Consider the following 72,089-nt stretch of genomic DNA (forward strand, 5'->3'; position numbering starts at 1 on the left):
GGAGCCAGCTGAAAATGGCTGGGTCCTCAGCATTGGCACTGCAGGGCATGCCATCATGGCCTGTGCTTTATGTGGAGTTCCTAAGTGGACCTGAGTTTCTGAGTTTCAGTCTTCAAAATAGGACAGGGGAACCCATGAGTGGGTCAAAGAGGGTAGAGATTCTGCCACTGATATTCAGCTAAAGATCCATACTGGCTCAATGTAGGCCAGTATTAATGATACCTGGCCAGTTGCTGTAGGCAGCACAAACATCTCTGAGCATGTGCTACCTCCTACAGGAAGCCTTTAAGGATTATCTTAGTTGTGAGTGCCCTCTTCCTCCTCAAGGTATCATGGATTTGTGTTTCTCTTTATATGTTGTATGCTCCTTGAAGGGAGGGGGTGTTTCCTTTTTGTCTTCGCATCCTTAGCATCTACTTTCACACAATGCCTGGCACATAGTAGGTGAATAATGCTTTTTAGATTCAACTAGATTGATAGATGCCCTTCCCCCCAAAACTCAGCTCATAACAGCAAACCCTTTTTGCCTCAGTTTCCTCATCTGTAAAATGAGCTGGAGAAGGAAATGTAAGCCACTCCAGCATCTATCTTTGCCAAGAAAACCCTCAATGGGGTTGTTGTGTTTAAATCCCTTGACACCCTTTGAAGACATTCAGATTTGGAAGGGATATTTGTCCATTCTCCTCCTATGAGAATGTTCATACTACATTGTTATAGTTTATTCAGTTTGCCCCAGTACATTTACCCTTCTAAGTTTTTCCTGACTCTCATGATGCATTTCACAGTTCCTTCTCAGATCTAGGAATTTTATTAGAAATGCTTGAAAGTCTTCTATTAAAGATCCATTCCCCACTCCCTCCTGCCTCCTACCCCCAAAGGGGTAGCCTTGGAAGGTAAGTTTTTCTTGGTTATAAGCTTAGTGCTTTTGCCTTTTGGCGTATCTTTTCTCGAGATCTCCTCTCATTCATTACTAAAAGCTACCAGGCTTAGTAAAGGCTGCCAGGCCCTGTGGTATTCTGACCATAGTTCCTTGATCCTTGAACTTTTTCTTTTTGCATGTTGGTAGGGAAGCTCTGAATTTGGGCTATGCTTATTCCTGGAATTTTTCCTTTTGGGGATTTCTTTCAGGAGGTGATGGATTGGTGGCTTTATTCCATTTTCACTTTGCCCTTTGGTTCAAATGGATCTGGCCAATTTTCATTTGTGATTTATTAAAATATAGTGGCCAGGCTTCATTTTTTAATAATTTTTTTGGGGGAATCTAGTGATTCTTAAATTATGTCTCCATGACTTGTTTTTCCATGTCAATTGTTTTTTATATTAGATATCTTTCATTTTATTATTTTTCTTCAATCTTTTGATTGTTTTTAACGTTTCCTCCTGTCTCATAGAGTCATTGAGTTGTTTGATCTATTTTAATTTTGAAGGCAGATAGGTGATGCATTGGATAGAGTTCTGAGCCTGAAGTCAGAAAGTGTCTCTTCAAACAAGTATCTCTTCAAAATCTTAATGTCTTCAAAGGGTGTCTTAGGGAGTTCAAATCTGGCCTCAGAAACTTACTACCTGTGTGACCCTGGACAAGTCACTTCACCCTGTTTGCCTCAGTGTCCTCATCTATCAAATGAGCTGGAGAAGGAAATGGCAAACCACTTCAGGATCTTTGCCAAGAAAACCCCAAATGGGGTCACAGAGAGTAGGACTCAACTGAACAACAAAATTTTGAGGTAGTCCATTATTATGGTTCTTGGTTTTTTTCCTGTTTTTGTCCTAAGCTATGCATTCTCCTAATTCTTTCTTCAAGCACTTTATTTTACTTAATCATTTCTTCTATGTAGAAAATTCATTTTTTCCTTTTTGAGTCTCTGCTTGAAGCTTTATGGAGTTACTTTCTCTTTCTTTTGGGAGATCTCTGGGTTTGCAATAATTTTTGATACTGACCATGGTCAGATCACTTCATTCCATTTGAGTCTCCCCATCTTTAAGGTATGCATAATAAGAGTAGCTACCTCTCAGGGCTGTTGTGAGGATCAAATGAGATAATAATAACCTTAAAGTTCTATGGAAATGTCCCTTATTATTGGAGAGAGGTATGCCTCAGGCTTGAAACCAAGCATATTAATTTATGTGGACCTTTCTTTCATCTCATAAAAGAATTTTCATTTCTATTACTTGGATTTATTGGTTTTGAATTGTGCATATTTTGTGTTAAATTACAAATTAAGAATATTTCAGATATTTGTTCCATAATTGAGTTCCCCAATATGGCCCTAGTGCTTTACTTAGTATTAGATGCATTCTTCAGAGGGTTCATATGAGGGACCACGTGATGTCCTCAAATTAATGCCAGTTTATTGGAACCGATAGAATAATGGAGGTTTTCCTAATACTAAAGGCTTTTTCTGATTTCTTCAAAAGCCCATCAATTTACCCATTCAAGGTCAACCTTCAGCATAATGGTTCACTCTTTATTAGAATTTCATAAAACAAATGTGACCCTGAACTGTGAACTCCAAGTTTCATTTTTTCCCCTAGTCCTATTGGCAGGGGATGGGTAAGTATTTAAAAAATAAAACATGGTATGCAACCAGTAGTCTGTAATAACTAACTCAAGACCTCAAAGCTGTGTAGTACTGTGGAAAAATCCCAGATTTGGGGGCCCAGCTAAATCTTGACTTTGCCACTGTCCATCTCTGTTCCCATAGCCAAGTTATGTGACTTCTCTGAACTATATAGCATCTTCAAGTGTATGTGTGTGTTGGACGCCATGGTCTGAAGGCCCCATTTTGATCTAAATATGTCATCCTGTAATTTGTAAAATGGGGTCATCATGGCAGGCAGAATATAGTGGGGAAGCCTTTTAGATTTAGAGTCAGAGGACCTGGGTTCAAAGCCTGATTCTGCCACTTATTACTTGTATGACATTAGACAAGTCACTTTAATCTCTTTGGTGCTCACTATTTTCCACTGTAAAATGAAGAGTTTGGACTCATTGACCTCTGAGATCCTTTCCAACTCTATCATTGGAATATTAATGGGAATAATTAATTTGTCGTTCAGTTGTTTCAGTTGTATCCAACTCTTTATGACCCCATTTGGGGTTTTCTTGGCAAACATACTGCAGTCGTTTGCCATTTCCTTTTCCAGCTCATGTGACAGATGAGGAACCTGAGGCAAACAGGGCAAAGGGTCACACAGCTAGTATCTAAGACTGGATTTGAACTCAGATTTTATGACTCCAGGCCTGGCACTCTATCCACTGTGGCCTCTAGCTGCCCATGGGAATTATTAAATCCGATTCCTTTATTTTATAGAGGAGAGAACTGAGGCCTAGTGATATTAAGTAACTCGACCCACAACACAATGGTAGTAAGTGACAAAGGCTAGGGTTTTAGCTTGGGTCCCCTGGCTCCAAATCTACAACACTTTCTACTGAGCAAGTCTGCCTCCATCAAATTCAAATTTATTGTGCTTTAAGTTCCTTGTTGTTGTTCATCCTTTTGCCAAGGGGCCCAATGACACCAGGGGCTGATGTCTTGACTCCTGTGTGAATGGGATTTAATTGAGTCAGAGTTGCACCAAGTAATAAGCTTTACTGTCTTTTCCTGAGTCATCGAAGTCCGGAGGCAGGACAAAAGTCAAGACGACTGGGATGCAGTGGATGACCTTGGCATCTTTGATGTCTGACCAAGCTCTACACGCTCCACAGCACCTCCTTCAGCCACCTTCAGGTAGCACCATTCTGTCTGAACTGCTAATGTCTATCTAAATTGAATTAAACTCAGTGTTTACCAAGTGACAATTATGTGTAGTGCATTGGGCATCTCATCAAGAAGGCTGCCTGACAGATCAGCTCCTACGTATGGAGGAGAAGTCGAACCAGACTTAATAATGATCAAGAAATCTGATTAGAAGCTGTAGTAAGTGGCATCATCCACCCCAGAAGTGCACAAATTATCAGCCAGAAGACCACAGGAAATAGCAAAGAGGGCTGTATCTACTTTTTAAAACAATTTTATTTTTTGCGGGGCAATGATTGAGTGACTTGCCCAAAGTCACACAGCTAGTGATTTGAGGCTGGATTTGAACTCAGGTCCTCCTGAATCCAGGGTTAGTGCTTTATCCACTGCACCACCTAGCTGCCCCCTGTATTTACTTTTTGGGTTTTTTTGTGGGGCAATGAGGGTTAAGTGACTTGCTGGGGGTCACACAGCTAGTAAGTGTCAAGTGTCTGAGGCCGGATTTGAACTCAGATCTTCCTGACTCCATGCCTGGTGCTCTATCCACTGCACTACCAAGCTGCCCCCAAAACCTTAATAAGCATACTCAAGTCTTCTTGAGAAGTCCTTCAGATATTTTACCCAGAGATCCTTATGCTTATAATTCAAGGATATCAAAGACTGACAGAAAAGAAGATCTCAGTACTTTTTGTGATCACAAAGAAAGGGAAACAAATCCATGTCCAATCACCTGGGAAATAGCTAAACAAATTTGACTACATGGAATTGGATGAATACATCAATAAAATAATTCCCACCCCAGCCCAAGTGAGTGATAAAATATCATGTCTTAGCACTTTTACCAGGTCCATCTCCATTTAATCACCTCAGTCAAAGGCATTTCAATTCCACATGAAAAGCCTGTGTTGGTCCCTCTAAATTTTAGTACCTTCCCTCTGAGATTATTTGCAGTTCATCCTATTTGTTTCCTGTTTGTCCATTTGTTTGCATTGTGAGCTCTTTGAGAAACAGGCACGTTTTTTTCTGGGGTGTGTGCCTTTCTTTGTATTTCCAGCTCTTTATAATGTCTGGCACATGGTGACAACTTAATAAAAGCTTCAATTGACTTGAAAGGACTTTGGTGCACTTGGATGTCTCTGATGAGCCATTAGATGAACTGGAGTGGCATTGTGCAGGGAATATGTTGGCCAAAGGAAGTTGGTAACATCCTACGGATTATCTAGAAAATATCAAGGTACTTCAGAACCAAAGTGATTTGAGAAATTCAGATTCCAACATGTAGCAAATGAGAGAACATTCCAACTAAATGATCTGAGGATCAGCTAGGAGGAGTGCACTTAGGCCTGGCCTTGGTCTCTAACACCACCACAGCTACCTTGTGCCATTTTTCTCTCCTCCTCCCCCACTAACTGGAGAAGAACCTGATGAATTTTGGAGACCTGGAGGTTTCCAGATGGAAATCGGTGTCTTAGCAGCCTTTCTGGAACAACTGAGGGACACGTCTGCATCAGGAGCAGACGAGACCCAGATTCACAGTTCTACAAAGAGGCCAGCAGAAAACTCCTATACCTGTTACGCCTTAAAGACTCCAGCCAAAGGACTTTCAGGAGCTTTGAGTTACCTCTTTTGCCAAATGTGCTTTCTGAACTTGAGCCCAATTTCTCCCTGACTCTGGTGTAAGTATGTCACAGATGGGGTGGGGGAGATGTTTTGTAGCAGTTGTTTTTATTGTACCATTTTAGTAAATACTTCTTTCCAGGAATTAATTAAACTTGGGTGACTAAATGATATCAATGGATAATAATATTGGAAAGCACACTGATATAGTTTGGTAAGCTTTGTAATACTAGAAAGACACTCACTAACCCTTCAGGACTACCCTTAGAGCCCTGAAGGGATGTAGCCATACTACCCAGGACTCAACTCATCAAGGAAGATAATAGTTATAGAGAATGTACTATTAATGAAATAAGACATTATTGGGCCATAAGAAATGATGACAATAAAGAATCTAGAGAAGTATGAGAAGACTTTTATGACCTAATTGCCAAGTAAAGTATGTAGAACCAAGAAAACAGCATACACAATGACTGCAAGAAGACAAATATAAAGAATCACCACAACAATTTTAAACAAATTCAGCTCAATGCTGTTTAATTCTAATGACCTAGCTTGGATCTAGAGGAAAGTTGAGGAAATGTACTTTCCCCCCTCCCTTGCATAGATGAAGGACTGTAGGTGTAGAGCATTACATGTATTGTCAGACTTGATTGATGTGTTAGTTCTCCTAAACTGCTTTGTCCCATTTTTTGATGTTGTTGCTCTTTGTTGCTAGGGGTGGGTCACTGAGTAAGGAAGAGAAGAGGAACATATTTAGAAATAAAGTTAATGTAAAAACCCAAAGATGCCAATAAAAAATTTAAAATAAGGTTATTTTGTAGGGAACCAGGCATTTTACCCCTTTGATTTGTTCTCCTGACTTCAAAAAAGTGTCCTAAACGTCTATAATAGTAATGACAATAATATGGATGATATTTAATTTCTTATTTCATGGTTTGCAGAGAACTTTATATACCATATCTCACTTAATCCTTACAATAGCCCCGTGAGGTATGTTCACCCCCACAGTAAATTTCAGAATTTCAAGCTTAGAAACAAGACATACCATGTAAAGACAGAAAGGATACTAATGTTGGAGTCAGCTGTAGGGCCAAATCCTGACTGCTATATGGAAAATATATGGTATGGTAGGCAACCATTGAATCTTGGGCAAGTCACTTAACTTTCCTCCTCTGTAAAATATCAGTTTGGGGTTAGAATCCCAGACAATTTCTAAGGTTCTTTTCTGGTCCTAAAATCCTATTTTCTTCTACTATGTGCCTTGTGAGTTATGTAAAGATTTATTGAAGATTTCAACCCAAAACTTTAAATTAAGCAACCTAAGAACGTGAGTATCGTTGGGCTAGGAAGTTACCTACCTTATTAACTTTTGCTTGTATTTTTAAATTAATTTTTAAAATTGCGTGGGCCAAGGGTGCTCAACAGTGAAATGGTACTCAGAAGGTGATAAGCAGCGCCACATTCCCCTTCCTGAGGATCCCTCACATTTCTGGGTAAGGTTCAGGGTAGATAGAATGGCTGAAAAATATCACCAGAAGTTTGGGAAGCATGTGTATGGGGTTATGGCACTGGATACATACAGCTCTGTTAGGGGAGGCAGAGGCAGTTGATAGGCTTCTCACCACCACAAGGTTGAGCATAAGAAATAGTGTCTTCCCTTGGAATTCTTTCACCTGAAGCCAAAGCAGTTGAGGGGGTAGCACAGAAGTCAGTCTGATGATTGGTACAGCTCTGCTGGGAAAAGGGCTGGGCCTTCCCAGCCCCTCCCCCCAGCCTGTGTTCCTAAAGTAGTTAAGACTGGGAAGGTGTGCCTGGGAGAGGGGAACCATGGTTATAGGACTACTGGGATGGTGGCTGGGCACTGGTTTGGAGAAGACTGTGAGGAGAGAGATGTGGCAATAGCATTCTCTGGACTTTAGCAGGGAGGATGCATGCCTCCCCTGGACGAAGCATAGCTCCTCACAAAGGAACTCTCTTGTCCCGTAGATGTTGGTACCCTGGGGCAAAAGCCCTGTCTATACTACCACCCTAGTCACAGATTTAATTTTTAAAAATCAGTGCCAACTCTTCCCTGAGCAACACAACTAATTTTCAAAACTTTAGACCCTGCCTAAAACTTATTAGGGGCAGCGGGGTGGTACAGTAGAGTCGTTCTGACTTTAAATATGCCCTCAGACACTAGCAGTAAGTGAGCAAGTCACTTCATCCTGTTTGCCTCAGTTTCCTTATCTGTAAAATGAGCTGGAGAAGGAAATAGCAAACTACTGCAGTATCTCTGCTAAGAAAACCTGAAATGGGGTCACAGAGAGTCAGACATGACCGAAACAACATAAAACTTATTATTGATAGCAGCGAGGACTCAGATTTATGATAACCCAGGATTAACTTTGTCTGTAGCCAAGGTACCGAGTGTACATTTTTGCCAGCTCTTGTTTCTGGATAGATGATCCAACAACGTATGAGTCCACCTGCTGCAGAGTGTGATTGCAGCTCTTGTTGATCTCATTAGGGTCCCACTGACTTAGAGAGAAATAAGAAGCAGTTCATGTGACCTCTCCCCACCCCAAAAAAATTAGTAAAGAAGGATGAGAATCTAGAAACTTCCTGTGATTAGTGTCCATCCCAACATCCTAAAGATGTAGTGGCTTAATAAATAGCGCTTGATAATTTTTCTCTTTACCAGCCAAGTCTTCATTATAAATAAGTAAATCATGTGGTAGGCCCTGATTCAGTAGCAGATGTTCAATAGCAGCATGTGGTCGGGGCTGATTCAATAGCAGGCTAAGTAGAAAACAACCTTCACTCACCCTGAACCTTTTCTTCAAGCCTGAAGCCTTCGGGAGCTTATGCTTGGACTCTGGGCTTTGGGGCTTAAGAGCTGCCAGTTTTAGCATTGAAAGCCCTTCTGCTGCTTTCTCCTAACTTTGTCTTTCAGGAGAATCCTTTAATTACCTGATTACAACTTGTCCAAGAGAAGGTGTTAATTTGCCTCCTTAGCTCTCCCATTTAGTCTGAACACTCTCCGCTCTCAGGGGCTCCCCTGGGTCAGCTTTCCAATTCTCTCAGGCGAGCTGCAGTGGGGCCTCCTCATTTCTAAGCTCAGAGCTCATGCATCTTCCCTCCCTTCTGGGTGGCAGAGAAGAACCAAAGATCTTGGTAGGTCCAGGTTGGATTAGATGGCCTTTCCAACTCTGACATGCTGTGATCTTTGAGGCACCCACTTTTTCCACACTTCATTTTCCTAGGACAGCCTTCCCCCCCCCCCGAACCCTACCCCCTTTTTCCAGTCAGGAAAAGTTACCTTGGCAACCAAGCTTTTACCTTCCTCATCTGCCTCCCCCTCCTTCCTTATCAATGCCGACACTCCACTAAATTGGTTCCTGTGCTCAAGTGGGGTTCCAGTAGTTTCTATAATATCGCTTCTTTCTTTTGTTCACCATTGTAAGGCACATCTGAACAAAACAGAAAAGGAATATAATGGTGTATTCACAAACTGGATTTGAAATTGTATACACAACCTGGATTGCACATAGATGGTGACTATTTTTTTAAAGAATGTAATGATCACTTTATTTTAAAAAATGTTCTATTGATGTTTTTTATATGGTTGTCACTTAACAATGCCTACCCACTCCCCACCCCCAGCACCAGCACCAGACCCTGCATAGTTATCCAGTAGTTAGCTCAAGGATCCAGGAAGAAACTGGAGGTGTTTAACCCCGACAAGAAATTGCTAAGGGAGAATGTGCCAGCTGTCTTCAAAGATTCAAAAGGCTCGCCTAGGATAGAGAGATTGTCATCGCTCTGTTTGGACCCAGAGGGTATAGCCAGAAGCGGTGGCTGGAAGTGGATTTTGGTTAATTCTTAAAGCTGGTTCAAAGTGAAATAAGACTACTTCAGGAGGTAGATTCCTTCCCCTGGATGCATTACAGTGGAAATTCTTTTGGGCAGCATGAGTTGGATTACATGGCCACTGTGGTCCCTCCCAACCGTCAAATTCTGGGATTTTATGATTCTGTTTCTGAAATCAGAGCAAAAGGAGTAGGATTGTTTTGTGAGAAAATCCTTTTCATTCAGGTTAGAGAACTACTTGCTCTGCTCCAGCAAATGTATACCTGTCCACTGATCACAGCCAAAGTCATGTCCCTCAAATATATCTTTCTCTCTAAATTCTTTTCCATCTCTCCTTTTCCTAGAGTTCTGCTTTGTATGTGATACAAACCTGTTAGTTGGACTTAGAACACAGGGGGAATTATGCAACACAGTAGCTCCAAGACATGTGATAGGTAGCCTGAGATGAAAACCCAGATGATTTAGAAAGGGAAGTCTTAGGCTAGAAAGAGGCAACTTGGGATTCCCACCTGCCCACCCACTCTTGTTTCAGTCCCTTGTATCCTGGGAGAGACATTAAACTTCCCTTCTGTTCATCTGTCAGATAGAATTAATGCTTCCTTATCATTGTGGGATGTTGTACATATGAAATGATGAGTGTTCGTGATGCTTGTCCTGCCTAGCTCACAGGGTGGAAATCAAATAAGACAATGTTTGGAAAGACACTTTGAAGATCGTAAAAGCACTACCCAAATATAATTTAGCTCAATTAAGCACCACTGGAGACACAAAAACAAGACCCCCAAAAACCTCTGCTTTCAAGGAGGTTACATTCTCTTGGGAGAAACTACATGCAGCCTCAGACACTTACTAGCTGTGTGACCCTGGGCAAGTCACTTATTCCTGATGGGCTCAAAAAAAAAGAAAAAAAAGAAGAAACAAAAAAAACAGAAACAACATGTGCACAAATAGGTAATTATAAAATAAATTCTAACCAATTTCAAGAATGAGAGAAAACACTTAGCAACCAGAGTGATCAGAAAAAATGTGAAAGGTGACACCTGGGCTGTCTGCCTCAGTTTTCTGTAAAATGAGTTAGGTGCTCTTATCCTGGTTTTACAGAGTTAGGGAAGTGAGGGTCAATGAGATAATGTTGGGCTCATATTTATAAAGGGCTTTAAGATTTTCCAAGTGATTTCCAAGTATTATTTTACCCTCAAAACAACTCTGGGAGATAGGTGTCATTGGGAGCTGTGCAAAGGAACTTAGTAAATAAAGTCTATGGGAAAATTACCATTTTTTTTTAAAAAGTAAAGTGTTCTTTGATCTTATAACAGTGATGGATTTTTTTTTAAAAAGCCTTTTTTAGGTTACTTTATATATATACGTATGTGTATGTGCATATGTATACATATACACATATGGTTGTATGTATGTACATATGTATATGTATGGTGGTCCATGCCTGTGGTCCCTGCTATGGGGGAGGCTGAGGCTAATGAATCACTTGAGCTAAGAATTTCTGAGCTATAGTAACGCTAAGCTAGACTGGATATCCCTATTAAATCCAGCTTCAATATATTGAGCTCCCTAGAAGGAATGGTGTAGTGAGCCATGCTCAGGCTACCTAATGAGGGGACAGGAGAATTGACCCAGTTTAAAGCTCCCCTTCGGATCAGCAAGTGATTGGGATTGGCAAATAAATGGCTTGTTGTGCTTCCAGCATGGACAAGATAGGGAAACCTCAGCCTTCTCAGCCTCCACAAAACATCACAATGACTTCAATTTTTAAAATTATATTGCTACTTTATTATATTGATATCACTTCATAATGACTGCTCCACCCCCTCCCCAACTAAAAATCACATTTTGCTTAATGCAAAACAAACCATACCAATGATCATGTCTGATAGGTACCTCTCATTCCATACCTATGATGATGAGATATGTTTCATCCTAGGATTCTCTTGGTAAGTGCCTAAGCCATCACTATACTATAGGACCTTGAGTTTTGTGCAATGTCAGTTTCATGACATTGATTCCATTGTTTGTTTTTACCCCTGATGCCAGTCTCATGTGGAATATCCGAAATTTGTGGGAAAGAGATATTTAATTTTCATATTTTCATATTCAGGATCTGTAAAGGAAATGACAGATCTGAATTCTGGGCGCATTAACACACAACTTGTCTGCCATTCATTCATTGGTTTTCTTTTTACCGACTGCCAATCCTGCTTGGAGATAAGTAGGGGAACATGACACGTGGCTGGTCCCCGTTTAAATTATTTTAAAGATTTCGGTTACTTTTGTAATGGCAAAGTCTTAATTTTTCTGCTTCTTTTAAAGCTGTGATGTGAATTCCACTCTCATTGTTAGAATTTTCTCTGATATAAGCCAGCTATAATTTAGCTTTCAGCTGCCCTGAATACCATTAGACAGCTCACCTTATATCACATGCAGGATATCTTCCTGAAACACCCAAATTGCTTAGCTTGCAAGCATAGGGAATGTGCTATCAGTTTAATTTGACCATTACTGTTGCAGTTTAGATGAGAGAAAGTTTTTCTACCTTGCCTGAAGCATATGATTGAGCCTCCTGAGTAGTTTTCAACTGGATTTCTTTTTTTTTACATAAACCAGCACAGTGGGGGGAATTCAGTCAACCAACTAGTTATTTTGAAAATGAATAGCGTAATTCAGTCAGATGTCTGGCTTGTTTTCAAATAACTACTTGGCTGATTGAATTCCCATCCAATCCAATGAGCTTTTATTGAGCACCTACTATGGGCTAGGTATTGGGGATAAAAAAAAGAAACTGAAATGGAAAAAAATCCAATAATTGATCTCAGGGAGCATCCCTTTTACTCAGTCTTAAAATAAGCTTATGGCTACAGATTCAGTGTCAAAGAGACCCTTTAGTATTTGTGATGGTGACACTTTAAAAAATGGTCTTTGAGTAAACTGGTATTTATAATAATAACTGACATTTTGGAGGCACTTTGAAATTACAAAGTATTTCACAGACATCCTCTTATCTGAACCTCATGGTAGCCCTGTGAGGTAGGTGCTATAATATTCCTGTTTTATAGAGGATGAAACCGAGGGTCAGAGATGAAGTGACTTGCCCAGAAAATGTCAGAGGTAGAATTTCTTTCTTTCTTTCTTTCTTTCTTTCTTTCTTTCTTTCTTTCTTTCTTTCTTTCTTTCTTTCTTTCTTTCTTTCTTTCTTTCTTTCTTTCTTTCTTTCTTTCTTTCTTTCTTTCTTTCTTTCTTTCTTTCTTTCTTTCTTTCTTTCTTTCTTTCTTTCTTTCTTTCTTTCTTTCTTTCCAGGGCAATGAGGGTTAAGTGACTTGCCCAGGGTTACACAGCTAGTAGAGGTGGAGTTTCAATCCAGATTTTCCTGAGTCCCAGTACAGCACTCAAGCTACTGTGCCTCAGAGCTGGCATTATCAAATGTCAATTATGCACGCAGAACCATCAGTGATTCACATGAGCCCCTACCCCAGAGAAGCCCACAGCTTGGTTGAGGAGATGGGCACAACACTTTGTTTCTATCATACAAATGAAATGCTGTTAGCATAGTGGGAATCTGGAGAATAGCCCAGGGGAGAAGGGGGTTTCCTCAAGGAGAAGGCTTTCTGAGTGCTGGACCATGGTGGTAGTAGTAGGCTGTGGGTTGGGAGAAGGGACGATTTTCCATTTGAAGATATCCCAACAGCAAAAGGTTGTAATGGGATCATTACCAGTGGGATGGTGAAGAGACCAGCCAGAAGATGCTGCGTGTATTTTTTTTTTTGCTGCCCTCCATCTCCTTTTTGGGGAATGCTATTTCCTAGTGCTTGATTGTATTCTGGATAATCTGCATCTCTAGAGAAAAGAGATTTGGGATTATTCCACTTTGGGTTTTGTATTCTCAGTGCCTAGCACAGAGTAGACACTTAATAAATATTTGTTGATTAGTCAATTGAAAGCTGAAAGTGATAGAGTCCAACCCCCTCATTTTACAGAGGAGAAAATTGAGGTCTAGAGTGGGGAAGGATACACAGCCAGGAAGTAACAGAGCTTAATTGGAAACCCAGGGTGTGTAACTTAAAGTCGAGATCTTTCCCTTCATGTTTGCTATCTCTGACATCCCTTTCGATCTCAAGAGTGATGATTCCATAGGGATTTTGTTATAGTAGCCTCTAAATCTGAATTTTTATTGAAAATCTCAATTCTCTCCACACATTATCTTGGGCTTCATTAAAAATACAATCCTGTCCCAGTGATGTAAAGGAAAACAATATTCAGAGACTTAAGAACACTAATCAATATAGTGAACAATGATCACTCCAGAGGACATGAAGACTATAAGGTGGTAGGGTCCAAGTATGGAATGAGGCACATATATTTAGGCATGACCAATGAGCAGATTTGTTTTGCTTAACTATTATGGGGGAGGGTTCTTAATTTGTTACAGGGGAGGGTTCTATAGGGGGCAAGGAGACTCATTGGGAAGTGATCACATTGTAAAGAAAAGAGCATCAATAAAACATTTCCAAGATTTTTTTAAAAGAAAGAATAAAAAGAAAATGCAGAGTCCTGATCGTATGAATGTTAGCCACCTGCTGGTAACAGAAGGCTCATTCATACATAGCTAATAAGGCAGAAGGAATAAGGTCAGTAACTGTGATGTGATCTTGCTGGCATGCCAGGAGCCAAGGCAGTAATGGAAGGAGGCCTATGGTGGTTGGTTCCTCCTCCTGCTGGTGCCCCTTAGATGGGGGAGGGAGTTCTTTTTCGCTGGGTTGGAGTCTCCCCGTTGCCCTTGCTTTCTTCCCCAGTCGGCAGTCCTGCATGGGGGGTAGCCCTCTTTATGAGAAAGCCTGTGGGTGAACACAAAAGAGTCCTAGACAAGTGGCTGGAAGCACCGGGGCTCACAGGGGTTGGGCAAAAAGGACTAATTGGCATTTTTATTCCTGAGAAAAGATGCCTCCCTTAATAAGGAGCTTCAGTAAATACTGCAGCCCATACAAGCCATCAGGGCCCTGTGGCAGATCAAAGGGCTTGAGTGGGAGACCAGTTCTTATTTGCTCAGGGTTTTGTGCCTCCGAGTTAGACTGATGCTGTTGAAATTCTATGCAGGGGCCAATTAAAACTGAATAAGGCACCTTATCTTTTTTTTTTTTTAAGCCCAAACATTCATCATCTATTTTGAACAGAGCAAATAGGACCATGATTTGGGTTGCGGCAAAAGCTTTTTCATGTACTCACTGTAAACCTAGGAGGAGATGGATATGTCTGAAGCATCAGTGAAATATTGGATGGAAAACAGATGGTTATACTTTCTTCCATTCATTCCATTGACTGGTGTTGGGGGGAGGGGTGGAGTTGGGGAGGAAAGGGAAATGATGAGTTACCAAGATTCAGTGTGGCACTTTAGGAGGAAGAAAAAACAACTTCTTGGTCTCAGAATCCAACATTGAGCTGTTTTTCTTGGTCTTTCTAGTTAGGGTAGGAGCAGTTTCAATATGAAACTCAATGAAAAACTTTAGTAAAAAATGAAATCTTTCTTTCGAGGGAGAGCTGCAAACCTTACTGGGCCTAGGAGATTTTGTTTGAGGATGAGAAACAAATTCCGGCCTCAATGATTCCCTAGCATTTAAAAAACTACTAGGTATGCCAACTAGTCCAGACTTAGAGTTTTGGGGGACATTAAGAGACAACGTGTAAGAAACATTACCACTCAATCCAATCCTTTTGTGATATGCCATCTCCTACCTCTGAGCATTTGTAAAAATAGTTTTCCTGTTTCTGAAATGTGCTCCCTCTTCCACGCTCCCTTATAGAATCCTTATCTTCCTTCAAGGCTCACCTTAGGTGCCTTCTCCCGCCTAACGGCTTTCCTTGATCTTTTCCTACCCCCCCCAAGTTATTGCATGCTCTCCTTCAAATTATGTTGAATATACTTCATATAGGCTTATATAGGATGGATCTCTCCAGTAGATTATTTATGGTTCCTCAAGGGTAGTAACTATTTCTTTTCTGTATATATTTTTTAATTGTGTCCATGTCAAAAACCGTGCTGGCATTGAAAATTCAGAAGAGACAGAGACTGAACCTGTGAGGGCAGTTCCTCCGATAAAATAAACAAAAAAGGTCTGTTGTTAGTGTTGTCCCCCTCCAGAATGACTTGGTTTTTATTTTGCATAGATTTCATTTATACTTACTTATTCCTTCTCATGTTGTTCCTCCTCTTTCCTCCCAGCAATGTTTGGTGTGGGTCTGAAATTGCCATATTGAAAAGCACAGATGACAACAGATAACACCAGTGTGACCTACTATCTGGCTTCTTATACAAGCTGCCATCCTTCCCCCCCTGCCCCTAAATAACTCCCCCCTTTCCTAGCCTGACATATTCTGGAGAAAGAAAATCCTTCCAAGTGATGTGAAACAAGCATTATGATCACCTGAAAACCTTGTCCAAGGGCCTCGTCGCTCATGTCACCATGCAAAGAAATTAAGGATTGTCTGTCTCTTGCCTTCCTATAAGCATGCAGTTTAAAAACAGATATATTTATGAGAAGATACCCATGGGAATCAGAAAGGGTGACAACATGGAAGAGGGGAAAAGATGCTGGATTTTGAGTCAGGTGACCTTAGGCCAAACTCTGGCTTTGCTGCTTACTACTGTGGGGCCCTGGGCAAAGGGCTTAACCTCACTGGTTCTCAGTTTCTTTCACTATACAGCGAAGGGGTTGAATTAGCTGACCATGAAAGTTCCTTTGAAAATTAAGGTAAACTGAGAGATATGGTTCCAATAAATTGAATCAGTGGCCTCTCTCAATGACCAAGATCCTAGAAATAAAAATATTAAATCCACTAACATGGGAAAGTCTAGTGAAGGCTAAGTCCATTTGGGGGAGGGGAGTATATCAAAGAGGGAAAGGGTGGAATCCAGGATCAGATAGTTTAGACAAAGCAGTATGAAGCTGTGGATAAATTTGCTGTCACTGGGCAGATCCTTGCCTTTCCTACCTTCTAAATACACGTAACTCAAGGATCTGCCTCTTGGTGAGCTCTTCTCATGCTAAATTCAGTCTGGGCCTTGGGAAGCAATAAGAATTGGACCTTTTTCAAAATAAAATAAGCAAAGCCTTGAACATTCCACCTGATGATTCCAGACAAATATGATCATGATCTAGATTTAGTTAGGAACTTGAAACTCCATTTGGATAAGTATAGCTTCTAGTTTAAATTCAATGGAAATATGAACAAGTCAGTATCTTTTCATTTAATGTTTGCTAATCCTATAGAAGCTATAGTGAAAGATCCATCATTTGCTCTTCCACATGGCAGTGATTCTCAGGGTTGTGCTTCTAGGGTCTGCTAGTGGTCAGTGATCATAGACTAATTTCTTGTCCTCTGATACGACATCTATATTTTGGTTGCTAGCTTTGTACTTGCTTACTTGTGTCCACATTGTATATCCCCCCCCCCACCAATTTAAGCTCCTTGAGGACAAGGAGTGCTTCCTTTCTGTTTTTGTATCCCCAGCACCTTCTCTAGTGAATAAATGTAGAAAATCCTGGTGAATAAATATAGAGAAATCTATACTGAGTTGTAGTAGAAGGAGGATTAGATGGAATCAGGAGATATGCTTTTTTATCCTTCCCTATTTTCCTTTTGTTTGAAGTGCAGAAATCAATAGCATGGCTGTACTGTTGATAGCAATGGAAGCCACCAGCCAAAGGACAAACCATTATTAGTGTCTGAATAACCAGTTGATTGTACTAATGGGAAATGGAAATGTTTAAAGAGGAAAAACTCCACACTGTAATTTGTTCACAGTCCATTGCGAGTTCATATCTGTTTTAAGAAAATTTGTAATGAAATTAATTAGTGATTTACCACAGTCTTAGTAAATGCCAAGTAAATTTTTTTAAAATAAGAAAGTTATTTTTTGAAAAAAATTCTGATTTTGTGTCCTAGCTCTGTCACTTAGCCAACTATTTGAGCTATGGCATCTTGGAGACATTACTTTTTCCTGGCCTTGTTTTCTTTCTCTGTAAAATGAGTAGTTCTAGATCGGTGGTATCAACCTCAAATAAAAACGGCCACAAATCAATTTATCAGGATTCCTGTGAACCCATACTGACTTAGTTTTAAAATGTCATCTATGTTTTATTGCATTTATTTTATTATTTCCCAATGACATTTTAATCTAGTTCTGCCAGCCCTCAGGAGGATTGTGGGTCTGTGTTTGACAACTTTGCTCTAGATGGTTTCCAAGGCTGCTAAAAGATTAGAAACTCCACCAAGGCAGGGTTCATGTGCCATCTAAACTTGTCCCTTTCAGTGCTCAGTACAGTGTTCTACAATAGCAGTAGCTACTTCATCAATGTTTGTTGAATTGAATTTTGGTGACACCGTATAACTTAACCTCTGCCTGCCTCTGTTTCTTCAACTGTAAAATGTGGATAATAACAGCACCTACCTCCCTAGGGTTATTGTGAGGATCAAATGAGATAATCTTTGGAAAGCACTTGGCATAGGACCTGTTACATTGTGGGTATTTAAGACATGCCTGTTCCCTTCCCTTTTTCTTTCCTGATGCCAAGAGAAAGCAAAAAAAGTCCCCTTCCCTCATTCTGCCCAGGACATTGGCATGTGGCAAACTTTGGGGAGGATATGAAATAGAATCCTGTGGAATGGTCACATGTGCATGGGCTGTGATCTGTATCCATGTTGATGAACTCCCTGAGCCTTTGGAATATTAGAGTATTGAACTGAATTGCTTTTTGACTCTATGATTCTACATATTTAATAAGCAGTATGGATAAAGAAATTATAGTCTACATAACATAATATTATGGTACTCTAAGAAAGAGAAGGAGGAATTTAGGAAAACCTGGGGAGACTTGTATGAATTGTTGGAGTGAAGTAAGCAGAATTTGAACAATATAAACAATAAACAAACACAACAGTGTAAATGAAAAAGACAATAACATGATGAAACTAAATGCAGTGTAATCATAATGATCAGTTAGCTCTAGAGAAGAGGTGAGGAAATTCACCCCCCCCTCTTTTCTGGGAGAGGTGGGGTGGAGAGAATGATGGCTATGTAAGATTCCATATGCTTTTTGGATACAGTTGTTGGCTTTTCTTGTTTTCATACCTGTGTTACAAGGATGGCTCACTTGGTAGAGGAGTTGGTAGGGCTATATTAGGAAATGACAAATATAAAAGCAAAAGGCATCACAATGTTACAAATAAGCAAAAAGCAACACAAAAAGAAACCATTATCATCCCAGATGTTTCACATCAAAGCATCACAGTTCCTTCTATTAATTCTAAGTATTTGCTTGTTTTTTTGGTCTGAAACTGGCACAGTTTGGTACCCACTTCTCTCACCCTGCCAGAGTGACTCCTGGACTGAGCAAGTTAAAGAAACCTTGGTTTTCAGGGAAGTGTAGGCTCTCTGTTGAAGGCTTTGTCTTCTCTCCTGATTTCCCTGTGAACTCAAACTGTTCTGGCTCTAGCCAAGTCTGAGCGTCCTCCTGTTTCTCCCAAGTGGTGAAGCATTCACATATCTGGTCTTCCTTAGACTTTGTGTTCCAAAACACCATCACCATTTCTGACAATTATGAAAGAAAATGAAATGGACTCTTTGCCATGTTGTTCAGGAGAAAAGAAGTCTTCTTGGAGGTTGTATCACCGGAGTTCTTCCCTTTGTTGTTTTTATGCCTCTAAAGAAAAAAGAAAGAAAACAATAGAACAGAATAATAAATCATAATATATAGAAAATAATAGAGCAGTCTGTTCCCTTTAAGTGTTCTGTGATAAAAGCAATAAGAAAACATTCACAAGGTTGGTTTGTTTTTCTTTAATTTTTCCAGTTCAGGTCAAGGGGAAGTAGTGGGAAGGAAGAAAAAATAATTGTTTGATAGCTGAAAAAGATAAAATTTAATTTAGAAAATTATGGGAGGACTTGGACAATAGTCTCATAGGCTGGGCAGGCATGGGTGTATCATGACAAGTCAAATCAAGTTAAGGCATCAAGCATTTATTAGGTGCTTACTATATGTCAGGTACTGTGTTTAGTACTGAAAGGCAATAGCCCATCCCTGATCTCAAGGAGCTCACAGTATAATGGGAGGTACAACTATGCAAACAAACATGTGAACAATTATAGTCAAAGAGGATTCCAACAGTATACATTGAAGATAATCTAGAATGAAGACACTGCTAGCATTAAGGGGGATCAGGAAAGGTTTCCTGTAGAAGGTGGGGTTTTAGTTGGGGACTGAAGGAAGTTAGGGAAGCCAGGAGCTAGAGATGAGGTAGCAGATAATTCCAGATAGAGGGTTCAGTCAGTGGTAATGGACAAAGTCAGGAGAGAAACAGAAAGAGGGTCATTGTCACCGGACCAAAGAATATTTGGAGAAGAATAAGACGAGAAAGGCAGGGAGGAGCCAGGTTATGAAAGGCTTTAAGGGCCAAGCAGAAGTTTTTATATGGGGGTGGGGTGGGGGCAAAAGTCACAAAGGTATTTCAGTATTTAATAACTCCTTTATTGTTTTGTTTTTAATTTATAACACCATAGCATCATATATAGTATATCTAGAAAATGAATTTATATTACATGTGAAAAATCAAATCTCAAATGGTGAAAAATAAAGAAAAATAATTTTCAAAAAGTTATTAAAACATCATGACTTTTGGCCCATCCTTAATTTGATCCTAGAAATAATAGGAAGCCACTGGAATTAATAGGGCAGGGAGGGAGGAATGATATGGTCAGACCTGTGCTTTTGGAGCATCAATTTGTCAGCTGAGTGGGGAGAGATGAGGTAGGGAGACCAACCACAAGGATATGGCAATAGTTCAGATGTGAAATGATGAGAACCCCTACCAGGACTGTGACTATCTATGGCACAGGGCATAAGGGGATGTATATGAGCACTGGTGAGAAGGTAGAATCAATAGGACTTGGCAATAGATTGGATATGGGATGTGAGAGAGAATGAGGAATTGAGGATGGCACTTAGGTTCCATGCCTGGTAGATTGAGAGGATGGTAGTGCTCTTAACGGTAATAGAGAAGTTAAAAAAGAGAGGAGGGTTGGAGAGGGGGGACTATAATGAATTCAGTTTTGAACCTTTTTGACTTATAAATGTCTATAAGGCATTTCACATCCATGTGTCCACTTGGCAGTTGGAGGTATGAGACTGGAGGTCAGGAGAGAGGTTAGGGCTGGATAAATGGATCTGAGCATCATCTGCATAGAAATAAAAATCGAATACATTGGTGCTGATGGAATCATCTATTGAAATAGTTTAGAGAGCAAAGAGAAGAGGGCCCAGGACAGAGCACCTTGAAGGGAATAGCCACATAGTTGAGATCACATATCCAATGGCATATTGGAGTGGTTAAATTTCATTTCATTCATTCAGAGACACACAATGACAGGAATTAGGTTAGTGTTGCCCAGAGGACCCACTTCCACAAATTGAATTATGTGTAATTAGCATGTCAATTGTTGATACAGAAATGATATTTCTAAAAAGTACTTGAAAGGAGGTTTCACATCCACTTCATAAGTATACAGTGAAAATGACATTAATTAGGTTTTTCGAGGAAAGGGAGGGTTATATTTGGACCAATGCTTCAATATGTCAAGGATCTGTGATCTCATCAGTATAGTCTCTTTCTCCACCGATGCTGATCAAAACCCCTCAATGACTTAACAGATGGGTTTTGAGAGTCGCTATAATAAAAAAATTCATCACTCTAAAAAAACCTGATGATGAGCTTCTTCCAATATAACTATGCTGGTCATAAAATCATAGCTTTGGAGCTGTAAAGCAGCTTAGAGACCATTCATTCTAACCCTCTCATTGGACTGTCCACATTTTACTGAAAATTTCAGAAGAACGAGGCCCAGAATGGTGAAGTCACTAGCTTAAGGTCAAACATGTAGTAAGTAGCAGAGCAAAGATTTGAGCCCAGATCCTCTGATTGCAAATGCAACCCCTTTCCATTGTACCATGCTTCTCCTGTGTTAGTCCTTGGGCAATAGAGATTCTTCACCTACTTCATTTTTATTTTGTGCATGTGAACCTCCCCCAGGAGTGTAATATTAAGAAGTTTGATGCAACCAGTCCAATGTTATCCACAACAGGAGCATCCCCAGGGAATCTTTCTTTAGTGAAGTCTCTGCACTGAATCTCCTTCATCAAAAGGGTAAACATCTTTGGCATGCAAACGTCTCCTTATTTTATGTCCCTCCTGATCTTTATGATCAGAAGATTATTGAAAAAAAAAGTTATCTTTATTGTTATAGCTTTAGAGGAATCCGGAATGCTTTTGATATATGAATGGAAGAAATTTTATTGAAAGAGAACCTTTGAGACAGTGTTCTGCCTTTTCAAATCAAGTGGGTTTTTTATAATGCACAAACACTTGAGTAAAGTGGGATCTTGTATTCTCGACATCTTTTAGCCAATGGTGTGATAGATTAGTCTTTTGTGGAATATTGCTTTTTCCTATCTTTCTGTCCTTCAGCTACCTTGTGAATTGCTCTCTCAGCACCCTCATAATTGTGTCACCTCTAGTATGGATTTCCTCTATATACACTTGGTCTAATCCAACTGCTTTCCTTGTCTTTCTGTCATTTTACCTCTTTCATAAACACAAATAGGTCTATGATGTTACAGTCCAAATGTGATGGCTCCATCATCCCTGATAATAAAAAATAGTATAAAAATCTTTGTAAATAGTTTCTATTTTTCTTCTGTTTCTTGTTCTACTTACATTTTCATCTTTAAGTACCTTTGAAATGGAGATAGTTATGCTTTGTTTGGTCACTGGGCAAGCTTTAAAAAATCCCCCAAACTGGTATCACCCATCATTGCTTCTCTTTGTTTCATGAAGTAATACTGTTTATAACTTCCACCATCCTTATTGCTCATATTTTACAATAAATTTATATTTTAAACCTGTCTTGCATTTGGCTACTTACTGTCTCTCTTGGCAAGTAAGTCAAATGTTAATTATTAAGCTGATTTTAAGGCTCTTTTGGTCTTCTTGTTATAGCAATTGCTTTACATAGCCCAAACATATTTATAGATAGTCTGTGTCTATGTCCTTTCTTCTATCTACTACCCATTTTTCATTTTCAATATTAAAACAATCATGAATTCCAAATAAAATTAATTTTAAGATAAAAACACATTTCTTACAATATTTTAGAGTGAAGTAGAAGGGATTATCAAGATGTCAGAGAAGAATAGGATATTATAATCCTCCTCCTCCAAAATAAGTTATAAGGTTATTACTCTCCAGGGAGGCATCCTGATATAATGGGAAAAAAGCATTAGATTTGAGTTTCGAGGGGTCAAGATGAAATCCCTGCTTTGTTCTCTCCTCTCTGTGTGAACTTGAACAAATCTTTTAATCTCTCTGCTTCTCATTTTTCTCTTCTGTAAAATGAATAGACTTAACTAGATGATCCCTATGGTCTCTTTAAGCTCTAAATTTTGATTTTTTTATGACTAAGAGAAGAAGGCAAGAGGAAAATTTCTGCCAGAGCAGGAAAAGAGCCCAGAAGGGGAGGTAGGGGGCCCTGGGAAAGCATCACCACCACACTAGTCCCCTTAACTTTTTTTTCAAGTTCAATTCCTCTGGCGAACCAGTTGTCTTTTCTCTATCTCTATATTCTTTTTATCCTCAGTCTCTATTGTCCCTTCCAACTGAGAAAGTCTAAGTGTTTACCTGGTTGTGTTTATTTCCCTTTGTATCAGTTCATACAATTCTTCCCATGTTTCTCTAAATTCCTTATCCCATCACTTCTTATTACTAAATAATGTTCCTTTACTTCCACATGCCATGGTTTATTCACCTGTTCTCCATTTGATGGGCATCCATTCTGTTTCTAGTATTTTACTACCATAAAAATTACTACTGATGATATTTTAGTACATATTTAGTATATATTCCCATCTCCTTGGGATATACATAGATATACACTGATACACTTCTAATAATGGGATCTCTTGGTCAAAGGGTGTGAAAAATTTAGTCATCTTTCTCCTAGCATTTGATTTTTAAAACTATTGACCTAAATCTATCTGGGTACTTTCCTATGAAAATACCCTACTTGAATCTTTGTAAAAATATCATTTACTTTTTTTCCAATTACATGTAAAGATAGTTTTCAAAATTCATTTTTGTAAGATTTTGAGTTCCAAATTTTTCTTCCTCCCTTTTTCCCTCACCCCGCCCCAAGACAACAAACATACTTTCCCCTTAGTTTATGTATGTATTATCATGTTAAATAAATTTCCACATTAGTCATGTTGTGAAAGAAGGATCAGAACAAAAGGAAAAAAATCACAAGAAAGAAAAAAAACAACAAATAAGGTAAAAAAATAGTATGTTTTGATCTGCATTCAGACCCCATAGTTCTTTTTCTGGATATGGAGAGCATTTTCTATCATTAGTCTTTTGGAATTGCCTTAGATCATTGTATTGCTGAGAAGAGCTAAGTCTGTCACAGTTGATCATCATACAGTGTTGCTGTTACTGTGTACGATGTTCTCCTGGTTCTGCTTACTTCACTCAGCATCAGTTCATGTAAGTCTTTCCAGTTTTTTTGAAATCTTCCTGTTATCATTTCTTACAACACAATAGTATTCCATCACATGCATATACCACAACTTATTCCTCAATTGATGGGCATCCCCCCAGTTTCCAATTCTTTGCCACCACAAAAAGGGCAGATATAAATATTTTTGTACATGTGGGTCCTTTTCCCTTTTTTATGATCTCTTTGGGATACAAAACTAGTAGTGGTATTTCTGGGTCAAAGGGTATGCACCTAACTTGAATCTGTTGATGAGTAAGACAAGGATGACCATGGTAACCATCTGTTTCATCAGGTACTGCTTTATCCTTGGCCATGTAGGTCATCAGAATGGAGTGATGAAAGCATTTTTGGATATGATGAGAGCTGTCCCAAAGTGGAATGGGCTCTTTCAGAGGTAGTGAGCTTCCTTTCATTTGAGGTCTTCAAGCCAAGGCTAGAGGCCCACTTCTTGGGGATATTATAGAGGAGACTCATTTTTGAGTATAGGTTGCATTAGATGACCACTGAGTTCTCCTTCTAGCTCTGAGCTTCTGTGGTATTATTGCCTAAAGAATCAGTCACAGAACTGAAGGCTTCTTCACCCTCATTTCAACCCTAGGGGAAGTGGGTGAAATGGTTGGATATTTTTCTTTTGTGATTAGCTGTAGGCTTTGCTTCAAAAGACAATAGACCTTCCACTGGAAAATACATCGATTGCATGGATTCTAAGCAACCCAAGGGAAAAGTGCTGTATGCAAATAAAGCCATCGCTGTTTCTGGAAATCCCGTTTATAAACACCCTAAATACATTTCAATTGATAAAGGGAAGCAGTGGGTAAAAGTGGTGCACAGTCAAATACTTCCTGCTCAACCCCAACATATACATATTTTTTCTAGTACGACGCTCGATTGTGAAATCGGGGGGCCAAGGATGCAATAAACAGGATTTTTTTTGCAGCAAATTTTAGTAAAATATCTGTAGAAAAGACGACCAAATATACCAATGTTGAATATTACAATGTATTTGATTAATTTTTTCTTCTTTTAATACAAAATGGTCAGATAATCTTGTCCTGCAAAAATACTACATTTTAAAATTCCGTGTGGTGCTATCAGGCACCCCCGGTCTCTGCGAGCTATAACTGGTACGGAGCTCGCGCTGCTTGTCAAAATTTAATGAGAGGACCCGTTCTAAAATAATTGAATTTTCATATCAGAACGAGCCAGGATTACTCAGACAATAAAATTGCTGAGTCCTGTACTGTTACCGGCAAATACCTTTTGCTTCGCTCATGAAATCAGTATGTAAATGTTCCGGGCCTGTATTTAAGGCATCTTAGGCCCTTGGAGTTGGAGAACTCGCAGTAATTTCAAATGGTCCCGTTGATAAGTAGCTGGTTTTTTATAATGTTCCAAGTGTAATTTGTTTGGTGAATCAGGATAAGCATTTGGTTTATATTTTATATAAATGTTAATGCTGTTGCAGTTTAATTATGTTTCTTAACTTTAAGCATTTTCACAAGTCAAATTTCAAGGCGGCCAGTCCATCAGATTGTCTTGCTTTCGTAACATTCTGGGGACTGGGGGAGCCACCTCCATCCTGGGAGTTAAAAAAGTAGGAAAGAAATATTGGTAAAGTTAGAGCTGGATAGTTTTGTGACTTGAGGCATGGGGTATGATAAGGAAGGTGAGATAAATACAGTCTCTTGAGTGGGGCTTTTGTAGCTGGCTGGAAAAAAAGACACACACAGAAAACAAGCTTGAGACATTTCCCAGGAATGATCAAAATACCCTTTGAAATGAGAAAATTCACTTTCTTCCTTTTAGTAAAAAGGTGGAGGGCTATGGGTGCAGAAAGCTGTATACAGTATCAAATACAGTCACTATGTTGATTGGTTTTGCTCAACAGTTTTTTTCTTTTTTACAAGGGAGGGTTTGTTGGGGGGATGGGTATATTTGGAAAGGACTGATATAAAAACAAAAGGCATGAATAAAACTAATTTAAAATAAGACAAAATATCACTCTGACAGCATCTTATTTATTTTATTTTTAAGTTTAAGTTTTATTGATATCTTTTCTTTTCAAATTAAAATCATTTCTAAATATACCACATATATCCCTATCCCTTCCCCTACCCCAGTGAACCTTCCTTTGTAATAAAGAAAAACAGTTAAATAAAACTAGCTAACACATTGAACATGTCTGCAAGTGTGTATAACATTCTGTACCCATAGTCCCCCACCTCTCCATGTGCCATGATTGATCATTATAATCACACAGCACTTGTTTCAACATTCTTTTTGGTCTACATTATTACAGGCATTGTGTATATTGTTTTCCTAGTTCTGCTTATTTTGCTCTGTATCAATTTGTTTCTTTTATGCTAGATGAGGATTTGGGGGGTACTTTTCTTTCACAGTTACCCTTACCATTGCACAGTTAGCCAGGTCACCTCTTGAGGTTCCTTCTTCCTCTAAAATCTTTTGCTCCCTACCTTGCTGCACTGGGAATGGGCTTTGGAAACTGTAAAACCTCTCTGATATTACTCATTATGATCGGACATTCTGGAGCCTGTGTGAAGTATGCTAACTGTGTGACTTTGGGCAAGTCCCTTCCACTGTTCCTGAATCTATACAATGAGAGGATTGGCACAGATGACCTTTAAGCCCTCTTTCAATTAAAGAGCTATAATCCTCTGAGCCTTTCTGTGCCCTCTTGCCTTTTTAAACAGAAGATCACAAACAGAAGTTTTCCAGCAGAACTGAGTCCACTCTCTCCTCCCATACTTATCCACCTTTATATAACACCACTCCCCCTCCCCATTCTTAGAAGTTGCATTATGGCACATGAGTAAGACTACTTTACCTGACCTTGCCAAGAAAGATTTCCCTTGTTACCATCAGGAACAATGCTGCTCTCATTGTTATTAGAGAAAGTCTGTATTCAGAACTGAACAGAGATCCCAGCTCTTTTGTATTGGCCTCTACTCAACCAGAAACGATAATAGCTTTTCATTGTCACCAATCCCTCACTTTTTCCAGAAATAAAGGGGGGGGGCTTGTTTTGCATTTGTCTCAACCATAGCTACACAGAAAACCACTCAGGCTGCTGATGAAAGGTAGGGAATGAATGACCATGCCATGTGTTCAGAGCACTTTCTAGATGATATTCATTTCTCTATGTGACCTTAGGTGAGTCACTTCCCCTCTCAGGGATTCAGTATCCTCACCTATAAAATAGGGATACCAATGCCTGTAGCATTTACCTGGAAGGATTGTTGTGAGGCTTAGTCAATCAGTTAGCATTTATTAAGCACCTACTTAGGTGCTTAATAGTGGGCATACAAATACAATGAATAAAGCAATCCCTACTCAGGAGGAGCTTACATTTTAATGGGAGAAACAGTAAGTGCATATATAACCCTATTCATAATGAATAGAGAATAAGCACAAGGTAGTTAGTCAGGGTAGGCACTAGCCTGTCATGTGGAAAGTGGTGCTTGAGCTGTACCTTGAAGGCAGGGGGACATTCTAGGAGGCAGAAGTGAGGAGAGAGTGCATTCTTGGCATGGGGGTGGGACATGAAGTGTCATGTGTCAGGAATAGAGAAAAAGGCAATCTGGCTGGAGCCTTGAGAAGGGGAGCAATATATAAGGAGGCTGGACAGATGCTGGGGCTAGGTCTAAATACTGGAGTTGGTTGACTAGGAGAGTGACATCGTTATTTCTGTGCTGAAAAACTCATTTTGGCAGAAATTTAGAGCATGGACCAGAGTGGGTAGGGGCTTGAGGCTGGGAACCGATTAGGGAGTTGTTGCTATAATCTAGGTAAGAGATGGGGGAAACCTCATCTCAGGTGAGTAGAGAGAAGGGATCAAATGCAAGAAATGCTGTGGAAGTGAAAGAATAAGATTTGGAAACTGATCGAATATGTGGGTGAAGAAGAGTAAGGAATCCAGAACAACTCTGTGCTTATGAACTTGAGAAACCAGGAGGCTGGTGGTGCCTTCTTCAGATATAAGAAAATATGAAGAGTTTGGGGGCTAAAGGTGATTAATTGATTTTGAGATGACTCTAGGCAATCCAGTTTGAAATGTCCACTATCAAATGAGATATTAGGGCTGGAGATACTTGTGTATATATGTGCATATGTATGCATGTGTATATAACATTGAATATATAATATTGTATATTATATAATGTATATTATATACAGTATAAGGATGATACTTAAACTCTTGAAAGCTAATGAAGTCACAGAGAGTGTAGAGAGAAAAGAAAAAGAGCTTTGGGGAACACTCATAATCAAGGATCTTGATATGAGTCTGAGAATGAGTAGTTAGGTAGGAGGGAAACTAGGAGAGAGTTGTGTCAACAAACCCAGAGAGGAGAAATTACCCAGGAGGAAAGGGTGGTCAGCAGCATTAAATGCAGCAGAGAGACTCAGAAGGATATGGATTAAGAAAAGACCATCACACCTATCAGTTAAGAGATTGCTTGTAACTTTGGAGAGAGCAGTGTTGGTTGAATGATGAAATCAGAAGCCAGATTGCAAATGGCTGAGGCACAGTGAGTAAGATGAAGGGAAGTAGAAGCAGTGAGATCTGATTATTCTTTCTAAGAGTCTGACTGACAGAGGAAGGAAAGATATAGGGTGATAGCTTGAGGGGAGGGAAGGACCTAGTAAAAGTTTAAGGATGAGGGAGAATTGGGCATGTTTGAAGGCAGTATGGAAGGAACCAATAGGGAGGGAATGGTTGATGATTATACATAGAGAGAATGATTGCGGGGGCAATCCACCGGAAAAAAATGATTGGCAATGGGGTCACATGTAAAGGAGTTGGTCTTAGCAGGAAGGGTCACTGCATCATTAGAAACTAGGGGATAGGAGAGTAGAGGATAATTGTTGAAGAGTTGAAGTTCCTAGTTAGTAAAGTTGGGGAGTGGGAGGTGGAGGAGGCTTGAGAAGAGAAGAAAAAATTTAGAATAATTTCTATGGGAGTGGATCAGAGCACTGATTAGGGAGGAATAAAAGGACCACATTGCTGCATTGAGGGCCCAGTTGAAGTTAGATAACATAAATTTGTAACAGTTATGTGATGTCTTCCAGCTCCATTCCGTAGAATGTTAAGTAGGAACAGTGAAGGTAGATGGTGGGAATAATCTAGGGTTTGGGTTCAACAAAGGATGAGTGTAGACAGGACAAGGAGGCAAAAGATTTCAAGAATAGAAGAGAGCATGAAGTTGAGCTAGTTAACTATATCATTGAGATTGGGAAGGGAGGAAAGTGAAGTTAGAGGAAGAGTTAGTCCTGGACTGAGGGTAAAAGGATTGGAGGTTGTGATAGGGACAAACAATGGAGGGAGAGATGGAATGATAGGAAGCTAGCATTAAATGGAAGAATATCTGAGTTTTTTTTATCAGGAAGCCAAACACATGTAGATAACGGTAAGATCCGAAGTGTGGCCCTCCCTATGTGTGGCCAAGCTGGAGAGGAGGGGTAGGCCTTGGGATCTAAGGAAACTGAGGAACTGAGATGTTAAATTGTTTGAGGAAGCATCAACATGCATATTGAAGTCCCCTATTATAAAGGCAAGACTTGGGAAGGACAGGAAGATGGTGAGACAAGTACTGAATTCTTTGAGAAAGGAGAGAGGATGACCCAAGCAACAGATTCCATGATTATAAATAGGGTGAAAAATCATAATCAAGATAACTTCAAAGGATGAGAGGTTGCTGAGTAATACTAGCAAAGGGAGAACCTGGATGTGGCAGTGGGAGGAAACTGAGAGTCTGAGAAATGAAATAACTTTTCCAGGATTACACAGAAACATCTGAAGAAGGAGCCAAACCCAGGACTTCATGACTGGAAACGAAGCACTCTCTCTACTCTGCCACCCTACTACCCTGAGGTTCCAAGATATTAAATGATGTGCATAGTCACATAGCTGGTAGATTGTAGGGGTGGAATTCCAACTTAAATCCTCCTGATGCCAAGTCTAGCTCTTTTTTATTATTTCTGCTGCCTCTCAGTGAATGAGCCTCTGAGCTCATGGTTTGTTTAAGGGAGGGATGTGTGTAACTTGCATAAATGTCCCTGACAGCCTCTGCTATCTTATTTGACTATTGAGAAGGCAAGTTCTTTGAGAACAGGATCTGTTTACCCTAATATTTCATACCCAGAATGACACAAACCTTGCTTTGTCCCTCATTAAATGATGGTAGTGGGAAATGGCTGTTCCCTGGGATTCTTGACTGTGTACTCTCCTGTCATCTTGTCCCAAGAAGGCCCTCTGATGCAGCTTCTTAGGCATTCAGGACCCCTTTGGAGAAAATGTACCCCTTATTTTGCCTATGACTAATTTGCTACTCATGCCCATACTCTCTCCCACCTCCAGCATCCCAAATATGTTTGGAGCTGGAAGGGGACTCAAAGACCACCTAGTGCAATCCCCTAATTCTATAGATGAGAAACCTGAGATCCAAAGAGATGAAGGCACTTACATAATCCAGGTGGCATAACCCACGGATCTAGAGAAGCTGATTAGGGAACTCCTGATTAATTGAGTCAGCTCTTCCATACACTTGATTAAGTTACAGGACAAATTAATGGAGCCAAGGAAATGCAGGAATACACTAGACTTTGAAGTTGCCCTTTTGCCCCCTGTAAAGGGTGTACCTCTTTCAGACTTTGATTGGCCAGTGCAAAGAAAGTATAACAATGGATTTACATTTATTTATTCGTTTAGAGAGTATGAATAAATTCCTCAGTCACCCTGATAGAATTATAGGGCATCTAGCTCAATTGGATGTGTGAGAAATAATTCATTTGGATCCCTACTCTATTCCAATCAGTATCAATCAGTTTGACATTTTACATAAATCGTATAGGGATAGAAAGGTTCTTATAGTGGGCCTCAAACTCTAATGTAAGGTTCACTACTGGTTCACCAAGTTATGAGGCTTACTTGCACAAACACAAGAATGCTGATGAAGATATCTCCATCCCATTTTACTCAAATTCCATGTCTAAACCCAGCATGGGTGAGGTGACTATGCTTTGGAAAGTCTCCCAATTTATTTTTGTACCTCCACACCTCTCTCTTTCTCTTGACCAACATGAACAAGTGACCATCGTATGACCCTTTAGTCTGTGGAGATATCCCATGCTTTACCCAATCTAGAACCCCTCCACACACACACACACACACACACACACACACACACACACACACACACACACACACACACACTGTTTTATCATTTTTGGTCCTCAAGAGCAAGGTCTATCAACCAATGAGATTCTGTATTTCACCATTCCTCTTTTGCATATTTGGATATCAAACCCTATAAAAACAAGGTCCTGGAAGAAGGGGGTATCTCAGATTGTGAGGAAGATCTGAAGTACACTTCATTAGGGTAGGCTATGTACCCCTTAATAAAGTGCCATTGGTTCAGAGCTCTGCCTCAGTCTCTTTTATTGTAGATTAGATAATTTTAATCCCCACAGATGGCTACAGTGGAACAGCCACACCTAAAACTAGAAGAACCAACTCTAAGGAATCAGTCATATCTAGCAATCAAGTAGAGAGGTAGCTGTGGTTTTTTCCTTTTAAAAATTTAAATTTTTTAAATAATAAAAAACATTATTTTCTTTCCCTCCCATTCTATCCATCAAACCCTGTGCCCCTCCCTCCCAATGAAAAAAGGAAAAAAGAGAGAATGAAACCCTTATATCAAATAAACATAGTTAAACAACAAATTCCCACACTGGTCACGTTAAAAAAATCTGTATCCATTGCCTTTCTGTCAGAAGGTGGGAAGCATGTTTCATCATAGGTCTTCTGTAACTATGGTTAGACACTGCATTGATCAGAGTTCTTCAGTCTTCCAAGTCTTCAGGGTGTTGCTCTTGTATAAATTATTCTGGTTCTGCTCACTTCACTCATATGAGTCTTTCCAGATTTCTCTAAAACTGTCCTGTTCATCATTTCTTATAGGATAAGAGTATTCCATTATATTCGTATACTACAATTTGTTCAGCTATTCCTCAAGTAATGGATACTTCCTTAGTTTTCAGTTCTTTGCCATTACATGCAGGGCCACTATGAATATTTTAGTATATATAGGTCCTTTTCCTCTTTCTTTCATCTCTTTAGGGTCTAGGCCAAGTTAGAGATATTGCTGGGTTAAAAGTTACATATCATTGAATAACTTTTGGAGTATAGTACAAAATTGCTTTCCAGAATGGCTGCATGAATTTGTAGCTCCATCAACAGAACTTTAATGTGGTTGTTTTCTTGGTCCTGATAACTTGGGACATCTGTGGAGAGAGAACCCAGCTCTTTTTTTCAGGTAATGAGGGTTAAGTGACTTGTCCAAGATCACACAGCTAGTGTCAAGTGTCTGAGTCCAGATTTGAATTCAGATCCTCCTGAATCCAGGGCTGGTGCTTTATCCACAGTACCACCTAGATGCCCCCCCTAGAACCCAGTTCTTAAGAAAGAATCACTCTTTGCCTTCTCCAGAGTATAGCAGGGGAAAGGAAATTTCTCTTTCCTCTTTTCCTGCTAACATTTGAAATAGAGTCATCAAGTAAAGCCAGTAGGATGCCTTACCTAGTAAAAAGTATGCCCTGAGTGCAGCTGCAGGGTCAGTGAGGAAAAAGCCCAGGGAGTTCAGCTAGGCATTCCACACAACTGAGAGGCCATGCCCATTGGGAACATCCCAGAGACATCACAAGAAAAGATAAGGGAGAGTTCTCTGGGCCGAGTAACGAGAGGAGGGATGAATTGCCTTGGTTATGTGTATTTCCCAGCCTGTGCATTGGTACTAGTATATGGACATTTTATAGTTATGGAAGTTGCAGCTGAGGCTTATTGTGAGGATATTTTGCCACAACTGTTCACATTGCAAAGTTTTATTAAGTGTCTTTTGGGGGCTCATTGTGTCAATTCTCTATTAAAGGTGAGCAGTTGGTGCGAGTCTTTTGAGTTCTAGTTTTAGAATCGTGAACCTTCAAAGCAGTGTTAACCTGGGGTTGTTATCCTTTAGGGACCTAGCCTGCAAGTCTGAGTTGGAGGTTAACTATTATCTTGGTACAATGTAAAAAGTACTGGATTTCTAGAAGGACTTCCTTCGAATATCACCTCTGCCACTCACTAGCTATATGCCTTTGGACCTCAGTCTTCTCACCTCTAAAATGAAGAAACTAGATGGACTAGATGAACTCTGAGGTGCCTTCCAGCTCTAAATCTATGATTCTATGATCTTTATTAGGGCAGCTAGGTGGTGCAGTAGGTAGAGCACCAGGTCTAGAGTCAGGAAGACCCGCGTTCAAATCCAGCCTCAGATACTTACTCAGTGTGTGACCCTGGGCAAGTCACTTGACCCTGTTTACTTCAGTTTCCTCATCTATAAAACGGGCAGGAGAAGGAAATGACAAACCACTCTTGCATCTTTGTGAAGAAAACCCCAAACAGGGTCACAAAAAGTCTGAAACAACTGAACAAAATGATCTTTGTTAACTTCCGTGGCCAAAAAACAATTATTACCCTGCAACCAATGTGGTGCTGGGCCTCTCCAAACTTACTAGGCTGGTCCTTGGCCAACAAACCACCAGTTTGTCACCAGATGTGTACTCCTCAAAGACCTTCCTGCTTGGTAGGACCAACAGCTTTTATTCTATCAATATAACCTTTGAGAGCTCAGAGTCATCTTCACTTTTCTGATGCTCAGTTTCCTCTTCAATAAAACAGAGGGAACAATGGTCTTTACTTCACTTAAGCCCTTCAGCACACTGATTCTGGAAGGGGAGTTGGAATAGTTTCCTCATCCCTGCCACATCCAGACATTCCCTTTGCCATCAATCTTTTCCTTTGAAAAGATTGATTAACATTTGTAATCCTATCCAGATTATGGTTTCTGTTGTCTAACAATCCTCAGGTAAATCTTCCTACACCTTCTGTTGAGTCACCAAAAGAGGATTTTGGTCAAAGGTTGGGTAATGCGCCTCTTCAAATTTGCTATCCCAACCAAATGGTATCATCTCAATGTGATTTGACTATAACAGAGTCCAATGAGATCTTTATTTCCTTTCTTTTATATTAAGAGACATAAAGGATCTAGTCTAAGATGTCAGTGGCTTTTTTAGAGATCACATCATACTATTGGGTCATACTGATCAATTATGTTTTTAAGTTCTTTGTATAATCTGTGCTGAAACACATGAAAGCCTAGGCAATTGAACTCATTTAGGGCATCCAAATACTTTCTCACTTGGAGCTTCAATTCTGTCTTGGCCATTTTTTTTACCCATTCCACATTGAAGATCTCTTTTGATAAGGCCCACCTTTTAGGAGATCCTTTATGGAGAAGACAGAAAATGATTTCCCAGGCTATGCTTTCTCTCTGTCATCTATGCACATTACATGACCTGTCTTAGATAGCAGCCCCTGAACCAGAATTAAACCTTCCTTTGTAACATAATCAGTTAAGCAAAAATGACAGCTCCTGTAACCATATCTGACAATATAAGCAGCACACCACCCTTGTAGTCCCACACCTCCCTGCTGAGAGGAGGGAGATAGGATTCATTATTTATTATCTAGAATGATAATTAGTTTTTCATTTACTTGGAATTTGGCTTTCTTTTTATTGACAAGCTCAATTTCCGTCAAGAATACCACCACCCTTCCAGCTGCCCAGGTTTGTAATTTTGGAGTGCTCCTAGACTAGACTCTTTCCTCTCCTTATCCTCCTACATCCATATCCAGCCATTTTATTTTCACAATATCTTTTGCTTTCGTCCACCTCTCACTTTCACTCTAGTTCACTCCCTCAGCATCTCTTACTTGGACTATTGTCATAGCATCCTAATTGGTTTCCTTACTTCTTCCCTCACCGATCACTTCTCCACCTAGCTGCCAAAATAATCGTCATGGAACATCACTTCTCTGCTAAAAAAAACTGTCAGTGGCTTCCTATAGTTTAGAGGACAAAATGCTAGTACCTCATCCTGGCATTTTTGGCCTTCCTCAGTTTGTCTTTCCAGTCTAACATCACGTTATTCCTTTCCATGTATCTTCCCACCAAACTGAAGCACTGGTTATCTCCCATAATCACCATTTAGAAACTTTGTCTCCATGCATTCATCCAAGATGGTCCTGTGCTCAGAATGCACTATTCTCTCCAGTAGGCCTCTCTGAGACCTTATCAGCATAGGTAACATCCCCACAAAACTGCCCTAATATACTCCCAAACACTTAACATTCTTCCCCTTTTCAAATGCATCTGCATCTTTGTTGAATGAATGTAGCAATGTTTCCCTGTCTTCCCGGACCCCAGGAGAATGTAAACCCCTTAAGAGCAGGGACTGTTTAATTTTTGTCTTGGTACACTCAGCTCCTGGCGCAGTTCTTGGGTTCATAATTCTAGGGAGCTATCCCTGAAGAAACTTCCTATGTCAATGCAGGTAAATAACTAACTGCCTTACAACTTAAGAGTCTTAGTGAGTTGCCTGGACCATAGTCTACTTCATAAATGTCTGAGGCTAATGGAATTTAATTTGTCCTGCTGTGAACATAGTTTTCTTTTCTTTTTTTTCCGGAAGGAATGAGAAAGGGAAATTTTTTAAAACTTGTTTTTAAATCATAAAAGTATTTTGTTATTTTCTAGTTTTATATATATATATATATATATATATATATATATATAGTTTTCTTTCTTTTTTTGAAATAAAAATATTTTATTATTTTCCAGTTACATGTAGAGATAGCTTTCAGCATTTGTTTACATAAGATTTCCAATTTAAAATTTTTCTCTCTCCCTCCCCCTCTCCCCCAGACAGCAGACAATATGATATAGGTTATGTATATATACACACACACATATACATAGTTTTTCAAAAAGCCAACTGTCATCTAAATGCTTCATAGGTTTTGGTCTATTCTGAATTTGAGCCTTCTTGATGCTGTTCTCACGTACTCTGATTACTCTTTTGTATTGGTGTCCCTCCTTCTATGGTCTCTATGCACATCTTTTAAAATTGATTTGTTACTTGCATTGCTTTCCCTAGGTACCGCCTCCTTTTTTCCCCATTGGGCTTATTTGTTACTTAATGGTAAAATCTTTGTTTTCTTGTAATCTTCCATGTCTTTCAGGCTGGATCCCCTGTCAAGGGATCCTAAAGGGAATATAGTTCATTGTCCTCCTGAAACTTTTTGAAAGCATTTCCCTAAAGCCAAGGGTATATGTGTGCTTGTGTTCATTGTCCCTTTCTCTCACTACTTTCTGGGAGCTCTGAGATGATATGTAGTTTGTGTAGCATTCTACTAACCAGAATGAAATTCAAAGTAGTTGTTCCCCTCACCGAGTCTTCTACCTTCTGAGAAGAAATTAACAGTAGGGTCAGTCAAAATTTTTTCATCTACTTTGTTTTTAGATTTTCAGCAGATATCTGGATAGTTGGACGCCCACACTGCCCTAGTGTTATGATCTGAATCAGGAAAGGATCATCCATATGCTCCATCTGACTAGGTCAACCATAATGCATTTCCCCAGCAATATACTTCTCTTTCTTTCCTATTATCCTCATCCAGATGTTCTTGACCATGTCCACAATTTCATTTGTGTACCTTTGTACATTGTTATATTTCCAAACAGGCTAGGTATGGTACTGCTTCCTTATTTCTTTTCCTTTTTGGTGCTTTTAATTGATGTCTTTTGTTTTTATATATCACAATAACTACCACTTCTCACCACCCTCTAGACCAAACCTTCCTTTTTTTTTTTTTGCAGCACAATAATTTGAACTCAGGTCCTCCTGAATCCAAGGCCAGTGCTTTATCCACTGCGCCACCTAGCTGCCCCCGAAACGTTCCTTTTTAACAATGAAAAACAATTAATAAAAAATGTTCAATAGGGTGACCACATCTATCATTGTATACAATATTCTGCTTTAGTGATCCCTGTTATTAGGAGGGACTTTTAGTAGCGGTCCTAATCCTTTCATTTAACTTCGTTCCTTTTTAAGGAGCTATACTCTTTTATTACTGTATTCCACTTGTAATTTCTACCTCATCATATCTCTAATAATGTCTCTATGAGGATATAGCAAGATAATTTAGTTCGTTTATTTATCCACCAGTTATATTGTTTTTGCTGCTTAGTTATTTCAGTTATGTCCAACTCTTCATGATCTTATTTGGGGTTTTCTTGGCAAAGACACTGGGATGGTGTGCCATTTACTTCTCTAGCTCATTTTACAGAAAAGGAAGCTGAGGCAATCAGGGTTAAGTGACTTGCCCGGGGTCACATAGCTAGTAAGTGTCTGAGGCCAGATTTGAACTCAGGAAAAAGAGTCTTCCTCACTCCAGGCCTGGCACACTATCCTTTGCAGTGCCACCTTATCTATGCCTATATATCAGTATATCAATTACTGTGTGCAGAGCATCTTACTGGACACTAGGGGAAATGTAGATCTCCTCCCTCGTGGAATTTACAGTTTATTATGAATATAAGATACAGTAACTCCTAGCCACATGTCTTTCATTCATTCAGTAAACATTCTTTAACTAAGTGATGTGCTTCCTTGCTTTATTACCCATCTTCTAAGGCCATAAGTATTGTGTCTGATCCTCTTCTCTGATATTGTTCTTTTGAGATTCACTGAGCATCTGTGGGGTAATTATTTTTATTTCGGACCCATTCTTCTCCATAGTATTTGGTTCCACTTAATGTTTTCTCCTCTTCAAATGCCACTTAAAATATTCATGATCAAGCTGGAAAAGCTTCATTTTTTTCATAGGTTGTACTTATGTATCAAGAGTTCATCTTACATAAAAAGAAAATCCCATTATTCAATATTATTCTTATAGCCAGCCATCACTTATTATGGGAGTCAATTCAATAAACATTTAAAAAAAATTTTTTTTGCAGGGCCATGAGGGTTAAGTGATTTGCCCAGGGTCACACAGCTAGTAAGTGTCAAGTGTCTGAGGCCGGATTTGAAGTCAGTTCCTCCTGAATCCAGGGCTGGTGCTTTATCCACTGGGTCACCTAGCTGCCCCCCAATAAACATTTATTAAGTACCAGTATGTAGATGTTTAAATATCATAAATAAAACGCTTATTAAGTACCTACTATGTTCACTGTGCTACATAATCTTGATACAAAGACAAATATTTTAAAGCAATTCTTGTCTTTAGGGAGCTTACAGTCTACTGGAGAAATACACTCTGTACCCAAATATGAATAACAGAAGGAAAACTAAGGCAGGAGAGAGTATTAAGGACTGGGGTAGTCAGGGAAGGCTTCTGGAAAGAAGTGGTACCTGAATTGAGCCTTGACAAAAAGACAAGAATTTTGAGAAATAGGATGTGGAAAGAGTAAAACCTCAGCACAGGGGCCAGTTTGGATGAATGCACAGTGGCAGGAGATGGGGAGAGGGTATGGAAAGGACAATGGTCCAGTTTGCTTGCTATGTGGAGTTCTTGAAGGATAACGGACACTTTAGAGGTCATAAAGTCCACCACTCTTATTTTGGTTTTTTTTGGCTGGGCAATGGGAGTTAAGTGACTTGCCCAGGGTCACACAGCTAGTTAGTGTCAAGTGTCTGAGGCTGGATTTGAACTCAGGTACTCCTGAATCCAGGGCTGGTGCTTTATCCACTATGCAACCTAGCTGCCCCACTCTTATTTTATAGATGAGGAAAATGGGCCCCAGAGAGTGACTTGGCTAAGATCACATGGGTAGTAAGTGGGAGAGCCAGGATTTGTACTCTTATTCTCCAACATCGTATCCAATACTCGTTCCATTGCAATGTACTGTCCTTGACCCTTCTTTCCTTTGGAAGTCGCCACTTTTAGTGGAAGATGAAATAAATACCACCGATAGTCCCTATTTCTTGGTTTCCCTACACAGTATTGCAAAGTTAGCGAATTACACTCTAGGCTTATTTTTGACATCACCACTCCCTGTTATATGTATCAGCAGAAGTGAATAGTTATCTTATGAGCTTGAATAGGTTGTTCCAGCGTGTCTTAGGTATATGTAACAGGCTTCCTGACTGCCCATAAATTGCCTCCCCTCCCCACCCCATCATCAGAAAGCATTTCCTGAGCATCAATTAAATTATAAACTCCTTAAGGACTAAAAATGTCAAAGACACAATACTCTCTGTATGTCTAGATTTTGTTGGTGCTTCTACTGATAAAGACAGTGAAGTGTCAATAAAGAGCTGATCTTGAAGCTTCTGACACCCACTAACTGTGGGACCCTGGGAAAATCTCTTAAACTCTAGCACTCAAAGAAACTCTCTAAGTCTCTAAATTGCAGAGAAGGGGCTGACCTGCATTGAATAAGGAATTTCTTCATCTGGGAGCCCCCTACATCAATGAAATCCCAGGTCCAGTTGCTGTCTCTATCTATTAACCCAGATTGCAGCCCCTCTATGACTAGGTGAAGGGTCTTCCAGTGGTTAAAAATTATGGCTGTGGCTGAAAACTTTATCAACCTTGTGACCACCCTGGTATAGAGCTACTACAGGCTTCATGAAGATGGATGCTGGATGATTGCTGTCCATCACCTGGCAGCTTGAACTAATTTAGAGAGTTCACCAAGTTCCTAATCCTCTCTTGCACATAATAAATAATGTGGTTAAGGAATATCTATTATATTCAAAGAAGAGCTAGAGAGCACAAACTCACAGAAACTCACAGCTGGAAGGCACTTCATAAGCTATCTTGTCCAATCTGCACCATCACCAAGAAGTCTGTTTGAGGAGTTCCAGTGATGGGAAACTCACCACCTCTGAAGACATCCTGGCCAGTATATTTGGGGACAGTTCTAATGGCTAGAAAGTCTTTCCTGATGTTAAGCCAAAATCTGCATGGGCAATTTCCCCTCAGTTCTCTAGAGCTTTACTCTGGCACAGAATAGAACGAGTCCAATCCCCCTTCCATATGACAGCTAAAGCCATAATTAGTGCTTTTAAATCACCTTTTAAAGGCAAATCCAATTGATGGGTAAAGAGTATCTGGGACTAAACTCTCCCACTCCTCCTTCCCGCGAAACATCTCTAATTCAGCAACTGGTTCTCATATGATATCATCTCTCTCACTCTTCCTCACTTTATTAGCTTACGTGTACCATTGTAGACATTACATTAGAATAAATATGGCCAACAAGTACAATAGCATCCTACAAAAAGGCATGACTATTCTTTAATCATTTTTAATGGTTTCACCTATTAGAGGAAATTCTAGTGTGTGTGTGTGTGTACATATATGCATAGATACACAGATATACACAGATATACACATATATGTATGTGTATATATATTTGGTGGCTTCTGGGAAAGTTTGAAAAGCACTGTGCAGAAGAAGTTCAAAAGAATAATTGAAGAGCCTTTGGCTTTTTCTTTGCCAGAGGCAGCATGGTACATGAAGTCTAGGATCTGGGTTCATATCCTGGCTCTGTGTGACTTTGGACAAGTGACTCACCCTTCCCAGACCTCAGTTTTCTCTTCTGTAAAATGAAGAGGTTGGACTAGGTGACCTCTAAGTTCTCCTCTGGGGCAGCTAAGTGGTCCAGTGGATAGAGCACCGGGCTTTAAGTCAGGAAGACTAATCTTCCTCAGTTCAAATCCAGCCTTAGACACTAGCTGTGTGACCCTGGGCAAGTCACTTAACTGTATTTACCTCAGTTTCCCCATCTATAAAATGGAGTGGAAAAGAAAATGGCAAACCACTCCAGTATCTTTTGGAAGAAAACACCAAAAAGGGGTCACTAAGAGTTGGATATGACTGAAAGGACTCAACAACAATAACAAACTTCTTTTCCATCCCTAAGGTTCTATGATCCTAAGCCACTGTTTCTGTTCATTTCACATTTGGTAAATAGATGATGCCATTAAAGCCATCTCTTTAGACCCAGTGCCATCCTAGTTACCTTGTAACCAAGCCTGTTAATTAGTGGTCTTATACCTAGTTATGAAATTCCCAAAGTGATGAAGCTAATTCTAAAAACATAAAACTCAATAACAGTGATTAAATTATTATTTTTTTTTGTGGGGCAATGAGGGTTAAGTGATTTACCCAGGGTCACACAGCTAGTAAGTGTCAAGTGTCTGAGGTCAGATTTGAACTCAGGTCCTCCTAAATCCAGGGCCAGCGCTTTATCCACTGCACCACCTAGCTGATCCCCATAGTGATTAAATTCTAAATTTAATTACCCCATCCAATCCAATTTTGCTAATCAGCCTCTCTTCTTCTATAAACCCATTATTTTCAAAAGAAGAAAGCATTTATTAAGAGTCTGCTATGTGTCAGGCAGTGTGCTGAGCTCTTTATAAATATTATTGGATCCTCACAACAACCCTGGGAGGTAGGTGCCATTATTATCCCCATTTTATAGTTGAGGAAACTGAGGCAGAGGTTAAGGGTCTTACCTAGAGTCACCTAGCTGGTGAGTGTCTGAAGTCTGTTTTAAAGTCAGGTATTCCTGGGTTCTTGACTCCTAGTCCAGTGCTCTATTCACTGTGCCACCTAGCTATCTCAAAGAAACAAAATAATATAATTTTGGCTCTTCCCAACCAGTTGGGGCATCTCAAGTTTTGGCTGTAATTATGTCCATGCACAAAATGAGTTCTGTAGCAACATTTCACTGGATCTGGTAGGAAAGACACTTTCAATTCTAGCTTTAGTAGTAACTAGCTGTTTGACTTAAGGCAAGTCCCTTTCCCTCTCTAGGTCTAAATAAAACAACAACAATAACAAAACCCAGTAATAATAACTGCTTTTAAGTCTGTGAAGTGTTTTCTAATGTTACCTCATTTGATCCTGACAATAACCTGTGTAATAACCTGCAGGGATTATTATCCTCATTTTATGAATGAGGAAACTGAGTCTCAGAGAGGTTACCTGCCAAGTGCATGCAGAATGGTATAGTGGAAAGAACACTCTGGTTTTAGGGTCAGAAGTTGACTCTGTCACTTACTATGTGTGTGATCTCGAGCAACTCACAACTCTGAGACTGTTTCCTCATCTCTAAAGTTAGCAGGTCAGACTAGGAATGAACCCTAAAGTCCCTTCTGGCTCTAAACCCTATGATTAGTACCCATATGACCTTGGGCGAGTCACTTGATGTCTTTATGACTCAGTTTACTCCTCTGTAAATGAGGGCATGAGACTAAATCTCTGATCCCTTGATTATGGAGGAAAGTATCCAGGCCTGGCCTTCCTGACTCCAGGTCCAGCACTTTAGCTAGCATACAGTGGCATGCTACGAATGGCTCCTGACATGGGAGACTTTGAGGGACTTCAGGCTTCCTATCTGTAGAATTGGGGTGATGACCCCTGTCCTGCTTACCTCCAGGGATTGTGATGAGATGCAGATGATGTGAATGACAGGGGGGCCTTGAAACAGCGCTCACTGAACGCAAGGAATGGCAACACGATATACAAAGCTGATTTTTAAGGCTAGGTTTGAATTTCGGCTGGGCAGGCATGGACTCAGAGGCTTTTAATCATGAGCTTAATGCCACACAAGACAAACCACGATGTGTGAAACCTGACAGTCATTCGGTCTGGATATTAATTTCTCTGAAAGGGGTTAGCAGCAGACGAGGCCTGTTTTTCTCAATGGGGGACATGGCATGCCTCCTGGATTTGTTTGGCAGGCCCACAAAATCCACTCTGAATGCCCTGGCCTGTGCTCCCTAGCCCCTGAATATCTCCTTCCCTCTTTCTGTTAGGTATGCATTGTGTCATCAGTCTCTCAAAGGATTCTTTGTGCAACGAAGCACGTGCCAGTTGCCAGCTCTTTCTTACCTTCCGATTTCTTTGGGATGTTTTCAAGTCCTTATCATGAGTTGTCTTTGGCTTGACTTTATTAGTTTACAGTTGGCTGGCTCAGGTTTAAGAGTCCACTGGCAGCCGGCTGCCTTTTCCCTCGCATGTTTTCATTCCCAAGTTTGGGGCTGTTATTTGTGGATTTCAGGCTGAAGGCTGTTGATTGCATTGCTGAAGGAGAAAGGCCTCTGAATGCCCCATTGGTTATGGGCACTGATATCAAGTGTTCCTTCTGCATACCATTTGCCACAGTACTGTGTGTGTGTGTGTGTGTGTGTGTGTGTGTGTGAGAGAGAGAGATAGAGAGAGACAGACAGACAGACAGAGACACAGAGAGAGAGACACAGAGACAGAGAGACAGAGAGAGAGGGACAGAGAGAAAGAGGGACAGAGAGAGACAGAGGAACAGAGAGAGAGATAGAGATGGACAGAGAGACAGATGGAGAGAGAGGAAAAGAGGAACAGAGAGAGCAAGAGAGAGAGCAAGAGAGAGAGTGAGAGAGAGAGACAGAGATGGACAGAGAGACAGAGAGAGGAACAGAGAGAGAGGGAGAGAGAAAGAGATTGAGTGTTTGAATATGGATTCCTGGAGCCAGCTTCTCCCCTAACCATCATCAGGCTCCGTGGCCTGACTACAAGGAGGCCAATGCTTGGGGCTGATGGTCTGCACCTTGATTTGCAGGCCACCAGAGGGGCTTAGAAACATCCTCAATGTACTCCCCTGAAAAAGATTGTCACTAGATGCAAAGCACATTTGGTTTAGGAGTTGTCATCCCCTTTCCTCTATTCTTTTTTTGTTTGTTTTTTGGTGGGGCAATGAGGGTTAAGTGACTTGCTCAGGGTCACACATCTAGTACGTGTCAAGTTTCTGAGGCCGGATTTGAACTCAGGTCCTCCCGAATCCAGGGCCAGTGCTTTATCCACGGCGCCACCTAGCTGCCCCCTCATATTCTTAGGAAGCTATCTGCTACCTCAAGTGTGGTACAGTGGACAGAGTGCTGGATTCAGAGTCAAACAGTCTAAGTTTGAATCTCAGCCTTGCTTCTTACTCTTTGTATGACCTTAGGCAAGTCACTTCTCTTTGGGCCTCAGTTTTCATATCATCTATGAAATGAGGGTGCTGAGCTGCATAATCTTTAAAGTCCCTTCTGGCTCTATATCTGTGATCCAGTTAGATGTTATTTCAGGGGAACCTGGGAGAAATACTCTTCTTATCAGCTCACGGATGCCTAAAATTCTACAAGGAGAACTTCATGTCTTTGACTTATGGCTTCTCTGCTTTGTTGAATGCCAGTTCTTCAGGGAAAGTTAGCCCATTAGACCAGGGAGGCAGCCACTGTGTAGTAGAAGAAATACTCAGCTGGGAATAAGACTTCCATTTTAGTCATGACTTTGTTGCTTATCTTGCTCTGTGACTTTGGGTAAGTTACCTGATCTCTCTGGATTTCTGTTGCCTCATCTGAAAAGTGAGGGCATTGGCCTACATAATCCCTAAGGGTCCTTTCAGGACTAATATTCTGACAACCTAATTCTAGGATTTATACTTCCAAAGCTAATAAATTCAATTAAATTTTCCTGAGAGGCAGCTAGGTAATACAGTTGATAGAGCATTGGCCTGGGGTCAGGAAGAACCAAATTCAAATCAAGCCTTAAGCACTCACTGGCTGGGTGACCCTGGGTAAATTATTATTGGTTTTTTTTTTTTGCAGGGCAATTGGGGTTAAGTGACTTGCCCAGGGTAACACAGCTAGTAAGTATTAAGTGTCTGAAGCTGGATTTGAACTCAGGTCCTCCTGAAACCAGGGCTGGTGTTCTATCCACTGTGTCACCTAGCTGCCCCATGGGCAAATCATTTAACCCCTGCCTGCCTTAGTTTCTTCAACTGTAAAATGGGGATAATAATAGCACCTACCTCCCAGAGGTGCCATGAGGATTGAATATTGTTTGTAAAGTGCTTAGCACAGTCCCTGGCTTGTTTACTTCCTTTCTGTGAAAGCAGATTTCAATAAAGGGGGAGGGAGGATGCCAGAAAACAATCTGAGTTTCTTGAGAAAGATGTTGGCCAAGGTGGAGGAATAAGGGAGAGAAAGGAGCCTTATGGCACCCAAGCCATCTGACAAGGCATACCTTGACTGTCCCAGGGGCTCTGGCAAGGTCTTCTTTTCCTTATCTTTCTCCAAGGGGGTTATCTAGGTACGTGGGGAGAGTCCTGCAGCACTCAGTCCTGGCCTGGTGAGGGGAAGACTGGAATTATCCAAGCAACTCAAGGAAGGCTTCCCTACACTCATTCATGATACTCGAGCCTCAGGCTTATAGAAAAATGGAATTCATTGTTAATGCAGCTGAATCTTGTTGATCCATAGTCATAGAACTATAGCTGGAAGGGAGCTTTGAAGGCATCTCTTCCAAGCTGCCCATTAAATAGATGAAGAAACTGAGGCCCAGACAAGTGGGCCACAAAACCCAGGTCCTCTGCCTCCAAATCCAGTGTTCTTTCTATTTTGCCCCACTTGTGACATGGGATAGAGAGAGCACAGGTTTCATTCTATTTTCTCTTGTTTTTTTTTCAGGGCAATGAGGGTTAAGTGACTTGCCCAGGGTCACACAGCTCGGAAGTGTCAAGTGTCTGAGGCTGGATTTGAACTCAGGTCCTCCTGAGTCCAAGGCCAGTGCTTTATCCACTGCACCACCTAGCTGCCCTCATTCTATCTCCTCTTACCCAGTGGGCCTGAAACCAGCTTCGTCATCTTCTCTGGAATACAAATCACCCCACTTCTGAACATCTTCATTCCTATCAGTGATACTCTTGTTCCCTTCAATTCCTTGGAGACATCTTGAACTCCTTCTATTTCTTTAAAATGAAGTTGGTTGTTGGCTTTTGCTTTTGCACCGTCTTAATTTCCTGTTATATCTGTCATGCCCCCATTGAATTCTTTCCTTTGTACCAAAGAGAAACCAACTATCAAGACAACTGTCAGACAGTGCATGTAATATTCTCCAACTTTCAACTGAAACCTTCTATTTTTTCATATTTCCTATTCAGGCACCCAATCCTACTGATGCTTTTTTTAGTACCCCTCATGCCCATTCTTTCTCCTCCATCCCTAGTGCCATCATCCTAGTACAGCCCCTCATCTTTTCACATATAGATTACTATACACATTAAGGTCTTTGCCAAGGGATGGTGGGTCAAAGTTGCTAAACCACAAAGCACAAACACAACCCATATCTGAGTCATCAACTTGCTTATATCAATAATTTTCACATTTCAGTGAACTAGCTAGCTAGACAAATGAGTTTTGAAGACCTAACAGTGAAGGAAAGGAAGGAAGAAAGAGAGAGGGAAGGAATGAGAGGGGGAGGAGAAGAGAAGAGAAGAGAGAGAAGAAAAAAGAAGAAAAGGAAGGAAGGAAGGAAGGAAGTTGGGAAACTGGATTTTGCTGACTTTGCATGAAGAGTGTCTGTGTAAATTGAGGATCCTGGAATTGCAGAAATGTAAACCAGCAGGACAGTTCAATGACTTCTCCAGAGGCAAAATACAGAGTTTTGAGGTTGGCAATCTGGAACCTGGGACATACTATGGAAGATCGGTCTAAACACAATTTTGTCTTCTCTCTCCTCCTTTCCAATCCCATTTTTCAATTTGGAATTTTCTTGGCATCACTTACCTTATTCTCCTTTCAAAGCCATTTTGTAGTAATATGTCATTTATATGTAAACCTTTGACCTTTCCTTGTTTGTCATGAAAGAATGCTCATTGGTATGTATCAGCTGAAAGAGGGTTTTTGTCACATCCCTGAAAGGGTAAAGAGTCACTAATATGGTCTCTTAGCCCTAAAAGACTTTAATGCTCCTTTGCTTATCTTTGATCAACTTGGTTGGAAAACTCTAATTATATTTAAAAAAATGTAACTATCATAATGTCAACCACATTTCACCTTCTTTGGTATCCCATGATTCTTTGCACTAAGGTCTCAAGGCCAGGCCTTTGCTGACTGCTTGATAACTGAATGAGTGATTATCCTCCTTGTTAATGGACAATGATATAGAAAACTCTCCCAAACGTACAGAATATTAATGAGAAGCTGCACACGCTGAGATAAGACTATAAGATGCGGCAAGCAATCACTTATAAGAACATTATAAAAATATTCATAGTAAGAGATGTAGCTGGACTGTGGGGGGGGGTCTCCATGTGACAAGTGAAAGGAAAACTGGGGGAGACAGCAGTCCCTTATGAACCGAAAAGCCATAATCTGAAGATGATGCCTTCCCCTGTATGGGTTCTAAAATGGACTTTTTTGCATTAGGGGAAAAATAAACTTGGTGAGATCCCATCACCGATTTCAAAATAGGGAGGAGAAAGACCTTGCCTCTCTGCCTACTTAATACATTTGGTGCCAGGGACAGTCTGCCAAAGCTAGCATTTCTACTTCAATAAAATGCCACCTACATGCCAACCATGGAAGAATTCTTCTGTCCTGCCCTGGCCTCCCCTTCCAAGGTATGGTGGCATTGTTGTCTGTTTCATCTGCGCACTCTGTCATCAGCAACTCTTATAAAAGGCAGGAAAAAAGGCTGTTCAATTCCTTTTGATACAGCCCGGTTCTACTAAGAGAAAAAACTTTGCTCTGCCTCACTACCACTCCCTTTGTACCAACATTCGAATTATTGAGAAAGCCAGGGGCCCTGGACAAATACTATTTGTAATGACTCTAGAGCTTTAGGTTCATAAATTTGTAGCTGATCTGGTCCAATCAATCAACAAGTATTTCTTAATTGTCTGTGTTAATGTGTGTGAAGACAACAAACAAAATGATCTCTACTCACAGGGAGCCTTCATTCTAATAGGAGACAACAAATGCATTTCTAATTACATACAGAATGAATATAAAGAGAAAAAACCCAAAGAAACACAAAGTAGTGAATTGACTATAACATAGGCTGGGAAGGAGGGAGCTAGCCTTCCCTTCATTTAACAGACAAGGAAAGTGAGACGCAGAAGGGGAAAGTCACTTATATGTAGTGAGCAACAGAACCAGAATTTGAACCTGGGGCCTCTGGCTCGCAATCTAGCAATACCTTTTTTTTTTTTCTGTTCTCATTCTACCAGCATCAGTCCATCAATGATCATTTATTAAATGGTTAATACATGCTATGCACTATACTAAGCACTGCCCTCAGTGGGGTAGGAGGGAGAAACAACATGAAAACAATTAGGTCCATGCAAGATTTGGGGGACATGGTCAACGTGGGAACTTGTATTATTTGACTATGTATATTGGTTACCAGGGTTTTTCTTTTCTTTCTTTTTGTTCCAATTGGGAGGAAGATGGGGGGGGGAAATAGATTTTTGTTAACTGAAAAAAATTTTAAAAAGAAAAAAGAAATCGCTTTCCTTATGATGCCATTCATGGGACTGCTAGGTGGCACATTAGATTGAGCACTGGCCCTGAAGTTGGGAGGTCCTGAATTCAAATCTAACCTCAGATACTTACTAGCTGTGTGATCCTGGGCAAGTCACTTAACTCCAATTGCCTTAAACACTCAGGGCCATCTCCAGTCATCCTGATGTATATCTCCCTACTGGACCCAGATGGCTCTGGAGGAGAGTGAGGTTGGTGAGCTTACACAGCACTCCCTCACTTAAATCCAATTCACTTCAAGTCATGACATCACTGAAAACAAATGACAAATAACATTCACTGTGAGTCTGGATACCTGATGGATTAAATACAGATGAGAGGGAAACTATGGTCAGTCGAAGGGAAACAGGGAGGAATAGGAATAAACTCTTTGCCTAATAACTGGGAATGGGGACTTGAGCTGAACCAATGATATTTTATTGATATCTATTAGTGTAGCTCCCCCAAAGCAGAAGAGAATAAATGAATGTGAAGGGCCTTGGACAAAGGATGTACCAAGATGTTTCTAGTGGGAGGAAGTTTGGCTAAGTGAATGGCACCAGGCAACCTTGATTACTTACCAACTGTCTTTCCAAAGTTGAAAGTTTCAATACCAGCCCCCTTCCACCTCAGGCCATTGATAAGGAGGGAGGGGAAGGGGAACAAGAATTTAGTAACTGCCTACTATGTGCTGGGCACTTTACAAAGATTATCTCATTTGCTCTTCACCTCAATCCTGTGAGGTAGGTACCTATTTTTATAGTGGATCCCTATTTTATAAGTAAATGGGGAGATGCAAAGGAGGAGGAAAAGTATAGCTGATAGAAGAGGTGGGAGAATATACCAAAGAGCAAACTTTGTGGACTTAATGCCATTTTGCTGCTATCAGCACTTTTGCTGATAATACAGAAACACACACACACACACACACACATCTTGCAGTTTAAAGGTTTACAAAGCACTTTGTGCAGAGCAACCCTGTGGATAGGTAAGCTCATAAGAGGTCAAGAGTTTTACCAAAGATCATACAGCTGATCTGGTAAGGAGCAGAGCTAGAATTCGAACCCAGATCTCTCCTAAATCCAGGTCCAGAGTTTTCTTCGCCTTACCCCATGACTTCTTAGCTATGTTTCCTTTGCTTTCAGTTCACAAAACATGCGAAATTTAAGTCTTCCTTTGGGTTTGTATCACCTTCAGAGCAGAAAGTTCTAACTTCTCTTGGTTGTAGAGAAAGCACAAACACAGAGTGGTGGCAAAGCCACCTCTGGCTGAGACCATGCAGGGACTAGTTTGAAAAAATGCCAGCTGAATTCAGTGAGTTTATAAGAATTAGTGCAGGGGTTGTTTTAAAAATAACTGGCTGTTTGATTGAGTTCATTTTTTTTAAGAAAGCCACCACCCTCCACTTTCCAGCACCGAACTGGTTTCTGTGTGTAGAGATAGCTATAATCTTTAAAACAGTCATTTCTCGTGAGAGCAGTGGAGTCCTAGCCTTCTTTCCACTCAATTATAGGCTCCGACATTTCAATGGAGGTAGTTACAGATTCAATAAATCAAACTAATCACAAGATACTAGGTATTAAGGAACTTTCCTACAATGGGGGAGAAAATCCTTGCCAAATCTGAGAGGATTATAGAACTTTAATTACTGGATGAAAGCAGATGACTAGGAAAGAACTTTTGATTGACTAAGAGAATCATGCACACCTCGGGACTATGTGTAGATACAGCAAATGAATCCAGTGACCATCTAATTCATGGTGTTTGTTGTTGTTGTTGTTGTTGTTGTTTTATACTAGCTGTTCTTATTATACCACTTTAGTACATGTTCAAAAGCTAATTGAGAACCAGGGATAGTGGTACCTGCTTGTATTCCCTGATACCAGCTAGGCTTAGGCTGGTGGATTGCTTGAGCTCAGGAGTTCTGAGCTTTAGTGCCTTAAGCCAATGGGGTGTCTTCACTAAGTCCAGCACCAAAGTGGTGTTCCCCGGGCAAAGAATTGGAAATTGAGGGGATGCTCAATAATTGGGGAATGGCTGAACAAGTTGTGATATATGAATGTAATGGAATACTATTGTGTTGTAAGAAATGATAAACAGATGGATTTCAGAAAAACCTGGAAAGACTTACATGAATTGATGCTGAGTGAAATAAGCAGAACCAAGAGAATATTGTACACAGTATGAACAACATTTTGAGATAATAAACTGTCATAGACTTGGTTCTTCTCAGCAATGCAATGATCTAAGACAATGTCAAAAGACTTATGCTGGAAAATGTTCTCCACATTCAGAAAAAGAACTATGGAGTCTGGGGGGCAGCTAAGTGGTACAGTGGATAAAGCATTAGCCCTGGATTCAGGAGGACCTGAGCTCAAATCTGGCCTCAGACACTTGACACTTGCTAGCTGTGTGACCCTGGGCAAGTCACTTAACCCTCATATAGCGTCTGAATGCAGACTGAAGCATACTATTTTCACTTTTGTTGTTGATTTTTTGTTATTGTTCTTGTTTATTTTTTAAAATTAATTAATTTATTTTTTAATTTAGTGAGGCAATTGGGGTTAAGTGACTTGCCCAGGGTCATAGAGCTAGTAAGTGTTAAGTGTCTGAGGCCGGATTTGAACTCAGGTACTCCTGACTCCAGGGCCAGTGCTCTATCCACTGCACCACCTAGCTGTCCCTGTTTATTTTTTCTTGTGTGTTTTTTTTCTTTTTATTCTGATTAATGTAGAAATATGTTTAACATGATAACAATCATGTTATATCAAATTGCTTACTGACTTTGGGAGGGGGAGGAAAGGGAGGGTGGGAGAAAAATTTGGAACTCAAAAAATATCTTTACATGTAATTGAGAAAAATTAAAATAAATAAAAATTAAAAAAATAAAATAGCAGGGCAATTTTCCCTGACATTTTATTTTTGGAAAAAAACAAAAACAAAGTGGTGTGCCCCTGAGGGCAGGGGTCATCAGGCTGCCTAAGGAGTGGTGAAGTGGAAAGGAAAGGTAGGAAACAGAGCAGTTTTTGTGCTGATCAGTAGTGAAATCAGGCTTTGTGAGTGGCTGCCATACTTATAGGCTGGTCAAAAAAATAGGAAAGTGGCACACAAGTGTGTATATGGGGTGAGGTGGGGGAAGAGGGTACTAGAAACCTGCTCTGTCAAGGTTATCCCTATAACTCTGAGAATAATAATAGCAGTTGTCCCCTTGGGACCTGGCCCACACATCTCCAGAATTGAATGAGACTTACGGAAACAACCACAGATGGGTTGTTATATTCATGAGCACTTCAAATAAGCCTTTAGGTACCCATGTACTCCAAAGGTACAAGCAGGAAAGGCCTTTAGGGGTTATCCAGACCAACGCTCTCACTTTTCAGATGAGACAACAGAGACCCAGAGAGGTACAGGACCTTAGAGAAACATTATTCACAAAGGGCTGATGTCTTCACAAGAGCAACATTGGGTAAAAGCTGGTACTTACTATGAGTGTTGACTTTTGCTTCCCCACTAGCTTTTTTGACCATAAAGTAAGGTACTTAGCGACATTGTGCCCAGTAATTAAGATTCTTGAGCTTTTAAATATGATTGAATGGTCTCTAATGTTGTTTAAATCAATGAAACATCCCTGAGCCCATTTACATCAAAAGGGACATAATTTAGAAGGCCTTGGAAATTTGGTAGATTAAAAAGAAATATGTTTTTCTCTCCCCCCAAATAAATACTTTCTCCACTCTGGCTTAAAAATGAACTCCAATATGATTTATGAAATGGCCTTATTTCTGCAAGGTATTGTGATTCCTGAAATAATGAAGTATAGTACTTGAAAACCACATTTAATTTACTCTGAGGGAAGCAAGCTAATGGTGTGCGAGGTTGCTGGGGAAACAGCAAAGCTTCTCCAGGCCTGTGTTGTGTTAGGGAAGGAAGCCGAGATTTCACAATTTATTCATGCTCAGAACTCTAGAGGCTCCCCCGAATTTGAGCATCACATCCCTAATTTTGCATCAAATATTCATGCCCCCTTTTAATCTGCTCTTATTTTGGGTACACTAGGGAGATTTATAAAGGGGAGAAAAAAACAACTTGGAGACTTTAAGCTGCTCCTTATCACATCCCCTGCCCCCTCCTTGGTACATTTTTTTTCTTTTTTTTTCCCCTTGGTACATTTTTAAGTTATTTCCCTCCAACCTAATTCAATAAAAATGACATCTTGTCTCAGCAGCCAAGCAGCCAGCTCATTTCAAGCCAGAGGAGCTAATTTCTTGTTCAACTATAGGACAGGTCACATCGTGTGAAGATAACAAACTTTTGGATCCAATAGATGGGCTCCCTCTAGAAGAAATTTTTGGTCCAGGTCTACAAAGCTTCAGTTATTTAGATAATTCTAGGTGGAGGTGGAAAGGGGTAGATATTTAGGATAAAACATGCAGAATTCTATAATGGATGTAGTCCTGGACTTATAATCAGGAGACAAGGCATTGAATCCTGCTTCAGAAATTGACTAGCTGGACATTGGATCAGAGGAGCTGGGGGGAAGCCTAATTCTACCACTTCCTGTATGACCTTGGGGAAACTCACTTCCCCATTCTGTGATTCAGTTTCCAAATCTGTAAAGTGAGGGAAGTAGATAACCTCGAAGATCCCTTCCAACCCTAAATCTATGATCCTATATTACTGTCACGTAGCTCTCTGAGTCTTAGTTTTGTCATCTTTAAAATCAAGATAATAATATTGGTAGTACCAACCTCACAGGATTATTGTGAAGAAGTCATTTTGTATTTGAAGAGGCAAACCAGTGGAGTGGCTATAGGGCTACATTTTTTGTTGTTCAGTCATTTTTTAGTCCCATCTGACTCTCTGTGACCCCATTGGGGTTTTCTTGGCAGAGACCCTGGGGTGGTTTGTCATTTCCTTCTCTACTCCATTTTACAGATGAGGAAACTGAGGCAAACAGGGTGAAGTGCCCTTGTCCAGACCACACAACTAGGAAGTGTCTGAGGCTGGATGTGAACTCAGGAAGATGAGCCCACTGCACCACCTAGCTGCCTGGGTTACATTTAGAGGAAGGGAAATTCCACCTCTGGCACTTAGTGACATTAACCTCCTAAGGATGGCTTCATTACCTATGTTACGGGGCTTGTTTTGAGGCTAAAATGAAATGATGTATCTAAAGTGCTTTTACAAATTTTCTATCATTATCATAAAGTGCTCTAAAAATTTGAGCTTTACTTATCAAATAAAAAGGAGAGAAGGGGCCCTGCAATCAGTAAGGGAGTGGGGGCGGAAGGGAAGGTGCAGGATCTCTAGCTTAAGATGGCCAACCTTTTACTCTAGCTTCTCTGTGTAGACATTAAATTGAAATGAACAATCACTTGTACTCTGCACTACAAGAAACTCCTACTAGATCAGCAATCTAAATGGTTTTAACATCATTGAAAAATTGTGGGCAAAAAAGAAATAGAAGTACTATTTTTTGTCAAAATGGAAACCATTTTTGGAGACATAAGCAATGTGTCATGGTATAAAAACGAATGAATGAAAAACATTTAATAAGTGCCTACTATGTGCCAGACACTATGCTTTTAAAGACTGGCAGTACAAAGAAAGGGAAAAGACATACTGCTCTAAGGAGCTCACTGTCTAATGGGAGAAACAACATACCTATGTAGAGGGAGGGCATAAGAAATATAAGAAGGTGTAAGAAATATAAAAAGGTGTAAGAAGATAAGAAAAGTAGGAGGGGGCGGGGTTGTGAAGGTCTTTAAAGAAGAATGAGTCAGTGAGTCACAGAACTGATCATAATCTTTGACCCAGTGATTCCATTGTTCAGATTTTGTCCCAAGAACATTGCAAAAAGGGAAAAAGGCACTTATCTATACAAAAATATTCATCATTGTTTTACTTATAATAGAAAAATGGAGAAACCACTGTATATTGATTGGAGAATGGCTGAACAAATTATGGCATCTTGATGTAATTGATGCCCTAAAAATAATGTATGTAAAGCAGATAAGGAAATATGCAAAGATTGGTACTAACTGATGTGAAATGTCAACAGGATCAGAATGTATACACAGTCACTATGACTATGTATGTTTTAAAATTTTTTTTATTTTTGCGGGGCAATGAGGGTTAAGTGACTTGCCCAGGGTCACACAGCTAGTAAGTATCAAGTGTCTGAGGCCGAATTTTAACTCAGGTCCTCCTGAATCCAGGGCCAGTACTTTATCCACTGTGCCACCTAGCTGCCCCTCTGACTATATATTTAAAAAAAATAAAACTTCATATGTTTAATGTGACTGGACATATAGAACCATCATATTTTTACTTTTTGTTTTGTTTTGTTTTTTGAGGTTTTTTCCTTTTGTTCTGATTCTTCTTTCACAACATGACTAATGTGGCAATATGATTAATGTGATTGTACATATATAACCTATATCCAATTGCTTTCTGTCTTGGGGAGGGGGAGGAAAGGGAGAGAAGGAGAAAAATTTTGAACTCATTTTATAAAAACAAATGTTAAAAACTATATTTACATGTAACCAAGAAAAAATACTATTAAGATTGAAACAAAAATTTAAAATATACTTGGAAAGGGACACAAAGCAAACTTATTTGTTGTTTGCAGTCTGTTCATTCATCTGGTGCTACTTTTATATAACGTTAAGGGTATGTAAGTTGGCATTACTCATTTTAATGACTCATCTTTGCTAGCAGTTATTAAATTTGTAATGAAAACTTTTGGGAGAATTCAGATGACTAGTTGGGCAGTTGAGGCAGCTAGGTAGCGCATTGGATAGAGAGCCAGAAAAACTAATTTTTCTGAGTTCAAATATGGCCTCAGACACTTACTAGCTGTGTGGCCCTGGGCAGGTGACTTCACTCTGCTTGCCTCAGTTTCCTCATCTATAAAATGAGCTGGAGAAGGAAATCGCGAACTACTTGTGCCAAGAAAAATCCCAAATGGGATCATGAAGAGTCAGACACAAGTAAAAATGACTGAACAACAAGAAGTTTGGCAAATGATCCTTGTTTGTGGTTCTGGGCTAAGATATGCCTTTCATGTGAAACCTACAAAAGTGAACATAAATAAATTTTAGATAAAAAGTTAGAGGGGATTTTAGAGGCCATCTAGTCCAACCATTTAATTTTACAGATAAGGAAACTGAGGCTGAGAGAAGTTAAGGAGAGAATAACCTTCACATAGTTGATACTTCTGATTTTATTGATTCATTTTTAATTTTTGTAGAATAAGTTTGATTGATGCTTATTGTTTTTCCATCATGCCCATTTTTCTTTTGATGGGGCAATGAGGGTTAAGTGACTTGCCCAAGGTCACACAGCTAGTAAGTGTCAAGTGTCTGAGGCCGGATTTGAACTCAGGTCCTCCTGAATCCAGGGCCCATGCTCTATCTACTGCGCCACCTAGCTGCCCCCCATCATATCCATTTCTGTACCCATTCCCTGTACCATGCCCTCTCCAGAATTGAACCCTCCCTTATAACAAAGACAAAATAGTTAAGTAAAAACAACCAATACAATGACTATATCTGACAATATATACAACATTCGATCCTAGTTATCCTTCATCTCTCTGCTTAGAAGAGAGTGGTCTGTTTTATCATATGTTCTTTGGGACCATTATTGATTTTTGAATTACTTAGAGTTTTCTTCCTTTCAGTGACTTTTTCATTTACATTGGTGTAATCATTCTGTAAGTTGTTCTCTGGATCTGTTTATTTCACTCTGCACCAGTTCATATAAATCTTCCTACAGTTCCCTGAATTCCTCATAGGAATTATTTCTTTCTTCACAATAATATTCTATTGCATTTATATGTTGCCCTGATTTCATTTGCATGAACAAAGGGACAGAGTTGAGAAATTATAAGCAATATTCTGGGACAAAAAGAATCATAGAATGCAGAAATGTAAAAGGGACCTTCAAGAACAACTATTTCAACCTTCTTATTCTACAAGTGAAGAAATTGAGACCCACAGAAAAGAAGTGACTTGTCCACAATCACATAGCTCTTTCATAAGAGAATAGGGACCAAAAATCAGGTCTCTCTTTTTTTAAAAATATTTATTTATTTAAAACTTTTATTTTTTAAAATTTTGAGTCCAAATTCTCTCCCTCATGCCCCTCCCTTACTCCTTGAGAAGGCAAGCAATATGATATAAATTATACTCATGCAAAAACATATTTCCATATTAGCCATGTTGCAAAAGAAAACAGAGAACCAAGAAAAATAAAGAAAGTGAAAAAATCTACTCCAATCTGCACTCAGAGTTTATCAGTTCTCTTTGGAGATAGATAGCATTTTTTATGATGGGTCCTTTGGAATCGTCTTGGATCACTGTCTTCATCAGAGTAGCTAAGTCTCTCACAATTGACCATCATCACAAGATTTGTCATTATTGTAGACAGTGTTCTCCTGGTTCTTCTCACTTCATTTTGCATAAGACACCACATTTTTCTGGGACCATCCCCCTTGTCATTTCTTGTAGCCCAATAGTATTCCATCACAATCACATACCATCACTTGTTAAGCTGTTCCACAGTTCATGAGCATCCCCTCAAAGGGCTGCCATTTGGAAGAAGGATTATACTTTTTTTTCCTGGCCTCAGAGGACAAAACTAGAGGCAACTGGCAGAAGTTGCAGACAGACAGATTTCAGCCAGTGGAAAGAAAAACTTAACAATTAGAGTTGCCCCAGAGTGGAATGAGTTCCCTCATAAGGTAGTGAGTTCCCCATCACTGGCAGTCTTCAAACAAAGACTGAATGACCATTTGACAAGATATACAGTAAAAGCATTCTTTTTAAAAATAGTATTTTTTTTTTTTGGTTTCTGGTTTTCAGCATTCTTTTTTTGTCTTTTTGCAGGGCAATGAGGGTTAAATAACTTGACCAGTGTCACACAGCTAGTAAGTGTCAAGTGTCTGAGGCCGGATTTGAACTCACGTCCTCCTGACTCCAGTGGCTTTATCCACTGCGCCACCTAGCTACCCCTCAACATTCATTTTTTATAAGATTTTGAGTTCCAAATTTTTCTCCTCTCTTCCCTCCCCCCTCCCTAAGATAGAAATCAATCAGATATAGGTTATATATGTACAATCGCATTAAACATATTTCCACATTAGTCATGTTGTGAAAGAATCAGAACAAAAGGGAAAAACCTCAAAAAAGAAAAAAATACAACACCACAAAAAGTAAAAATAGTATGATTCAAACTATATTCAGATCCCACAGTTCTTTTTCTGGATGTCGAAAACATTTTCTGTCATGAGTCCTTTGGCATTGTCTTGGATCATTATATTGCTGAGAAGAGCTGTGTCTATCACAGTTGATCATCACACAAGGTTGTGTACAAGGTTCTGTTGGTTTTGCTCGCTTCACTCAGCATCAGTCCATTTAAGTTAGTAAAAGCATTCTTGATCAGTTACAGGTTGAAATATGATCTCAAAGGTCCCTTTCAACCCTGATATTCCACAAATACTCTCTGAGAATCAAAAGCTCTTTAAGGCAATCAATCAGTTGATAAGCATTTATTAAATACTACTTAGGTGACAAACTTTCACTTTTCTCAGGTGGTATAAATCTCAGTGTCACCAGCAGGGCTCCAGGCTCTCACTAGCCACATATGCTGTAGATACTTAATAAATAAGAATAAATGAGGGGCAGCTAGGTGGCACAGTGGATAAAGCACCAGCCCTGGATTCAGGAGTACCTGAGTTCAAATCCGGCCTCAGACACTTGACACTTACTAGCTGTGTGACCCTGGGCAAGTCACTTAACCCCCATTGCCTCACCCCCCCAAAAAAGAATAAATTCTGGGACCCATGATTTTATTGGTATTGGGAACTCTCTGCTGAGGAACCTCCTCTCCTAATGCCGGTTGGCAGCTCCTTGGCAATTGATAGTCTTAGAGAATTGCCTAGAGCTAGTGCTTTAGGGGGAACAAAGACTTTCCCAAAATCACATAGTATGTGTCAGAGTGAGACTTGAGCCTAAGTCTTCCTGCCTAAGGCCAGCTCTCTAGCCACTATATTATGGTGCATCTCACTTCAGAAATTATTGGCCATAAAATGAAGGAAAGCATTGATGAATTCCTGATAACTTTTGGTAGAATTTTCCCAGCTACTCAAGGATCAGAGGAAATCTTCCATTATTATTTGAGTGAAAATGGTATAAAAGACCAAACTAGATTGTGAACAAGGGATGGGCATGGTTATATCTATTTTATTTCTATTTTAGATTTGTGCCTTAAAAAAAAAGCAGCATGATTTTTTGGATATATTTTAGTACAAAAAATGGGCCTTTGTTTCACACGAAAGCTCAGGGTCATTATAAAAGCTTTGCCATTTCCCAAAGGCAATCTAGCCTGCTTTCCTCCTCCTGTTGAATTTGGGGCCCAGCTCATTGTTCATTTTCAGCGTCTGCCCAAGATGTACGTACTGGTGTAACAGCTCTTTAGATTATTCATCCAAGTGTATATCATAGTCTCTATAATAGGCTTTCTTCATTCACACGATGTTTCCTGTGTGGATAGTTGGGCTAAACTCTTTTTGAATAATCATGACTCATTAAGGGGCTCTGCAATGGTTTGGGGCTTGATGAAATCAGTACAATGTTATTTCACCATCAGGAGCATCTGGAATATCCCACCATCTATAGGGAATTCCTCTTCAGTTTGGATTTTGCACTGACCTTCCTTTGTAATGCTGAAAACCTTTGGCAAGCATGTGTCTCCCTGTTTTCTGCCTGCCTTGATATTCACATTCAGAAAAAGATGAATAAAATCATCTCTGTGCTTGCACCTATCAAAAATCTTGTGTATTCTTAACCTGTATATGGGAGACAACTTGTTGGAGAACTTTTAAGACTGTATTTTGCTGTATTTTCTTGATATTTTTTGCAATCAATAAAAGGCTGAACAAATTTGATGAAAGGAATAATAAACATAGGCAGATCTTACATTTTCCATAGTCAGTTGTATAACTTTGAAGATGTGCTTTTCTGCAGAGTATCATTCAGGAAACCCTTCCCATTCTCTCTCCCTGATCATACTTTCATCATGTATACTACTAATCCTTTGCCTTCTTTCAGAATTTTCCCCTCTTTGAGATATCCTAAAAAACAATCCCTGGTCGAGCCCAGTCAGTCTTTCCCAATTTTTCCTGAGTACTATTTCCATGTCTTTATGCATGCACATCAGGTATTGAGCAAATGTGGTCATTCTTCAGAGGCCATTATGATAATAGATTGCTATGGAAATAATCTGTTAAATTTCACCTTTATTTGTTGTTTTTCCAGTTTTATCTGTAAATACTCTTGGCATGAACTGGCTTAGTCCACTCTCATGCCAAACTTTCTCCAGGCTTGGTTTGTTTATCTACTGTGTGCTTTGGTTTTGTTGCTGCTGTTTTGTAAAGTAATACTATTTATAATCATCAATCATCTTTTTTGGTATGTTTTACAAATCTATTTTAAGCTGGGAAGTTATTTTAAGCTTGTTTCCTGGCAAGAAGAGCAAGTGTTGGCTAATGTTGTTTCTGAACTCCTTTGATTCTCTTCGCTGGAGTGATTGTTTTGCACCAATGAAACTGCTCTAACAAATATAGATAATTCAAGGCAATGTCTTTACATTTCACCGTCACTAGCTTATTTAAATTGTTCCAGATAGAATTTTTTTGTAAATGCATGTAATTTGGTATTGATTTTGACCATTTCTCAACTCATGATCTGGCTTCACACAGGCATCTGCTTTGGAAGTGATTCCTATGTCAGTAACCAGATCCAGTTAGTTTCATTTTATTCAAAGTTAGAACAACATGTCCAGGGCCTTCCAGTTTTCTTCTTGAAGAAAGTAATCATAGTGCATAAGGATCCAGCTTCTGAGTAGTTTCCAAGCCTCTGTCCTCTTTCAATTCTTTTTTTTTTTTTTTTGGTTTTTGCAGGCAATGGGGGTTAAGTGACTTGCCCAGGGTCACACAGCTAGTAAGTGTCAAGTGTCCAAGGTCGGATTTGAACTCAGGTCCTCCTGAATCCAGGGACAGTGTTTATCCACTGCGCCACCTAGCTGCCCCCCTCTTTCAATTTTTAATCTTGTACCATGTTTTTTTTTTTTACCTCCTCTCCTATTCCCATCTTTACATGATTACTCTCAGTTCCTTGTCATCCTCTACTAATAAAAATGGTTCCCATTTAAAATTATGTCAAGATTTAAAAGTTTTTTCTTTACAGCAATCATAGGAGGTGGGGAGGGTATCCTCATCTTCCTTTTACAGATGAGGAAAATGAGGTTCATAGGGGCTAAAAGGGACTTGCACAGGACTCCCAACTCTAGCGCTTTTCCTCTTATGCTGCTTCTCTCAAGTAAACAGAAGGTTTTCCATGCTGATGAGTGAGTGATGCTGATGTAACTGGTACCATTTCTGGAACTAGGGACAGGCTGGTGCCTAGGGTATAATATGCCCAGGGGTATAATGGGACATTTAAAAATAAATTCCGATTTAAATATTTTGAATGTCAGAGAATTCTGCTTTCCAAGGCCCATCCATAATTATTTTGTGATCCATTGGATGTTACAATGAAAATACAGAGTTGTTCTATTGTTGCTCTGGGAAGAGCAATACAATCATTACTATAATTTATTTTGTGGAAAAGGTGGGACATTATTTGCTCAATGTCCCCACTCACCATCTCCATGATTCCCCAGACTACAACTGGCCACCATTCCTCCATATGTTTTGCTTCCCCCTATTAGAATGCAACTTGATGACAAGGACTGCCATACATTTGTACTTGTATTCTGAGCATAGGACACTGTCCTATGTACTGGGTATACAAAAAAGGCAAAAACCCCCCACCCTAATCCCTACTGTCAAGGAGCTTACATTCTAATAGGGGGAGACAGCATGTAAGTAACTAGGCTCATACAAAATGTGCTGCGGGATTGGAAAAAGCCTACTATAGAAGGTGCGATTTGAGTTAAGTCTTAAAGGAAGACTTTAAAGACTTAAAGCCTTGAAGGAAGACAGGGAAGTAAAGAAGTGGAGGTAATGAATGGGACAGAGTATTCCAGGCATCATTTTAAAGATACAGAGGTGGGAGATGGAATATTAGGTTTGAGAAACAGCAAATAAACCAGTGTAGCTGGATCGTAGACTGAATGCAGGAGAGCAAATGTAAGAAGACTGGAAAGGTGGGAAGGGACAAAGTTATGAAGCACTTTAAATCCTGAACAAAACAGTTTATATTTGATCCTGGAGGTAAGAGGAAGTCACTGGAGCTCACTGAGCAAAGTGTTGACATGGTCAGACACATGCTTTAAGAAAATCACCTTGTTGGGGCAGCTAGGTGGTGCAGTGGATAAAGGACTGACCCTGGATTCAGGAGTACCTGAGTTCAAATCCAGACTTAGACACTTGACACTTACTAGTTGTATGACCCTGGGCAAGTCACTTAACCCTCATTGACCCACAAAAAAAAGAAAAGAAAATCACCTTGGACTCTGAGTGGAGGAGAGATTGAATTGAGCCATGGAGAACAATTAGAAGGATATTTTAATATTGCACGTGATAGAGGACAGAGGTCTGAACTGGGTTAGTGACTGTATGAGTGGAGAAAAGAGAACATATTTAAGAAATGATGTGAGCTGAGTGAGAGTCTGAAGTCAAGGATGACACAAAGGTTGCAAGCCTGGGTGACTAGAAGGCTACCAGTGCCCTTGTCAGCAATTTGGAAGAAGGGAGGAGGATATGGAGGAAGGACAATGAATTCTGTTTTGGACACATTGAGTTTGAGATGGGACATCCAAGTTTAGATGTCCAAAAGGCAGTTGGTAAGGCAGTTCTATAGCTCAGGAGAGTGACTAAGTCTGGCTTCATACATTTATGAATCATCTGCATAGAGATTCTAATCAAACTCACAGAAACTTATGACAACACCAGTATTCTTTCTAATATACCATACTGCCTCTTCACTTCTCTGGGCAGTTTGCTTCAACAGAAACTATACTTTCCCCAGTTGTCTGTAAAAAAAAATTAATTATAACTAGCTAATCTAATCTGAAAAATTTATATAACTGGATTTATGAAAAATCACAATTATATGAAAAATTATAGGTTTAGAAAATTATAATTGGGCCGTAAGTCACATCTGGGGTGCCATTCAAATGTAGAAATATTTTTGTTAACTGGCCTAATTTGGGGGGACTAATCTGACTGGGGTACTTAATCTGGGACTGTTGACTAACTGGCTATCTGACTGCTATTGTTTTAATATAGGCCGTTTATAAAGTTCTACCACACTGCTCCCAAATTGATAAGCAAAGGATTAAGAAGCATCTTAAGTAAATAATCAAAGCAGAGTTTATTTATGAGATACTATTTAAAATTAAGAATACAGGGAAATAAAATGTATAACCTGACTGCGTTCCTGTGGTCTCTTCCCAGCTGCTGGGCCTGGAACTTTTTTTAATACAATAAGGGCCATAGCCGCCTCTTGCCTTAGGGTATGTTTCACTTTCCCTGCTCAGCTACTTTCTAACTCCATGCCCCTTTCACTTTGTAAATCCCCCTGCTTCTGACTTTCCTCTCCGTACTGCCACCGCTGAACCCCTGTGTTTCTCTCTCACCGACCTCTCCTTCCGTTCTCCTAGTGCTCCAGTGTCCTTCTGTTCTCTTAATATTCGCTTTCTCCAACCTGTACCCTGTGCTGACCGCTTCTGTGCTCTCTGCTGCCTCCTGTTCTGTCTGTCTGTCTGCTCCATCAGTCTGCCCTCTGCCGCCTTTGCCACCCCTCTAATCTTGTCAGCCTCCTTTACTCTTGTCCGCTGCCGCCCCCCCCCCCAGTCTAATTCCCAAGCCTATATATATATTTTCCTTTTCTCCACTCAAATCTCGGGGCTTTTTGTACCCCACCCCCACACCAAGCTAATCTGCCAGCCAGGGATGCGGCTGGGGCTGGGGCTGGGGCTGGGGGGACTCTCGAGCATCACTTGCATACCGCACCCAGGGCTCCAGGGGCCCGTGCCTCCTGCTGTGCGCCCAGGGACCTCTGTACGGGCTATGGCAGAGGCGGGCCTGGATGAGCCCAGGATCTCTGGGATAGATCCACTCAGGGTGGAGGGAGCTGGGGGCTTCTTCCCCCAAGCTGTCTGACCTGGCGTCTCATACAGCCCACGGGGCTTTTTGGCTCAGCTGAAGTGGAGGGGGAGGGGCACCAGCCCCTCCCACATAGAAGAGACCCTGAGGGCCTAAGGCTTTCTAATCTCAGCCCAAAGGTAGAGTCCCCAAATCAAAATAAATTTCCACATGTCTGAATCTAAAACCTAAGTTGACCCACTCCTGGTGCCCTACTATGTTCTTTTATGGCCTCCTCTGACCACAGTCATTTGTTCTGTTTGAGCCAAAGGCTCTCTTTAGTTGGTGGAGATCTTCAGAGCTCTATCTGTATTCAAGCAAGACCCAAACCAACTGTGCCATCACTTTTTCTCCACTTGGAAAATACCAAGCCTGGTAGAAAATGGAGTATCTTCCTACCTTCGTCCTTTTGGTGGTGGGTAGCCATAAGACTGGCTTCTGAATCTAACCCTGGTAAGTATTTAAATAAACCTTGGGTCATTATTTTAACTAAGTGAGTGGTTCCTCGTTTTCTTGATTTTCAGATAAAGTGGCATCAGAAAAGAAAGGGAAGGAAGTAGAAATGGGAAAGAATTCCTAATAGTCTTTTTATGTGACTTTTATTTTTCACGTTTTTTTTTTTCAATTAACAAGCATCAATTTTCTCTACCATGCCCCCAGTGTAAAACGACAATCTCATGACAAACGTGGATAGTCAAACAAAGCACTTTCCCACATTGGCCATGCCCCAAAATGTACATCTCATTTTGCCCGAGTCTTTCACTTATCAGGAGGTGGGGGAATCTACTTCCCTTTTGAATCATGGTGGGGCACGGAATTGAGCAGAATTATAGTAGCCCGCTTCCCATTCCCTGCAGATTCCTGCTGCTCTGAAAAGGGAGAAACTGTAAGTTGATAATATAGGCAGGCCATCCATAAATTTATGAAATTGGACTCATAGTAATCATGGACTAGGGAGAAGGGTTCTCTCCATTAAGAATGGAGAGTGGGGGTAGGGGGAAGCTAGGTGGCGCAGTGGATAGAGCACCGGCCCTGGAGTCAGGAGTACCTGAGTTCAAATCCGGCCTCAGACACTTAACACTTACTAGCTGTATGACCCTGGGCAAGTCACTTAACCCCAATTGCCTCACTAAAAAAAAAAAAAAAGAATGGAGAGGGGGCTGCCAGGTACTATCCGAGTGTCAGTTCCATGAGGAATTTGCAAGTGAGACATGTGTCTGGGTCCCGTGCTCATGTTGTTTTTGTCTTTAAAATGTTAGTCGGGCAGTAAGCATTAATTAAGCACCTACTGTGTGCCAAGATGCTGTGATAAGAGCTGGTATCCAAAGAAAGGCAAAGGCCAGTGCCTGCTCTCAGGGAGCTCATGGTCTAATGGGGAAGTTGCAAACAATTATGTACAAACAAACCATATACAAGATAAATTAGAAATAGTAAGCAAAGGGAAGGCACTAGCATTAAGAGGTATTGGGAAAGGCTTCTAGCAGAAGGAGGGATTTTAGCTGGGACTTGAAGGATGCCAGGGAGAGCATTCTAGGCAGGGAGCACAGCCAGTGAAAAGGCCTGGAATCTGAACCTGGAGTATCTTATGTGGGGAACAGTTAGAAGTCCAATGTCATTGGAATTGCAGAGTACATAGGGAGGAGAGTAAGGGTTCTTTTTAATGTTCATCAGTCTGAGTTTCATCTTTATTTCTGGCAGTGATTCAGTGAAGATCAATGAACTTACTCAACCAATCATGGAAACAAGTTGTTTCCCAATGCAAGGACAAATAATACCCTCCCCACAACTGTCATCTGTCAGTGCTGTTCAGGGTACCATATCTAACAGTAAAAATAGATTTTAGGACTAGAACTGAAAGGGATCTAAGAACCCATCTGCTCCAGCCTCCTGATTTTATGGGGGGTGGGGTGGGGTGGGGTGTAATTGAAGCCCAGACAGGAGAATTGACTTACTCAAGGTCACTAAAGTTGTAAATAATGGGCCCAGAAATCGCACTAGGTCACCATACTCCCAATCCAGCAAAAGACTGTTAAAAGAAAAGTTTACAGAAACAAAAACCCCAACAAACAAACAAAGACCAAGGTCCAATAGCCTTTTACTAGAGTATTATAGGATGTTATTTATTTGTATATTAATAATTGATGATTTTTACTTTAAGGTTTACTATACAGTCATTACATGTCATGTGCGTATATAGGTAGTAGAATAAACTCCTTAAAGGGAAGAACAATTTTTTCCTGGTCCTTTACACCATATTAGACATGAAATAGATGCTTGTTGAACAGAATTGAATCAAATTGACTCTGAGAGCCAGAAGAATCTTTAGCAGTCATTTAGTCATTTCCCCCTCCCTCATTTTCTAGATGGACAAACTGAGGCACAGCGAAAGGAAGGGGCCTCATCAGGGTCAATGGGCTAGTTAGTACAGCCAAGTCTCCTGACTCCAAGTGCAGCGTTCTTTCCACTGCCACCCTCCTAACAATCCACTTAGAGTTTGCTTGGCACCAAAATCGGCTATTTCAATAAACAGGAATTAGTACTGCCATAGTCCAAACCCTTGAGATTTCTCACTTACTGGAAGCCAGCAATAATAAAGCCATCAGAGGAAGTGAGAATGACCTATATTGGCTGTCAGTGAGTGGCCTGCTCCAGCTCTTCAGAATGCTTGGAAAAGCAGCTAGCTCTCTGACCTAGGCCAACCATCCCCGCCCGCAGCACCTCCATTATATTGTACAATGCCTAGCATTTAGTTGACCTTCAAGAAATATTTTAAATCAACAGACTGGCTGTGTAGCTATAGGCAGCTAGGTGGTATAGTGGATGTATTTCAGTCTTGGAGTCATGAAGCCCTGAGTTCAAATCTTCCCTCAATCAGTTGTTAACTATATGACCCTGGGAAAATCATTTAACTTTACCTAGCATGTTTCTTAATCTGTAAAATGGGAGTAATAGCATCCACTTCATAAGGTTTTTGTGAAGATCAAATGAGATAGCACATGTCAAGTGCCCTGCAAATCCAAATGTCCGCTGGTATTTGCTACAAATCATCTCACCTCTCCCAGCCCCAGCTTCCTCAGCTGTAAGATATCTCTAAGGTTTTTATGGAGAATTAGCTTTGTAAGCCTTAGAGCACTCTAGAAATAGGAATTGTTGTAGCCGTTGTTGTTCAGTGCCTACCTGGCAGTAGGGAGACCAAGGTTCAAATGACTGTCCCTGGCATAAAAATGGGACATGAGGATAACAGACAAGCATAATAAATACAATGAACTGTAAAATGTGAGGAAGGAGAAAAAAGTTTCAGCTAGGGAAATCAAGGCAGGCTTCCTTAAGTGGTGCCACTTGACCTAAAGTTTGGCATTTATTCAGAAACTTGCTGGAAAGGGGAGATGAAGAGGAAGTGTAATCCAAGGGGCAATGACTTAACTGAATGCCCAGAGCCTGGGGAGTGAGCAGCTGCCTGTACAGTCTGGCTTGGAATCACCTGAGAAAAGGAAAGAGTGAGAAAGATAGATCGTCACCAATTTGTGAATGACCTTGACTCTGGATTGAGTTTGGTAGTCTGTCCTTAAGGAAATAGGGAGCTACTGAAGGCTGCTGAGCTGTGGAGTGACCCCTGCAGAGCAGCGTTTTTGTCGAATGCTAAAATTAAGGCTTCCCCTGGGGGAACAAAAACCTTACAAAATAAACACAAAGCTTATAGAGTTACTTTGTCTTTGCCAAAGGGGCCAAGTATGAAAGGCAAAGAATGCTGCGGTCTCTAGTACAGTCTTGGCTTTTAGGGTCAGAAAAGGACAGTCAGTTCTTTATTTGGTGTTAAGTAGAAATGGCCAGAAAAAAATGCAAAGAGGAGGAAGGAAGGAAGGAATGCCTGTGGGAAAGATGCTTTTTTTCCTCTTAAAGCTTGCCTGGTTAAGAAAAACAACAACAACAGCAAAAAGAAATCCAACGACTAGGTCTCATCAGGCAGACTTTTCAACTCATTCATTCATGAATTCATTCATTCATACAGCCATGGTGTAATGAGAGGAGCTTGGGACTGTCAGGCAGAGGAGGATCTGGGTCTTCTGAGAAAAGTCAAAGGTTCAGGATCCCCCATCCTCTGCTAACAGCCCTGCCTTTGCAACCCAATTAAGACCAGGGGACAATAGTGGGAGAAGTGCAATTGTCCCAGCCTGAAGGACATTTCTGCCATTGTGATTTGAGGGGAGGGCAGCGGCCCGAAGGAAGGTTCCTTGAAAAGCTTTGCGTGGCGGCCAGAATGGAAACCTGTGCTCCTGGGTGGTCTGCTTCCAAGCATCGGGCCCCTGAAAACGGGCTTGTACATTTGGGCGTCATTAGCAAAGTGCGATAACCAAAGCCAGGAGGTTTTGTGGAGCTCACTCTTCTGCAATGAAGACATTTACTCTGTAATTGATTGATTTGACAAATTCAGATGATTTTTCTCTTTAGCTTGCTTGTTTTATACCTTCCTAGTGACTCTTTTCCAACCCCGCAAGCATCCTGTAGGTTCCTTCTGCCTGTGTGTGTGTTTGTGTGTAGCCCCAAGTTTCTTGTTTGCCGTGCTTACAAAGACAAAAATTTCCAATCATCCCCTGCCCTTGACGAGCTCCCTTTCTCCTGGGGCATACAACCCACAATCAAACAAGTACATATGGGACGTTTTTCAGGAGAGAGACAGCACTATTAACCAGGGGAATGAAAACAGAATTCTTGGGCAAGGTACCACCTGAGCTGACTGACCCTTGAAGCAAGCAAGGGATTGTGAGAAGCAGGTGAGGGGGGAGCCCAGCGGCAGGCAGTGAGGACGCCAGGACAAAGGCTAGGCGCACAGGATTCGGGAAAGAGCCAGAAGGCCGCTTTGCCTTGAATGCAGGCCACATAAAGGGGAAGTAAAATGAAATAAGCCAGGGCAGATGAGCTTGGGAGCCAGGTGGTGAAGAGTTTTGAGTGCCCAGCTGAGGAGTTTGTAATTTATCCTTAGAGGAAAAAGGAAGCCACAGAAAGGTATTGAGCAGGCAAGTTCTCTCTGCTTGAGGGACCTTGGCCATTCTCCGTGCCCTGCCTATGACCTGGGAGAGCCAACCTTAGGGCACAGCTGTCTCTGCTGCTAATGTACTGGGTTTAGAGTTAGGAGACTTCAGTTGGAATGGTGTCTCCCCCCCCCTTCCCCCATGCACACACTTAGACATTTATTAGCTGTATTATCGTGGGCAGATCACTGAAATTCCCTGAATGCCAGGTAGAATGGGGATGAGTTGAACTGAGGCAGTACTTTATGATATGCTGTAGTGCATATAATCGCTACATGTGAGCTCTGAATGTTCCTAGGCGAGGCAAAGGCTTAGCAGCTACTTTTCATTCTTTGGGATATCTCCAATAGGGTTCCCTAAAAGGCACTTTCTGGACTCCAACCCCCCATCTTGTGAAGGCAGGAGGTAACCCCAGTAAGGAACAGGGAGGGGGCTTCTCTCTGTTAGGTTTGGAACTGGAGCTGCTCAGGCAGTGTGAATTTAGAAATGCCTGCCATTTGGGGGGGCAGCAGAAAGTTGTTCCTTGGGCTCCCCCAAGAGGGATCCAGGAGGGAGGAATTCTGGGAGTTAGGAAGGATGCTGCCTTGCTGACTCCAATGGGGAGCTGTGGGGAGATGTTAGGTCAGGTGGGACCAGCAAAATCAATATTCATTTTTTAATTCAATTTTTTTCTCCCCAGAGGCTCTTACAATGGAAAGACATCCTAAAATGGAAGGGATTTTTTTTTCTCGTGAACCAAATGAATGAATGGCTTATTTGATGCAAGTACTGACAAATATATAAACTAGAATGGAATCATAATAGGCCAGGTAGACAACCTGCATTGACTCATTTGCTTTCCACATTAATAATAATAACATAAATCCACATAACTAGAAAGACAGAATCAAGAAACCAGAATTCATCCTATATAATAAGCAATAATAAACAATATAAACACCAAGGAAAACAATCACAAGCCACATTTAATATTTATTACAAGTAAAAGAAATAATCCCCAAACATAGAAAAACATAACCATGTAGCCAGAATTTATACATCACCACCACTACCACCACCATCATCAACAAGAACAATTAAATAATCCAAATAACTAGAAAGATATGCTCAAGTATCCAGGAGCTTCATAAGCTAACAGATGACAAATCCTGATATTACAAAGGAAAACTTCAAAATATCCTTGAGAATTCGAGAAATAAACTATATAGGAACCAGAGAATTCTTCTGAATAAAATTGACACCTAGAATTCTCCACACATAATATAGACCCACAAAGGGTTTAAGAACAATGTTTTTAAGAAATTTTGCCATGTCGAATATTCAAAACCTCCAAAATACATCGAAAAAAGAAATGCAAAAAAACCCAGTAGAGGAAATTCAAAAGACAGAATAATTCAAAATGCAAAAACCTAGTAGAAGAAGTCAAAACCATGTGGGATCGGGAAGTCCTATGTATGATCCCATTCATTTTGTCAGCTACTTAAGTTGTTCTGAAGATGTTTCCAGTGAGCCTACAGAAGATGCGTTTGCTTTCAATTGCAAAAACTAATCATTTCTTCTACCTACCTGTACAATAGTCCACTGAATGTCAAAGAATGATAGAGAACCTACTTATCCCAGAACTATTTCTGCCATCATGCATAAAGAAGAAAAGAAATTGTTATTGTTATCATTATTGTTACTTGGCATTTGTACAATACTTTAGGGGTCTCAGGACCTCTCTATATTATATATAATATATATATACCTATACATAGGTGTATATATTCTCATATATATATACATTCACACATATGTACACATGTATTCACATATAGGCACACATTAACTATCCATACATACACACATACACGCATACATGCATACATGTGTTTGTGTGTTCTCATTTGATCCTCTATAATGAGGAGGTTGGACTACATGATTCAGAGGTTGACCTGGAGTCAGAAAAAACCTTGCTGAAATGCCTTCCTCAGACACTAGCTGTGTCACCCTTGGTAAATCACCTGGGCATCATTGCCCCCAGCTGTAAAAAAAAGTGGGGCCAGGCTAAGATGATCCTGATGGCTAGTGACTTGGAGTCAGGAGGACCTGGGTTCAAATTCTGCCTCAGGCATTTAGTATCTGTCAGACCTTGGACAGCTCTGCTTAGTGAGTGGAAAGACAACTGGATTTGGAATTAGAAACACAGGCTCAAATCCTGGCCCAACCACCTAATCCTCATGTGACCCTGTACAAGTTCTGTCACCTCTTTGGGCCTCAGTTTTCTTTTCCATAAAATGAGATTGGACTAGACGACCTCGTAGAGGTCTTTTCTAGCTCTTAAGCTGTCATGTCACTCTTTGATCCCTGTCTCTCCACTGAGCTCCAGGTTCCTTCTTTGTAAAACGGGGTTAATAAAAGCAACTACCTCACCAGGCTGTTGTGAGGGTCGAATGAGTTATATAAATAAGAGTCATCATCGATCATCATCATTATCAAGGTCTCTGCAGATCCCTTTCCACCCTCAACCCTCAGAACTGCAGCAACAGAACTCATCATCTATAACCACAAGCCAGGGAATAGAGTATTTAAAGTGACTAAGTAGGGAAATGTTTTTGCTAAGCCAGGACCCCCGGGATGAACAAGTTACATTCCCCAGAGCCAGCGCTCTGGGAGCTTGTTACACATGTGGCGGGGTATCCACTTCCACCCCCAACCAGCGCCCCCCTCCCCAACCTTTATTTCCACCCACTCCAAAGCTGCCCCACTGAGCTTTGGCTGGGGGCCGGAGGCAGGTGTTCACCACGCAGCTCTCTTGAAGAAGATGCAAAGCTAAGAAGCACATGCTCCAGCCTGATCTTTATTCTTCTACGGTTTGTGGGGGGGGGGTCCGTCTTTCCCCCCCGACCAATTACGCCCCCCCTTTATGGAAATGTAACATTTTGTATGAATGGGAAGTAGAAGCCCCTCTGCATGCTAATGAGGGAGACAAAGTAGCTCGCCTCTTATTTGCAACTGGGCCAGACCTTCCCATTAGCGAATTAAATCTGTTCAAATTTATTTACTAATATCTTCCAAGACCCTTCAGGCTCACCCCCTGAACTGTATTATATAGCCTCAAAAATAATTAGTAGCGTGTAATGCACCTCCTGTTTATTTCTCCCTGGCGCCCTGGGGTCAGCTGGATGGTGGGGTGGCCATCTGCATTTGCCTGGAAGAGGCTTGATTCCTTTTTTTAAAAAAATGCCTCAGTCACTGGGGAAAATGGCTTTTCTCCATTGCAATCTTTTAATTCAGGTGTGAGACATGCATATGCCTCTCATCTCTAGCCTTGACATGTATGTATATGTAATAATATAGATGATATAAATCTCTCATGGTTTCTCCTCTGTCTCCCTTTTTGTCTCTGTTTCTGTCTCTCCTCCTCTTTTTGTTTTTCCCTCCATCTTGCCCCTTTTCTTTCCTTTCTCTTTCCCTCTCCTTCTCACTTTCTCCCTTTTCCTTTTCCGCTTTCCCTTTCTCTTCCCTATCTGTCCTTCCCTTTCTCTTTCTGTTCTCTCCTGTCCTTCCCTCACTGTCCTTTCTATATCTCTCTTTCTTTTGCTCCTCTGCTTTCCTTTTCTCTCCTTCATTATTCTCTTTCTCTCTTTTGTCTTTTGTTTCCTCTTTCCTTTCCCTCTTTTCCTTCCTCTCTTTATTTTTCTCTTTCTTTCACTCTCCCTTTCCTGCTTTCTCTTTCTCTCTTCCTTTGTTACTTTTCTCTCTTTCCCTCTCCCTTTCTCTGCCTCCCTCCTTCCTTTTCCTCTTTCTGTTTCCTCTCTTTTCTCCTTACTTCCTTTCCCTCTCTCTCCTCCCTTACTCTCCCCTTCCCTCT

This window comes from Dromiciops gliroides, chromosome X (assembly GCF_019393635.1).
Source record: "Dromiciops gliroides isolate mDroGli1 chromosome X, mDroGli1.pri, whole genome shotgun sequence".
Lineage (NCBI taxonomy): Eukaryota > Metazoa > Chordata > Mammalia > Microbiotheria > Microbiotheriidae > Dromiciops > Dromiciops gliroides.